The following is a 72,089-nucleotide window of genomic DNA, read 5'->3' on the forward strand; positions in this document are numbered from 1 at the left end:
TGTTTACTAAAAATAGGAGATAGAGATCTGTTGGTAAAACTAATTTAGAGTAAATATCGGCCTCTTGGATTCTCTAAACCAACAGAATGAGACCAAATCTAGTTGAAAGTACTAAAATTCCTTGAAACAACTTCCAGGCGGAATAAATTTTCCAATTCTTATCCGGTTCACTATTATAATGATACGTTTTGAAGATTGAAGATAAAGATCTTTAGGTGAAACTTATTTAGAGGGAATATTGGCCCAGTTCTTGGATTCTCTAGACTGACAGAATGAGACCAAATCTAACCGAAAGTAACAAAATTGCTTGAGCCAACTTCCGAGCGGAATAAATTTTCTCATACTCATCCGTATTGCAATTATAATGATACGTTTTCGAAAATAGGAGATAAAAATCTTTAGGTGAAACTGATTTAGAGGTAATATCAGCCCAGTTCTGGGATTCTCTGGAACAACAGAATGAGACCAAATCTAGCTGAAAGTACAAAAATTCTTTGAGCCAACTTCCAGGCGGATTAACTTTGCACGTACTTGTCGGGTTCGCTATTAATATAATAATATGTTTATGAAAATTGGAGATAGAGATCTGTGGGAAAACTAATTTAGAGGAAATATCGGCCCAGTTCTTGGATTCTCTGGACCAACAGAATGAGACCCAATCAAACAAAAAGTACTAAAAGTGGCCAACTTCCGGACAGAATAACTTTCCCCATACTCGTTTGGTTAGCCCTTATAATATATATTTTGAAAATGGGAGAAAGATCAGTAGGTAAAACTAATTTAGAGGAAATATCACCTAAGTTGTTGGACTCTCGGGACCGAAAGAATGAGACCCAATCCAGCAGAAAGTACATAAATTCCTTGAGCAAACTTCCGGGCAGAATAAAATTGCCCATACTCATCCGGTTCGCAATTATAATGATATGTATTTGTAAAAGGGAGATAGAGATCTGTAGGTGAAACTGATTTAAAGGTAATATCAGCCCAGTTCTTGGACACTCTGGACCGACAGAATGAGACCCAATCCAACAGAATGTACTAAAATTCTTAGGGCCAAAATCCGGGCAGAATAACTTAGCCCATACTCGTCCGATTAACCATTATAATGTGTTTAAAAAATGGGAGATAGTGATTTGTAGGTGAAACTAATTTATAGGAAATATCGGAAGGATCTTGGATTCTCTGGACCAACAGAATGAGACCCAATCAAGCTGAAATTTCTAAAATTCTATGGCCCCAACTTCCGAGCGGAATAACTTTGTCCATACTCGGCCGGTTAGCTATTAAAAGATACATTTCGGAAAAATGAGATAGAGATCTGTAGCTGAAACTGATTTAGAGGAAATATCGGCCCAGGTCTTGGACTGTCTGGACTGACAGAATGAGACCCAATCTAGCATAGAGTATACAAATATTCCTTTAGCCAACTTCCAGGCGGAATTAATTTGCCCATACTCGTCCGGTTCGCCATTATAATGATTTTTTTTTGGAAAAAGGAGAAAGAGATTTGTAGCTGAAACTGATTTAGAGGAAATATTAGTCCAGTTCTTGGATTCTCTAAACCGACAGAATGAGACCAAATCTAGTTGAAAGTACTAAAATTCCTTGAAACAACTTCCAGGCAGAATAAATTTTCCCATACTTATCCAGTTCGCAATTATAATGGGAGATAAAGATCTTTAGGTGAAACTGGGAGATAAAGATCTTTAGGTGAAACTGATTTAGAGGCAATATTGGCCCAGTTTTTGGATTCTCTGGACTGACAGAATGAGACCAAATCTAGCCGAAAGTATTAAAATTCCTTGAACCAACTTCTAGGTGGAATAAATTTTCTCATACTCATCCGTATTGCAATTATAATGATATCTTTTCGAAAAATGGGAGATCAAAATCTTTAGGTGAAACTGATTTAGAGGTAATATCGGTCCATTCTTGGATTCACTAAACCGACAGAATGAGACCAAATCTAGCTAAAAGTACTAAAATTCCTTGAGCCAACTTCCGGGCAGATTAACTATGCACATACTTGTCGGGTTCGATATTATAATAATATATTTACGAAAATGGGAAATAGAGATCACTAATTTAGAGGAAATATCGGTCCAGTTCTTAGATTTTTTAGTCCGACAGAATGAGACCCAATACAACAGAAAGTGTTAAAATTCTTAGGGCCAACTTCCGGGAGGAATAACTTTGCCCCTACTCGCCCGGTTAGCCATTATAATATGTATTTTGAAAATGAGAGAAGGATCAATAGGTAAACCTCATTTAAAGGAAATATCGGCTCAGTTCTTGGATTCTCGGGACCGAAAGAATGAGACCCAATCAAGTGGAAAGTACATAAATTTCTTGAGCAAACTTCCGAGGGGAATAAAGTTGCCCGTACTCGTCCAGTTCGCAATTATAATGTTATGTATTTGGAAAACAGAGACAGAGATTTGTAGGTGAAACTGATTTAGAGGTAATATCAGCCCAGTTCTTTGATACTTTGGACCGACAGAATGAGACCCAATCCAGTAGATTGTACAAAAATTCTTAGGGCCAACATCCGGGCAGAATAACTTAGCCCAAACTCGTCCGTTTAGCCATTATAATATGTGTTTCAAAAATGGGAGATAGTGTTTTGTAGGTGAAACTAATTTATAGGAATTATTGGCCCAGATCTTGGAATCTCTGCACCGACAGAATGAGACCCAATCCAGTTGAAATTACTAAAATTCCATTGGCCAACTTGTGGGCAGAATAACTTTGCCTATACTCGTTCGGTTAGCCATTATAATGATATGTTTACGGGCGGAATAACATTTCCCATACTAGTTAAATTGGAGATAGAGATCTGTAGGTGAAACTAATTTAGAGGTAATATTGGCCGAGTTCTTTGATTCTCTGGACCGATAGAATGTGACCCATTCTAGCTGAAAGTACTAAAATCCTTTATCAAACTTCCGAGAGGATTAACTTTGCTCATACTTGTCCAGTTCGCTATAATAATAATATGTTTACGGAAATTAGAGATAGAGATCTGTAGATGAAACTAATTTAGAGAAGAAAACGGCCCAGTTCTTGGATTCTCTGGACCGACATAATGAGACCCAATCTAGCAAAAAGACTAAAATTCTTAGGGCCAACTTCCGAGCGGAATAACTTTGCTCATACTAGTCCGGCTAGGAATTGCAATATGTGTTTCGAAAATGGAAAATAGAGATCTATAGGTGAAACTAATTTAGAGGAAATATCGGCCTAGTTCTTAGATCCCCTTAGACCAACAGAATGAGACCCAATCCGGCAGAAAGTAAGAAAATTCCTTGAGCCAACGTCCGGGCGGAATAACTTTTCGCATACTCGTCTGGTTCGATATTATAATAATATGTTTACGAAAATGGGTGATAGAGATCTGTAATGGAACCTATTTAGAGGAAATTTCGGCCCAGTTCTTAGATTCTAAGGACCGAAAGAATGAGACCCAATCTAGCTGAAAGTACTAAAATTCTTAGTGCCAATTTCCGGGCGGAATAACTTTGCCCATACTCGTCCGGTTAGGCATTATAATATGTGTTTCGAAAAAGGAAAATAGAGATCTATAGGTGAAACTAATTTAGAGGAAATATCGGACCAGTTCTTGGATTCTCTGGACTGACAAAATGAGACCTAATCTAGCAGAAAATACTAAAATTTCTTGATCCAACTTCTGGGTAGAATAATTTTGCCCGTACTCGTCCAGTTCACCATTAAAATGATATGTTTTCAGAAATGGGAGATAGAGATATGTAGGTGAAACTGAATTAAAGGAAATATCAGCCCAGTTTTTGGATTCTCTAGACCAACAGATGAGACCCAATCTAGCTGAAAGTACTAAAATTTAATAAGCCAACTTCCGGGTGGAATAACTTTGCCCATACTCGTCCGGTTCGCCATTAAATATTATGTTTTCGGAAAAGAGAGATAGAGATCTGTAGGTGAAACTGATTTAGAGGAAATATCAGCCCAATTCATGGATTCTCTAGACCGACAGAATGAGACATAATCTAACTGAAAGTACTAAAACTCTTAGGGCGAATTTCCTGGGGGAATAACTTTTTCCATACTCGTCCGGTTTCGCTATAATAAAAATATGTTTACGGAAATGGGAGAGTGATCTATAGTTGAAACTGATTTAGAGGATATATCAACCCAGTTCTTGGCTTCTCTGGAGCAGTTATTTTTTATTAAATAAAATTGAGTTCATATAATATATTAATATTTATCTATTATGACTCATCTGAGTAGGAGTGTCAAATGGTAGGTCTCAGTCGGGCTTTAACCAATCATACACAGCTGATCCCTAATAATTACGCCTGTCGGTCAGTTAACAGGCGTAATCGGTCTTGGCTTGCTGTAACTCATGTAAAGTGATAGAGAGAAAAGAGAGAGAACACGAGGTTACCTAAAATGAAAGGACATGAAAACCGTAAAAAAATGAATCAGGTTCCAAGTGATGACATACCTGATTGTAGACTTGTAGTGGATCAACATGTCTGATAAATGCTCCACCCCCAGTACTTAATTGGTTGGGGTATAAGCTGCTGAGACTAACAATTGTGATAAGTGAGCCTAATTTTGGATGGATCATCCAAACCAAGTTAGCAACAACTCTTGCAACAACATCAGAATATGTGTAAAGCTTTGATACTAATAAAGCAACGCTCGCCATTGTCACAGATGGTCATACGACCGGCTATGATGTATGGTGCGGAATGTTGGGCAGTTAAGAATAACATATAGATAAATTCAGTGTAGCGGACATGAGGATGTTGAGATGGATGAGTGTAAAAACTAGGAAGGATAAAGTTAGGACTGATCATATTAGAACAGGTTTGGAAATAGCTCCGATACATGATAAGCTACGAGAAAGTCATTTGATGTGGCATAGCCATGTGGCCCATGTTCAACGGAGGCCTTTAGATGCTCCAGTACGGAGGAGTGATTTGATTCAAATTGAAGGAACTAAAAGAACCAGGGGCAGACCTAAAATGACCTTAGGAGAAGTGGTGAGGAAAGACATGCATAGTTTGAGAACTCGTCTGGAACAGTCATCTAGACCAGGTGGAGATTCTTGAGATTTGGGTGAGATCTCGGCGAGACATTGCATTATTTTTTTATTTTTTTATTTTTTTGTTTCGGAAACTTCTAGGGAAGCTTGTTTTAGGCTTAATAAACATTTAAATCTTCAAATTGATTAAAAAAAAAAACCAATTCGGTGTTTTGGATTTGCACCCTTGGTGGGCAGTAAAGGTCAAACCCTTAATGGAATATTGCCTATTCTACACATTGTTTGAATGATATGAGACATAATTGGCAAGTAAAACAAGCAAATTATGGAATAATGGATGAAGACACATAATATTGAATAATTATTTAAGAAATATTTAAGGACTCAAAGTAAAAAATACAAAGTACAATGAACAATGCATATTAAATAGACACCCAAGTACAAATAGTATTATACTATGAATCTATGACTACTGGGGAGGTCGAGATTCTTGAAATATTTGAAATTTCTCTGAGATTCTCAAAATATTCAAAATTTCAGTCGACTTATTTGAAACTGTGCATGTTTTTGTATCTTGTATGTCATCTTGTCTAGAGGAGCTCGAGATTCTCGAGATATTCGAGATCTCACCGAGATTTCGGCGAACTTTTGAACTATGATTACTGGAGGAGATCACTGACAGTTAGATGAAAGATACTAAAAGCTCCAATTTACATGTCAAACAAAACAAGTATGCAAATATACACAGACAGAGTTGCATGAGGAACAAAAGTATAAACGATAACAGACGAGTTTGCACGAGGAACAAAAGTATATCATTATGGACATTGGTTAAGAAAGTACAGTACATACAGCAAGTGCAGACGTAGCATGACCACTGAGAAGTTGTGCTTGTCGAACAACAATAGCTAATGCTTCGGGAGTTGGCAATCCCCTCGTATCAGATGGTACCTCCACTCTCAATGGATCTCCAACATAGGAAGGTGAAAGATTTGATTGATATCCTGCATAAATCATAGCAAGATAAGATTAAAAAATAAACAAGTATTCATAATTATATCATCCTAACTGGGTAAAACATTTGAAAGTTTCACCATTGAGTGATAATGCCTGCTCCATGCGGTTCATAAACTCACAAAGAGTGATCAAAGAATCAGGAATTGGCTGAAAGACAGAAAACCCATAGAAAGAATTAGAAGAAGCCATTGAGAAGGTAAAAGAAACATGAGGGGAGAATGGATACTACCATACGAAGTGAAGGAAGAGGTAAGGGGCCCCCTGTCATAGGGAATTGCAAAGATTGAGGTAGAGATGGGAATGAGTGATTCAAAGATGTCTGCATAGGAGGGACTTGATTTCTTGTCTGGCTCCTGGCACCTATAGTATTTGTTTCGTCTGTTTCAACACCTTGGGAGGCCTGACCAGAAGCATCGGACTAAAGAAATACAAATAGCAACATTAGAATTAGGCTGGACATAAGTGAACGTACAGCCTCTGAGAAGAGAAAGAGAAGGGAGGAGGAGTTACTCACTGGTATATTGGGCAGCACATTGTTAGTACCAGCAGTGAGAGTCTGGTTCCCAAGTCCAATAGAGCTCAGCACTGCCCCAACAATCTAAAAGTGAAGCAATAAATCAGAACCATACAGTATTCTCTTGCAGATTGATGAGCATAAGCCCACCAATAATGACATTCAGCATTAAGTGTAGCTCAGACACAAGAAGGTCACCAACCAACCAAAAACCCAAAAGAGCATACCCAAGTAAGGTCAGGAACAACCCCATCACCTTGGGCCCCAAGATTGAAGGTTCCGAGAACTACACTATGTGAGACTTGTCCAACCCGGTTACGTGGAGCACCAGCATTGGCATCATTTACTGAAAAACAAAATAAAATGTCCTAAATAAAAGCCAAGCTATTAATATCACATGCTATGCATTTGATATTCAGTATCTGTAAAGGAAGAATTAATACCATGAATGTCACTATTCCCATTGGTTTTTCCAGAGCCTGTTCCAGGGGAAGGCTGTGACTGGGCAGGCTGTCTTGCTACTAAATGCAGTGTGTGCCCATTTTCCAGGTCTATGTGTGGTCAAGGAACATTATATAATAAACAGTAAACTCTCTCTCTCTCGCTCTCTCTCTCATATTAAATTATGTCTAGTCACAAAGTCATTACATGCATATAAAATAATAGGATACGGTACTCAGAGAGGAGGTGATCATACATTAAGACCTTTCCCCTAAAAATTAGTCGTTGCTGCTCAACTGGGACACCAATTGCATTTGCTATTTTCTCCTTGAACAATGGAACAGATATCTGAAAATGTTCAAAATAAAAACATGTCAAATTTAGGCATAAACCATCTACAATGGACTACATTTCGTTGTTAGAAGAACAAATCTGCTGAATTAATGAGAAATACTTACTCAAATAGAATAAATCACGAAATTTATTATTGTTTAACAAAATACCCCTATCTATTTTATAGTCCACATGTCATTGATAGCATAAGATGATGGAGGACAATTTGATAGCATGTGCATAATAGAAGACACGCTATAAAAAAACCATAGAAAATTGGACAACGAGAGAGATAGAGGACTGTTAACCTTAACAGTGGTAGGACATGACCATCAAAGAACCATTGGAAGAGAATCGTTCTCTTAACCATTAGACCACAATCGTTCTCTTAACCATTAGACCACAATTCTTTCCATAATGTAAAAGAAGAAAAAGAAAACAGAAACAGGAGGACGGCGATGGAAGAACTAGAAGGACAAAAGAAGCCAAAAGAAGAAAAAAAACAGAGTAGGAGAAAGAATGTCAAAACATACCTGAAGAACATGTTCGCAGCGAACAGCAGCAGCAGAAGCGGCATCCGCTTCGGCATCGGCAGCAGCAACCAGTTCCTTCCCTTCTTTCTCTTCGCTGCCAGTGAGAAGTGGGACATGCAGCAGCAGCAGCACCATAAGAAAACATCCATATCCGTAACGCCGAAATATCTGGAGTTCAAAATAAAAATAAGGGTAAAGGCTGGGCACGCCGGGACTGTGCCCAGCCTGAGTCTGTGTCTCTCCCGTCCCCTAAGGAAATGACCCCCCTACCCTCCCCATCCCACCCTCTCCATTGGGCACAGCCGCTAGCTCCAGGAAAGCCAGCGTGCCCAACCCTCTCCCTAAAAATAAACTATGATTATAAGGCAAATATTAGGTAGAAAAGAGAATGCACAGGAAGTACGATAAGATATAAAAGAATCAAGATGGCTCTCTCAGAGTTTCCATATTGACTGCAAATTTCAAGTTCAGAGCAAGTATCAGTGGCCGAACAATGTGGTATCCCATAAGAGTTCCTCTATCATAGTATGCACATGCATCCAAGTTTCCAAATGCAATGATTTGCTTTCTTTTCTTTGGAAGAATACGCCAAGCTTGGATTTCCCCATGACTATTGTTATAAGTACTAGCATTTCTTTAGACAATACAAATTACCAGATTCCATTGACAATTTTCTTACTATACCTGGCCAAGCATTGCTGCCTCTGCTTCAATTCCTCCAACGCCCCATCCAGCATCTCCTAACCCATCGATCATAGTTGTATGGGAATCAGTTCCAACCATACTATCAGGGTACAGCAGGCTATCAGTGTTGAATACAACCCGAGATCAAGGTATTCCAGGTTAACCTGAGTTTCAATAGTAATTTACTCAGTACATAAATATAAAAAATGATAACATTAGTGTGAGTAACACAAGCCCATTTGAAGATTTCATATATTCTACTTATCAATTGAGAGAAGGAATATTTAGAGACAGAATCAAGGAAGGAATTATGTAGATCTGAAATCTAAAGGTAGAACCCATGTCCCGGAATATTGCTATTTCTGATGATAGTAACTCCCTAACCTGATGCACGATACCAGAGCCTGGAGGAACAACAAACATGTTGTGAAAAGCAGTAGATCCCCATTTAAGAAAAGCAAAGCTCTCCTTGTTCCTCTGGAATTCAAGATCCATATTTGCCTTCACTGCATTTTCTGATCTTGCTACATCCATCTGAACAGAATGATCAACAACAAGATCCACTGGGACCTGCATAAAATATCAATTTTTAGAAGAAAGTTAGGAAACCTTCCCCCAAAGGAAAGAAAATATATAATAGAAATACAAGAATAACAGGAATACATCTTACACTCAAAATATTAAATGCAGAAAAAGGTCATCTAGAGAAAAAGCACATTAAAATAAAGTGGAATGAGTGACACAGAATCAAATATATGCTCTATAATGTTACCTAGAAAGAAGAACAGAAGTAGTTCATCGAAGGCCACTTCAGTAATTATTAGTTCCTCACTGTTTTCATGATGGGGAAGATTTTGGATATCCAACCCTGAAGAACTTACAAGGAATAAATATTGTAATGAAAAGGAAAAATATCACCACCTACCAAGGGGTTAATCTTGCTAGAATCACTGCCAAGCTTGTTCATAGCATCCCTCATGCAAGCAAGGTCCACCACAATTGGTACACCAGTAAAATCCTAACCAACAAATGTAGGTCATAAAATTTGGCAGAAATGTAATAAATTAAAACTACTGTGCAATTACATCTTCAAAAAACAAAACTACTACATAATTAGCGTAACGATAAACACCTGCAGGAGAACACGGGCAGGCTTGAAAGGAATCTCGACTTGTTTGGGAGAAGTATTCTCCCAATCAATAATCTTCTCAACATCTTCCTTGGTGACTTGGAAGTTGTCACAGTTACGGATTGCCGATTCAAGAAGGATCCTGACGGAGTACGGCAACTTATCTATGATGCACACAATGTAAAGATGAGTGGATTTCTAAGAGATTGTGATTTTGGGAACCTGATAACAATATAAAAATTCAGAGTATTTCAAACTTCAAATCCGAGATAGGCTCATAAAATAGAAGGTCTCCTTCAATGCTGAAGAGAAACGGGAACTCATGAGGGGAAACAAGAAAAAAGGAACGTCATGAAGTCCAAGACCAACCTAAAGGATGACAAAATATATAATTTGCACATAGGAGCAGAAGAACAAAGGGGAGCAGCGATAATGCCACTTACCGATCCTTGGATCATTCAGAGCAGGTAGGCTATAGTACTTTCCAAACTCGCCACCCCCAGAAGATTTCCCTTGAAAGTATTCTCAGCAACTGATCCAACACATATTCACAAACAGAACTCAATCAATTATGTCGATCTCTGGAACAGTATTAACTCGAGAATCTAACCATCTATACAAATCGTCTTTCTCTAGTAATACGCTGAGTTGGATTAGTTAATCCAACAATTTAAGTTGTTCTCTCAATACATAAAAAGCATAAATCAGGGATGAATATTCATAAAAGAACTCTCATCAACCAAGGCACATTTGTAATCCATCTGGTCCGATTTCAAAACACTACTCAGAAATTAAAGCAAATATCTCCAGGAAGAACGAAACAGGTCTGCGTCGAAAGTCGTACCCATAGTAGCGATCTTGCGCTGAAAGCGTTCAATCACAGGAGCAGCAGTCCTGGTCTGAGCCCTAAGACTAGCAGGAGACCTCCAATCGACACCGTGGCTCCAGCGAGGAACCGAGGATCGGATGGAACGGATAGCAGTGGAGAAGCAAATGATCGGGCTTTGATGAGAGAAGGAGAGGAGGAGCGAGGAAGAGGAGAAGTTAAGGGTTCTAGAGATGGAAGGCAAGGATAAGGATGATAAGAAACGAACCCTAGAAGCTCTGAGCAGCACCGCTGACGAAGAAGCGGTTATATACAGTCGCGGAATGCTTACCTGTGAGTGATCGTGTGAGAGAAAGCGAAAGAAAGAGGGGGGAAAGAGAAAAAGGAAAGTTGATTTGAAATAGAGAAGAAAAAACGGTTAAATATCTAGAGTTTGTTGCGTCAAAGACACGCAATCTGTAGTAACGGTCCGAATTCGCGTCCATTAAAGTAAGGCGGCACTTACCAAAAAACAAATAAGGCTGTTTGTGTTTTTAATTTTTTTTTTTTTTTTTTTTTGGGTAAAAGTAAACCGGTTAATCACCACGCGGTATTTTACAGAATTCTTGCCGAGCCAAAAGGAATTTAAATTGGAAATCGATATCATTGAATTGAGTCATAGAATTTATATTTTTTTTACAACAAAAAAAAAAATTCCTAGAAACCCCCAGAATCGGTATGCAATAAGCCAATAACTTATAGGGAAATTTTCATTGACATTCCTTCCGATAGCCCGTTAAATTAATGCCATTCAACTAAGGGGCCAAAATATCAATTTTTGCCCCAAAACTAACCGGGTTAATTGAGTTGAATGAAAATGACTAAGCTACCTTTTACACTAAAAACATAAGAAACTCTGCCCCTCTCTATTTTTTACCCAAAAAAAAAAAACCCTTCAAACAAAGCTATAAAACGAATTATTTGGAGTAGAGGCCGAACCCCTTAGATCGACGCCGCTGCAAGTCTGATAATAGTCCGTTGTAAAACGAATTGTTTGTAGCTTTCAGAAATTGATTTTGTCATTAATTGGCCTTGGAGGTAGATTAGGGTTTCAAACCCAGATGAGCAATGGCTTCCAAAGGTCTTCTGCTGGATTAGGGTTCAAACCCAGATGAACAATGGCTTCCAGTGTGAAATTGGAACTGAAGAAGATGACTGAAGAGCTGGATTTGTCCGATGTGAGGCGGGGGAGACTGGAGAGAATGGTGGCGGGGTTGCAGCGGAGCGAGAGAAGTAACTGGCATTCTTTTGTTGCTTCACTGCTCTCATCTCACCTCTTCTCGGTGTAGGCGGTATCAAGGGCTTCTCTGGCGAGGCCATCGGGCCCAATTTCGGGAAAAAGAGAAGGATTCATGGCCTTTGCTAGGGAAGCAAATCAGACGGCTGATCTGGTCGATCTATACTCCATTGCGTCAAATCGCCGGCAGACGTCTGAGATCTTCATTGTTTCCTCCTTCGTCCTTTTATTTTTTTTTTCCAAATTTAGGGCTTGGATCACACAAAGGTGTGACACCCTTGTCCCAACTTTGAAAGAGAATGGATAAGAGGTTGGGGTTTTTCAAAGTCTACCCAGTGCCAGAACAGCCAAGATGATAAGAATGAGATGTTAATTAAACTTAAAACTGGAAACCCAGTTTGGATTTTGGTTTATGATGGTGGGTTTTGGTTGGATCTTTGGGATTCAATTCTTTGTTTTCAAAAATTATGAGAAAATTAAACTTCTCTGTCCAGTGTCTTAAAAAAAACCACATTTTTATGGGAGAGGTTTTAAGGTATGCGAAAGGGAGAAGAAGAAGAAGAAGCAAGGAGAGAATAGGATAGAATGGAAAGGGAAAGTGCACCTATGTATGGGGTTGGATTGCTGAGAGCATGGTGGGGCAGGGGAGACTGGAGAGGGTGGTGGGGGGTTGTAGGGATGGAAGAATAAGAGCGAGAGATGGAGGGCTGAGGTGGTGGTGGTGCTGGCGGTGGCGGTGGCGACGGCAAAAAATAGCAGAAGGAGAAGAAGGAAAGAAGAAGAAATAAAAACAATGGCAAAATTGTCTTTACAAAAAACCTAACATGTTGACATCATTAATTAACAGTTAAAAGGCTTTTTCCCTTAGTTTTTGGGCCAAACTTGATATTTTGGCCCTTAGTGGGGTGGCATTAATTTAACGGGCTATCGGAGGGGGTGTCGATGAAAATTTCCCTAACTTATAACATTCCCAACTTATCCCCAAACAAGGAGGATTAACATAACCACATAAACATACAAATTGACTATTATTATGTACTCCCCTCTACATTACCATGGGCATTAGGTGTTTGAAAATAAGTCTGGATCCTTTAGAAACCATAAAGGGCATACTCAGTGCAAGGTACAGAGCCTTACCCCTACTTACGTAGAGAGGTCGTTTCCTAATTTGAACCCGTGACCACTTGGTCACAATTGAGCCACCTTACCGTTGCACCAAAGCCCGCCCTGGATCCTTTAGAAGTGATGTTTTCAAGAAATATTGGGTAGCAATTACCGCACTAGAAGTAGCTCCAAGAAGCAAAATTTGACTAGTTGATTTAACAATATCATGGCTAGTTCCCATTATAAGCATGTCATCCACATATAAAATTATAAACACACATTTGTTATGGTGAAATTTAATATACAAACATCTATCAGAATCATTTACATGAAAACCATTTGAGATTAGGACATTGTCAAATTTTTCATGCCATTGTTTTGGTATTATTTTAAGTCATACGAAGAACGAATAAGCTTTCAAATCTTATGTTCTCCACCTGGAACAACATATCCTTTTGGTTGTTTGATTTAGATTTCTTCCTCTAGGTCTTCATTTAGGAAACTGTCTTTACATCCACTTGATGTATAACAATCTTGTACATCGATTCAACAGCAATCAGTAGCCTAATAATTGTTATTCTAGCAACAGGAAAAAAAGTATCAAAATAGTCTATATCCTCTATTCTACCTGAATCCTTTGAGAACTAGTCTAGCTTTGAATTTGTCAAGAGATCCATTAGGTTTGAATTTCTTTATGAAGATCCACTTTCTATCAAGAACCTTAGTCCCTGGAAGAAGGTTAACTAACTCCCGTGTGTAATTAACAATGATGGAGTCTAATTTTTTATTTTTTATTTTTGGTCGGAAAGGAATTTACTGAATAAAAGAGTCATGTGAATGAACAGCCTGTAGCTGTAGACAAATAACAAAGGTCATGAAAGCACAAAATGGAACACGTCCAACCTGTTAGACACATGTGTAGATACCACAGTCCGAATCCTGGTGGGAATCGATTTTCGCTTGGTTTGTTGGTGAAGAAAGGAGTGTCGTATGACATGAGGGTTTGAGAATGGCATCGAATCTTGACGTATCAACATAGGGGTTGGGGTCATGCTTCATAAATTAAAATAAATGGAGTTGCCACCTAGCCCCATCCGGGGTGAGCGCAAAAGGTTGTTACGAAAAACAACGCCCAGAGTTGCGATTTGCAGAAGAAAACGAAAACAGAGAGAGAATAATCAACACACAACACAGAGATTTACGTGGTTCACCTCCAAAATGGAAGCTACGTCCACGGCCGAGCAGTAGAACAGGTTTCACTATTTCTTTAAAATGTTACAAACCCTCATAACCCTATATCAAAGAAATAAGAACAATATGTAGGAAAACCCTAACCCCAGAAAGTACACAAATGCCCCTGGCCCAAAAAATGCCAAAAAACCTGGGCCAGACCAAAACATAACACATGGCTCAAAAGTACTCATTTCGAAGATCTCGACGAGCCCGACACAACTCCAAGCCGTTGGCATGGATCCCAGCCATTTTTTGGCATTCCGATATCGTTTCGAGGCCGAAACGGCCCTCCGAAGGTCTCAACCGCGCTTTCTGGGCCAAATCAGGCTTCACCAACAACAAGGGCTACGTGATTCCATATGGTTTGGCCAGAAATTGTGGATAAGTGGTCAGGTTATAAGTGTGGGAAGCTATTAGCACCCCATCTCGCCTGGTTAAACCAATTTTTCTATTAGATTCTAAATTTATAAGATTTTCCCATAATAACACGTCTTATACCAGCATGCAAGGTTAAATTATGATGCATCAAACATTAAAAAAAAACAGAATCATTTACTATGTACATTAAAGTGAACTACTTTAATGGTCTACATTATATTAAATAGAGGATGATATGAAAATATACATTTACTTAAAAAGTGGAAAAGGCAAAATGTTCAGTTGCTTTTGTATCTATGTCCGTATCCGTTTAGCACTAACCGAATCCATCCAAAAGCTAATCGGATGTGGATGTGGATACGGATATAACACTATCCGAGCCGAATCCAATCCGTTTGCAGCCCTAGATGGAGGATCCAGCCTAGTCAAAACAGAAAATATATATATATATATATATATATATATCAACCATGAAATATCATAATCTTTCTATTAAATTTTTTTCAAATTTTATTAAATAGAAGAAAAAAAAAAAAATTTCTTGTTCTTCCCTATTTCTCAATGATTTTGGCAAAACCAATCGTCAACACATGAATATTTCATGTTCTTAATCCCAAAGTAGCATTCTCCAATCCTTCACATGCGATGTGATTTGGTGCGATAACTATGATGTTGATGGAAAGGAGCTGTGACTATACGTGATCCCTCAAGAACTTGGTATTCACCCCAATCTACCAAATGAGCATCCAAAAATAAAATTCGTTCAAGATTTACTTGTGAGAGTTATCAATCAGGTTACCTCAATGAAGATAAAACACAAAATATAAAATAGAGTTTAAAAAAAAAAAACAAAAGGGGTCAAGATTCAGGTTGCACAAATTTGTGATGTAAAGAACATCAAAACAATAGAACACTGACAAACAAAGGTGGATCCATGTGATAGAAAACTCACACATCTTATTAATTAAATTTTAACTCCAAACAAGGAGGGGAAGACTGTTAAAATTAAATTCAATTTGACAAATAAATTACAAAAATACATGAATATTTTATAATGAAATAACATCTTGTACTATATGGAGTTTTTTAACCCCTTGTCATGCTTCTCTTAGACTGAAATATAATGGATGACATAGGCATGGGATGATCTATTATATGAACTCACTTGCACACATTCAAATTCTACTACATAGCAAGTAAATTCGATCATGCTACATGAATAATATCACAAAACATTATTACATTTAAGGGGTGATGTTCTCTGCCTGGGAGCGCAAGCTGCACCTAGACACATGGGGTGGAACGGGCACGTCATCTCGATCATTCAGGGGGCCGGCTGGTCATTTCGTCCACCCCCATGTGTCTCCCAGTGCAGAGAACATTTTCCCTAAATTTATATTCCCCCCCCCCCCAAAAAAAAGAAAAAAAAAGAAAAAAGAATTTAGTAACCACTAGTCCTCCATGTACTGACCTTTTCCACTTAGAATCAGGTTTTAGTTATCAGTACGCATATTGGTCACAGCTACCAATATTTATATGCATCATTAGAATCAGTTCATATCAGTCCAATTTGAGATTAAAAACAAAAAATCCATTTTTTGTCTATATTCGCCTATCCAATCAGTGGTATATTAGTATCAGACTCTGGCGATACAAATATGTATCAAGTCAAATTATATCGATACTTAGAACAATGCTTCGAATTTTAGCCCTTAAGCCTCCCCCCTCCCCCCCCCCCCCGCCCCCCCAAAAAAAGGATATATTTGGCATTCCAATAATTTGATTAGATAGATCCATGTAGATTCACAACTTATCAAATTCCATAAAAAAAATCAATCACATGACCATTGAGTATCAGACATTTTTTTTTGCACCAATGAGATGTTGCCTAAAATTGACTCATCAGTTGAATCACATTTTTTTGTTTTGGGTGCAAGAATCAAATGGTAATTAATATGTAATGTGATATACAAAAGATGTCGAAGGGTGCCCAGCTGCCTATAGGCATTTTTTTGTTTAGAGGGGGGGGGGGGAGTTGTTGATTTTCATTTATTTTGCTTGTTTGAAGTTAGGGAGATAGAACGCTAACTGGTGCTATGTGTGGGCATGTATCTGCACCCAGACAAAGCCCGGTGCAACAAGAGGGGTCCGGCGATCTTTTCGAGCCAAGCTATGTTCGGGCAGGGAGGTACATGCAGCACCTGCTAGCGTTCCTTTTCCCTTGAAGTTGTTATTCCTAATCCTATAAATGAACCTACTCTCTTTTTCCCTCCCTCGGAAGTTGACTTGTTCTCAACATTACATTACCTGAAGAAAAAAAAAGTAGCTTTATTACTAACTGTTTGAAGCTGCACAGACAAGGTAAGGATGTGAAAGCATCTTAATGATCAAGAAACTGACGTCCCTTCCCTCCCCCCCCCCCCCCTTCCTTCCCATCTAAGGGGATAAAAATACTCTGCAATGCTTAATCTTGCGGTGCCATAGCATTTCGGGTCTACTAGCTTGACACGTGTACGATACTTCATCCAATGGTGTGAGCTCAAGCAGAAAGAAAAAAATAATAACTGGGTCTACTCGAGCTCACACTGTTGGATGAAGCATCTTCCACATGTCAAGCTCAGAGACCCGAACTGCAAAGGCACAACAAGATTAAGCACTGCAGAGGATTTTTATCCCCTAAAGTAAGGTTCTTGAGGATTAAAATCCTTTGCAGTGCACTGCAGTTCAGGTTTGGGAGCTCGACACGTGGAAGATGCGACATCCAACGGTGCGAGCTCGATTGGCCCAGTTTTTTTTCTTTCTCTTCGAGCTTGACACTGTTGGATGTCGCATCTTCAACGTGTCAAACTCTCAAGCCCAAATTGCAGTGCACCGCAAGATCGGTGCACTGCAGAGGATTTTTTTTCCTTTTGAACAGCCCATTTAGAGAAACTTCTTTTACAGCTGGAAAAATGTTTTGCAATCCAATGAAAAATTGATGCATAACCACAACTAAATGAATCAACTTAAATTGTGGGGGGAGGGGAGAGGGAGGAACCCTAAAAGTCATACCATTGTTTACAAAACATCATCCAGTGTCTCTTGAATGTTGATAGGGTAAGGTTTTCTTGTGCCGCCCGTTAAGAGAAGCTTCTCTTACAGAGAAGGGGAAAGGTTGGGTTCTGTAATCCAATGAAAAATACATACATAAACACAACTACATGATTCAACTTTGGTAACCCACCCCCTAAAAAAAATCAGTCACTGTTTACATCAACCATATACTATGGATTCTCCAAATTGAGTAATGCTCAAGGGTGGGCAAGATCACTGATTGTAAGATTTCCGACTAGGCAATATAACATAATAGAGCTCTTCAAATCCACACCAAAAAATAAAAAAAAAATCCCTCAAAAACAACAAACTTATACTATGGTTTTAAGCAGTGGGGTTATTTTAAAATTCACTAGAAACAAAAAAAAAAAAGGCAATGAATGGGTTTACATAGATATAATGATCTATTTAGATCTTTTTCCCTATTTTCTTCAGGATAGAATGTGTGCTTCAATCCCATGACAGGCAGGTGTGTGGCCAAAACTGAATCTTCAGTAACAAAACTGCTATATTCCTCCTACACTTTAATAGCTACATGTTGAGGACCAAACACATCATTTTTGGCTTCTTTTTTTTTTCATGACAAAGCATCATAAAAATTTCTCATACAACTCATAATAAGCAGCCATGATAACATAAAAGGACAAGCTTATTTGTACATAAATCTCAATCAAAGTGGTAAAAAACAAATTTCGGTACTTGTCAGTACCCTAGTTCCCCATGGCAAACAATTTATTTTCACCTTTAAGTTCAGAGTAAACCAAAGTTGAGCATTATTGAACCAATGACACAACAGATGCACGCAAAACATCATCATATTAAATTCTGGGGTTGAATACATATAGAAGTACCAAGCTTACTGAAGTTAAGATATCCCAGTGGACAATAGCAAAAGGTTAATTCAAACATACACAAATCAACACCGGTTTCAAAAGCAACAATTTAACTCTGTTGCCATACCTTAAATAAATCAGATTCAGAGATAATGAGTTGTATTAGAGAAATATAGAAAACAAGGAAACATTAAAAACATTAAGATTCATATTGAATTTCAAATATTTAATAGTTTCCTTCGACTGACTTCCTCAGATCCGAATCCTAGTTATGGCAGACCAATCTTCCTTTTCTCTTCGTACTTGGTTACAAACTTCTCCAATAATGACTTATCACTCTTTATCAACACAGTTCTGGTACTATGATCTCTCTCCACTAGACCTTTCAATTGCAAAACTCGAACAGCTGAACACCTTGGGATAACTCTCTTCTCCAAGCTAAACCCGAGAATTTTTGAGTTCCTCATAATATCTGCCGATTCCCAACCCATTTTTTTAACAAAGAAATCCATATGGCTCATAATCTTCTTTTCATACAGTGTCATAGACCAAGGATACCTCCTCAATGCCATGAGAATCTTTTTCTCAGAAAAGCCCCACCTTTGATAAGCCTCCAATTTCTGCTTCCATGTCGATTTGTTCATTGATGCAAATCCATGGAGAGCAATAATAAACAAGTATTTTGAAAGATCGAAACACATTTGCTGAATATCCTTTAGTCTCTGTTTGAACCGGTCATTTTTATATGTCATTGTTCTGGGATAGCTAGTTAGTGAAGTCACAATATTTGACACAGGTACTCCATTTTTTCTCAAGATTGCCATATTTTGAGCCACATTCTGTATATTACAATTGATGTAACAAGCCTGACGCTTTAGGTCGATAACAATATTCTCCACAGTCCCAACTCCCAACTAGCCTCTTGAATAAATGATTTTGTTTTCTAATCTAGTGAACAAAACCCTCCTATCTTTAGTGAGGAGTTTGGCAATGTTAGAGCTCGAAACGCCAAACGAATGGAAGAACTCAAGTTTAGGGAGCAAGTTCTTTGTAGGACTGGCAACGAGAAATGATGGACAATTTCTAATGAGATTGGAAACCTATGCTTTGGTGAATCCGTGGTTTCTGAAGAGGGTAATAACCAAGTCTGGTCTATCAGAGAATTCAAAACCAACCTTCTTGGACGCAGAGATGACTACTGCAGGTGATGAGAGCCCACATGAGCTGATGAGGTAAGAGACCACGGAAGTCTCATTTCTTGAGGCTTTTGAGGAGTTGCATTTGAGAGATGAATGGTTTTGCACAAAACCCAGTTGTGCAGTTGATTCTCTTACAGTTCTCCCAATTGGGACTCTTTTGAAGAGGAAGCTAAACATTCAGAAATGTACTGAAAGCGCAATTAGTTCTGACCTGGAACTTACGGAGGTGTCTTCCAATAGGGTGGCTTCTGTTTCCATTGCTTTCATCTGCTCTACATTAATTTATTAGGAAGTATACAGAATTAGTAAAGGACTGTCTTGGAGAGACCCGATCTCTTCCGGTGCTTGTCTCATTACCGCTTCCTGTTAGCTAGTCAATTCAAAGTTCTGTTATCCTCACTGTTAGAGATATAACGTAGTGGTTAACAGTGTTTGTTAAGTTATGGCCACTTGGCATAACTGTCTTAGAAATGCAAGTGTGTGCACGTGGAAATGGTTATGTGTTTGTTGTGTGTAACTGCTTCAAAGTGATTATAAATAAAGGATAATCCCAAGACTGAGGTCAAGGGGAATTGACTCTTTTCAATTCTAACTTGGTATCTCAGAGCAAGTCGTTCCTGGTTCTCCTTTTTTTTCGTTTCTTGAAAGTTCTTCTCGCCATGGTGTCTCCGTCCTCAACCTCAGATCTATCATCTGCTGCTTCGCCTGAATCTTCTCTTTCCTTCTCCAACATTCACCATTTTCTCTCTATCAAGCTTTCCTCTTCCAACTATGTTGTCTGGCGTTCACAGTTTCTTCCTCTTCTCCGCAGCTCGGGGTTGTTAGGGTTTGTAGATGGTTCTTCACAATGTCCACCGGAATTTGTGATTTCTCCCACATCAGACTCTCCAGTTGTGAATCCTGCCTTTCTCACATAGCAGAAGCAAGATCAGCTACTCTTAAGCTGGATTTATCCTCTTTAACGGAGAGTGTGCATTCTCAAGTTGTTGGTCTTGAGACATCCTTTGAGGTCTGGTCCACTCTTGCCTCAGCGTACGCTTCACACTCGCAAGCTCGGGTAATGCAATTGAGAATGAATTTGCACAGCATCAAGAAAGGATCAGATTCTATGGCTGACTACCTTCTGCGTATCAAACGCATTGCGGATGAACTCGCACTAGTTTCAAAACCAGTATCTGATGAAGATCTGGTTCTTTTCACTCTTGGAGGTCTTGGGTCTGATTTTTCATCGTTTGTCACTTCTGTGACGACTCGTGAGTCTTCGGTTAAGATGAAAGATCTTCATGGATTATTGATCAGTGAAGAGATTCGAAATGTTGCTGTTCTTCAAGATCTCACAAACTCCTCTGCTCATGTCGCCAGTGCTACTCCAGGGGTTGATTCCTCTGCTTCTTCCCCTGCTGCAACAAAAGACCGTTCCCCGGTGTCACGGCAGATCGACTCTCCTTCAAATCGATACAGTCGTGGTGGCTATCGGGGGGCACGTGATCGAGATCGTGGTCGCGGTTATCGCAGCACTGGAGGCTATCGCGGTAGCTTTGATAGAGGATCTCGTGGTGATTACAACTCTGGCCGATATCCTTCTACTTGCCAGATTTGCAATAAAATGGGTCACTCTGCAAAGTTTTGCTACCAGCGATTCACCACAGATCCACCCCAAGCTAACTTCACTGGCTTCCAAGGTAATCATCAGGCATGGTATCCAGACACCGGAGCTACGCATCATATTACTCCTGACATGAGCACTGTTCAATCGTCTAGTGATTACAATTGAGCTGATTCTGTTCGCATAGGCAACGGCACAGGTCTGCCCATCCAACATCTTGGATTTTCTAGTTTTACTGCTGGTTCTAAAAACTTTCGGCTAAACAACATTCTTCATGTTCCCAAAATGACACATAATTTGCTTTCAGTTCGTCAATTTGCTAAAGATAACTCTTGTTATTTTGAATTTCATTCAAATTTCTTTTGCATCAAGGATCGTTGCTCGGGGAGTATTCTGCTAACCGGACCAATCAGTGATGGCTTGTATCAGCTTCGTCTTCCAGTACCTGTTGTTTCGTCTTCCTCTGAGTTAGATTCTTCTCCAGTCAGTTACTCGGCTGTTAAGACCTCTGAGGCAATGTGGCACAAGCGCCTTGGTCATGCGTCAAATACTGTTGTGCGCAAAGTTCTTTCCACTCACAGTCTTCCTTTTATTTCTTGAAACAACAATCAGTTTGCAGCCACTGTCAATTGGGTAAGGCACACAAGCTGCCGTTTAGAGCATCTACTACTTGTACCACTGGTCCTCTCCAATTGATATTTTCTGATCTTTTTGGTCCAGCGCCTTTGTTGTCTGTAGAAGGCTATCGCTATTATGTAGTGTTTGTTGATGACTTCACTAGATTTTCTTGGTTGTATTTTCTAACAAATAAGTCCGATGCTCTCACTGCTTTTCAAACGTTTAAAGCACTAGTTGAAAATCAATTTGGGTGTTCCATTAAGAATTTCCAGTCGGACTGGGGAGGTGAATACCGTGGTTTCTCCCAATTTTTGTCAAAATGTGGGATTGCTCATAGGTTATCCTGTCCACATACTTCTGAGCAAAATGGGACTGTTGAGAGGAAACATAGGCATATTGTTGAGATGGGGTTATCTCTTCTTGCACACTGTGGTTTGTCTACGCATTTTTGGAGCCATGCTTTTGGAACAGGTATGTTATTAATCGACTTCCAACTGTGGTGCTTGGGTTCGCCTCACCCTTCTTTAAACTCTATGGTTATCATCCGGATTACAATTTTTCCGAGACCTTTGGGTGTGCGTGTTATCCCTTACTTCGGCCGTATAATCGCCACAAGATGGATTACAGATCAGTTAGATGCTTATTTGTTGGTTACAGTCCAAATCATAAAGGCTACAAATGTTTCAATCCTTACACAAGAAAGATCATTATATCTCGGCATGTAGTGTTTGATGAAAACACTTTTCCAAAATATTCTCCTTCAGCTATGGTTGTTTCACCTTCAGATTCGAATGTGTGGCCATCTTTTCCACCTCTGTTTGGATATCAACATAACACACACCACTCGACTTCACAGGGTGTTTTAAACTCTCCAGTTTTATCACCACTTTCAGAGGCGCATGAGGAGTCCAATTCTGGTTCTGTTCAACCTGTGAATAAGGATTTAGTGGGTCAAGCCCATGATGATTTGTCATCACTCTCAAACAGTGTGTCGTCCATCCCAGCGGAGCCCATTGTACCCGCTGGCTCACTGGTGCCCAATTCTGGGCGAACTCACCCTATGGTCACTAGAGCCCAAGATGGAACACGTATTGTAAAGGTGCCTCGCAGCTTTTAGGCCACTAAGCATCCCTTCTCAATGGCTTTACTAGCCTCTACTTCGCCTATTGTTGAACCTACATGTTATACACAGGCGTCTAAGTCAGCTGAGTGGCGTAATGCGATGGATGTAGAGTACAATGCTCTCATTTCGAATGGGACTTGGTCTCTTGTACCACCACCTCCACATTGACATATTATTGGATGCAAGTGGATTTTCAGGGTCAAATACAAATCTGATGGTACTGTTGATCGTTATAAGGCCCGTTTAGTAGCAAATGGATACACTCAAGAACATGGGTTGGATTATTCTAAAACATTCAGCCCAGTAGTTAAGCGTACTACTATTTGCATTGTATTATCTCTTGCGGTTTCTCACGGTTGGCTTCTACGCCAATTAGATGTAACCAATGCATTTTTACACGGGTATCTCACCGAAGACATTTATATGGTCCAACCACCTGGTTATAAGGACACCCATTTTCCAAATCATGTTTGCAAACTTCAGCGTTCCTTGTATGGGCTGAAATAGGCCCCACAGGCCTGGTTTCAAAGGCTGAGTACTCACTTGTTACAATTGGGATTTGTTGGGTCCAAGATGGATACATCCTTGTTCATCCAACACTCATCCACAGGGCCTATCTATATTCTCATATATGTGGATGACATCATTGTCACGGGCCCTTCCTCTGCAGCCATTCAACACCTACTGGACGATTTGGCAAATGAATTTGCCATCAAGGATCTTGGCACAGCCCGTTATTTCTTGGGCATTGAACTGATTCCAAATTCGGATGGGCTGTTACTCTCTCAACAGAAGTATGTCTATGGGCTTCTTCAAAAGGCTAATATGCTAGGAGCAAAGCCCATCGCCACTCCAATGGCATCTTCTTCATCTCTTTCTCGCCATTCAGGAAAATTGCTACAAGATCCAACAGAGTATTGAAGCCTGGTTGGAGCGTTGCAATATGCTACGCTCACTCGTTCAGATATCTCATACCCGGTCAACAAGCTTTGCCAATTTCTAGCAACACCTACAGATGAACATTGGCTAGCTGCAAAGAGGGTGCTTCGGCATTTAAAGGGTACAATCCTACATGGCCTGCAGCTGTTTCGATCTCCATCACTATCATTAACGGGTTTTACGGATGCTGATTGGGCCAGCTGCCCAGACGATAGAAAATCCACTGGTGGGTACTTAATATTTCTTGGCTCTAATCTTGTTTCTTGGCAGTCTCGCAAGCAATCGACTGTAGCTCGTTCAAGCACAGAGAGTGAGTATAAGGCCTTGGCCTTGGCCACTACAGAGGTTACTTGGATCCGATCGCTTCTCACTGAGTTACGGGTCACTTTATCATCTCCACCAACTCTATGGTGTGACAATATCAGTGCTACTTTTCTCACGGCAAATCCAGTGTTCCATGCTCGTACGAAACACATTGAAATTGATTATCATTATGTACGTGATTTGGTCGCAAAGAATGCTTTGAGAGTTCGTTTCGTGTCGACGGTTGATCAGCTGGCTGATATTTTAACAAAAGGGCTCTCCTCAGCTCGGTTTGCTCATTTACGGTCCAAACTCAATCTTCGCTCAGGTAGCTTGAGTTTGCAGGGGGGTGTTAGAGATATAACGTAGTGGTTAACAGTGTTTGTTAAGTTATGGCCACTTGGCATAACTGTCTTAGAAATGCACGTGTGTGCACGTGGAAATGGTTATGTGTTTGTTGTGTGTAACTACTTCTAAGTGATTATAAATAAAGGATAATCCCAAGACTGAGGTAAAGGGGAATTGACTCTTTTCAATTGTAACTCTCACTGTAGTGAGTTCTGTTCCCTATTGCTAGTACTCATCCCTCTGATTTTCTTTTTTTATTTGTTCTGCTTCTACATGGCATCTGATGTTTCAGTCCTAAGCATAGTTCGAAAACTTGTTTTGTTTCGGTGTTTCAGGCTTACCGAAATATCCAAAATATCCAAAATTTCAGATATTTCGGCCAAAATTTTGCAATTTTCTGGTATGTTTCGGTAGGTCATTTCGGTGGGTTTTAGGCCAAGTTAAGGCCTTAAACTTCATGGAAACCCTATTTTAGGCTATATAAACACATTTAAATGTTCAAATTGTAAAAATAGTCACCCAAAGTGGTGTTTTGGACCATTGATTGGCAATGTATGGTCGAACCCTAATGTATAACTTAGTTAATTATACATACACATTGTTTAAGACTTTAAGTTCTAGAGGACATAATAAATTAATGATTAATAAACAATTTAAACAAGTAAATTGACTTGGAAGTTGGAAACATAAAGTGAATGACTCATAAGTCATAACTTAAGTCATAATATTTAGTACATTAAGTCAATAACAAGTTAACAACTTAAGCAGTTTGAATCTTGTGTTCTCCAAGTGGTTCCGACGTAGATTCGAAGGTCGGTACACAAATCAACAAAAAGAGTTTGAAGAATGAAGAAAACAGAAGAAACAAACCACAAAAGAGCAGCCTTGTTAGTCTCGGTCGAAATTTCGATCGAGACTAATGAGTTTTTGCCTTTTGTACTAGGTGTTTTGAAAAGAAAAATATCTCGATATCTCGCGAGATATGTACCAATATCTCGACATAATCGAAATCTCGACCGAGATTTGGTATTTTTTTGATTCGAGGCACCATTTCGTTTCGCCCTAGTCAAGATTTTCGAAATATTCGAAATCTCGACCAAGATTTCGCGAGATTTAGTACTATTACTCCTAAGTACAGAGAACAAAATGGAAATAGAAATTGTACAAATAGGAAAATTTTATATTAACTAAGCAAACATGGTTCTTTGAAATGAATTATATAACTTAAGGTCTTACAAGAACAAGATCTTGGATTATTCTATTTCTTATACAAATGTCTAGCCATCTTCTAGAGATGAGATATGGGATTTATTGTGTCACATAACAAATTCACTCAACAAGGATCATTCCACACACACACACACACACAAAACAGCATAGAAATGTCTAACCATCTTCTAGAGATGAGATATGGGATTTATTGTATCACATAACAAATTCACTCAACAAGGATCATTCTATGCACGTGCGTACACACACACACAACAAATTCTAGAGATGATATATGGGATTTATTGTATCACATAACAAATTCACTCAGCAAGGATCATTCTACGCTCGCACACACAAAAAAAAAACTGCTTAGAAATGTCTAGTCATCTTCTAGAGATCAGATATGGGATTTATTGTATCACATAACAAACTCACTCAACAAGGATTAAAAAAAAACAGCATCATTCTACGCGAACACACACACAGCCACAAAAAAAAAGCATACAATACACACCTAACACAACAATCATTCATCATACAATTAGTTTCCTTCTCCCTTTTCCTTTATCCAGGGAAATTTTTTTCTGCATTTCCATGAAAAGACAAAGGCGTAATTTTATTGTTATTTTCAGTGGCACAAGAAACTCATCAAGCGATCGAAAGGAACTTTTCCTCATTTGTTTGGAAGAGAACTCTGAAAACCACTAAGTAGAGCAGTCAACTGATTGATACTGATTAGAGCCATCCTAAACATGGTCCATGTATTTCCAAATAGAGGTAACCATGCTCAGTGATTTTAAGACATTCCACCAGTCTATAGCAATTGGTCCATTCAAATCCAGAATAATAAAATCTCCCTCAGAAAAGGAACTAAAATCAATGGTTTCAAATAGAAGACATGTTAAGATTATTTCTATAAATTTATTGAAAGGAAAAAGCTTTGAATGGATATAATCATCCTTTTAGGTCTTCTCATAATTATAGGATATACTGCTTTTCAAAGTTCAATTCAATAACAAGCATTTTTATAAACGAAACAGCATCAAATTTCAGTAATAAAGGCACTACAGCTTCAGCACCACAAGTTTAGAACCAAATACACCAAAGGGAGGTATTCTTTTTTCATTCTCTTTTTTTAACAGCTATACAAATCAGCATAACCAATTTATCAAATCATTGACATTAAGCAGCCTTTTTAATGAAAGAGAACTTATCAATACACATAAATGCATAGAAAGTGACATCCTAAAACCAATTTTACAAATTTAATGCCCCAAGAATCCAATTTTACAAAAATTTTACTTGTTATTCACCTTCTAAAGTGTTGAGTAAATTAAAGTTACACTATAAATCTGGGACTAGTCCCTACTCAAGTAACCACATGCACCAGAATGACTAGACAACAGATAGGTGCCTTCCTGCTGAGCTCAAAACAGTCCACCCAAGGCATAGGAGCTGAACAGTCAAGTTCCTAGAGACCGATACTGATAATTTTGTGCCTGGGGCTTCAAGACCAACCAACAACAACCCACTCACCCCCCCCCCCCTCCACAAAAAAAATAAATAAATAAAAATTTGAGGCTTGTGTACGGTCTCCATACAGACCTTGAGGCTTCAAGCTCACAAAGAAACATTAAGATCCATTCATTGAATTTCAAAAATTTGAGCATTGTACAATGGGTTCTTTCCACACTTCCTCAATTCTATATCCTAGTCCTAGCAGACTAATATTCCCTTTGTATAGATCCAAGAGTTGAGGAACTTCTTTCTCATAGTTGGTCACAAACTTCTCCAAGAAATACTTCTCACTTTTTGTCAACAGATGTCCCATTTTAAGATCTTCCTTAACCAGACCTTTCAATCTCAATACTCGTAAAACTGAACAGCTTGGAAGAATCCTCTTCTCCAAGCTAAGTCCAACAAGTAGCGGGTGTGTGATGATAACTTCCCGTTCCCAACCCATTTTGTCAACAAAGAAATCTAAATGGCTCTTTATATTCTTCTCAGACAGTTTCATGAAAAAAGCGTACCTCCTAAATGCCAAGAGAATCTCATCCTCAGAAAAACCCCACCTTCGATAGGCCTCCAATTTGTGCTTCCATGTCGATTTTGTCATTGATGTAAACACAGATAGAGCACTTATAAACGTGTACTTTGAAAGGTTGAAATCCATTTGCTTAATCTCCTCAACCATCTGTTTGACCATATCATTTTTAGGTGTCAACGTTGAGGGATAGTAAGTTAGTAAACTCACGATAATAGACTCCGGTACTCCATTTTCTCTCAAGATTGCAATATTTCGAGCCACAGTCGGTATATCACAATTGAAGAAACGAGCTTCACGTTTTAGACCAATAACAACATTCTCCAGAGTCCCAACTAAACTCTTCCAGAAATTAAAAGCAGGGATAATTTTGTTTTCTAAGCTACGGAACAAGAACTTTGAATCTTTGCAGAGGATTTTGGTAATGATAGGGCTCGAAACGCCCAACGAATGTAAGAACTCAAGTTTAGGCAGAAGCGTCTTTGTAGGGCTGGACACGAGCAACAATGGGCACTTTCTAATGAGACTGGAAATTTGGGCATCGGTGAATCCATGGTTTCTGAAAAGGGTAAGAACCGAGTCTGGTACGTCAGAGGATTCAAAACCAACCTTCTTCGATGCAGAAAGGGCGGCTGCGGGTGAGAGCCCACATGAGCTGATGAAGTAAGAGACAACGAAAGGATTCTGATTTCTTGAGGCATTTGAGGAGATGTATTTGAGAGACAAAGGGTTTTGTAGAAAACCCAGTTGGGTAGTTGAATCTCTTATTAAGGTTCTCCCGATTGGGACTCTTTTGAAGAGGAAACTAAACATTCGGAAATGTAACTAAAATCGCAATTAGTCCTGACTAGGAACTTACGGAGGGGTCTTCCGAGAGCGCGGCTTCAGTTTCCATTGCTTTCATCTGCTCTGCGACTTGAAACCAAAGTTCTCGAAAGGTGAAAGCTACTTCTGGGCTAGAGAGTGAAAATCCTCCAAGTAGATTTTAGGATGCGTATTCATTACTAGTACTCCCCTTCAATTATCCTATATTTACTGATGCTGACTACTTTTATACTTTTACCTCTTTTTCTCCCTGGCAGATTCCTAAACTTTGTTTTGATACTTCCAACATTTTTTAGGTCGTTCATCAAAAAAAAAAAAAATTTTTTTAGGTCTTTTTTTGGTTTTTTTTTCTTTTCCGTTTATGGTTTATTTAAAAAAAAAATTCATTACTATAAATCATTTCGATCAAAATATGAAAATCATTTGATAAATAATAAACATAGGGAGAATGTTCTCTCTGTCAGGGGCGCACGCTGCGCCCAGACACATGGGGGTGGGTGCAATGACCACCCTGCCCCTCTCAGTGGCAAACCCATGAGTCTGGGAGCAGCCTACGCTGCGGCACAGAGAACATGGACCCATAAACATAATAGAGTATAGAATGAAAAACCATTTTGTAACTATCAATACATAACTAATTTTTATGACATATTTGACAAAATGACCCATATATAGTTTTAATGGTAGGTGAAGAGATTCCTCTTTCACCAATCTTCTTTCCCAAATCAACTCAAAACAATAACAGTGGGTATGGGATTCTTGTTCTTCTTCGACCTCGATGTTGCAAGTCTCCTTCTGATTTCTTGCTTTTTTTAATCCTTCTTCCTCATCTTTTCTTCTGTCTTTTGTTATTGCCAATTTCACAGACACCCCTGGAATTTTGGCCTAATTACAGAGACACCCAAGAACTTTCAAAAGCCTTGTTTGTCGAAACTTGGTCAATTGGTTTGTGCCTTGATTGTCAAAACTTGGGCTTAGGCTTGTACAATTGTACTCGTGTCTCACAATCATGGATCAAGAATTAGGTCGGAACCTATCGAAACCATTGAAATATCTCAGTTTCGCAGGTTTTCGAGACGAGTTAGAGGTGGATTTTTAAAAGTGTAACGTTTCGACCAGGTATCGGTGGTTTCGACCATGTTTTGGTCGAAATATGGTTGAACCACCTTGAACCAGGCCTATATAATACCTCGTCTCGATCGAGAAGGCATATCTCGACTTGGTTTTGACAGAAACCCCTTCAACTCGGTGGTTTTGACAGAAACCCCTCCAACCAAGCTTTCCCCATGAATGGGAAAAAGTACTCGATTTTGACCTAGTTTCGGTTGGTTTTGACCAAAACTCGGTTTCAGCCAGGTTGAAACCCGAGTTCTTGATCCTTGCTCACAATTGAGTGCCCAGTCGAGGCACCCCCTTTCCTCTCCCTCTTGGATTCCATCAAACGCTCAATCCCCCTTCGGGCCACCATAGTGATGGACCTACCTTTGGCACCAAAAAAAAATCCTCATATCGTTGTCCTCTTTTTCATGTGCTAAGTTTCGGATACTTCAACTTAGGAGAGAAGAAAAAAAAAAAAAAAATTTGTGTCACATATTTCGCCATAGCTAAAAGGAAAAAGGTTTTCTATATTAAAAAAAAGGCAAGATTATGCTAACTGATCGTATAGCTCCTACACCAACATGATAGCCAATGAAAGTGCACACAAAGGCATTGGTTTGGATGCAATTTTCGATTTCACTGGGGGTCGAGATTCAAGTTGCAAAGATTTTTGACATGAGGCTTATAAAAAAAAAACAATTAACATTGGAAAACATGGTTGGATCCATGTGGCAGAAAACCACATCTATCTAATTGATCAAATTTTCACTCCAAACAAGTAAGGAAAATCTATTAAAATTGCTTTCAAATACAAAAATGCAAATACATTCTCTTATAATGAAATAATAACTTTGTAACTTATGACACTTTTTGACTCCTTGTCATGCTTCTCTTAGACTCAAACTTGGTGAATAAGATGGGCATGGGACGATCTATTACACATTCAAATTCAATTACATGACAAGTAAACTTGACCATATTACATGAGTAATATCACAAAGCATTTTCACACTTAAAATTTTCCCAAAAAGAGAGAGCTGTCCAATTTCTCCCATGTAGAGTTTGGACGATTATGTAAGCCACTTCCACCATTGGGTAGCCTCACACATAAACCACTTCACCGATTAGATAACCTCACACATCAAATTAATGGTTTATCTGAACCATACGGCCTCTATATATTGATCTTTTCACTTAAAAATATGTAACCATTAATTTCATACAAAAGATGACTATGTGGATTCACCCCATTAATTTCATACCAAAACTCAATCACATTGCCCATGGAGTATAGATTTTTTTTGAGCTAATCAAATGTCAGCATGAAATTGACTCGTAAATTGTGCAGTGTGGTCATTAATATGCAATGTGATGGATAAAAGATTTCTAAGGGTGTCATGCTTAGCTTTTTTTTTGAGAGGGGGGTAGTTTATTTTATTTTTTATTTATTTACTTGTTAGAAGGCATTTTTTCTAATCCTATAAATAAACATATTCTATTTACCAAAAAATAAAGGGTTATTTTCAAATGCCCCCCTGAAAATGGTCGAACTTGCAGTTGCCCTCCTAAACTTTTACTAATTCTACGTGCACCTTGCTTTCCAAACTAAGTACCATTATAGTCCCTCCCGTTAGACAGAGACATTATGTTCTAACGTCTGACATTTTTTGTACATGGTTAGACCATTCTGTCCTTGATAGAGTGAAACGACAAAAATGCCTTTACTTTAAAAAAAAAAAAAAAACCTGCAATCCATCTTCCCCAAATCGTTTGGGGAAGATGAGTTGCAGGTATCCTTCAACCCCCATTTTCCTTCCTTCTTCGATTTCGATTTCTTTCAATCTTCCTTTTCTTCTTCTTCCCTGTGTTCTCTCGCTACTTCTGCCATCTTCCTTTTCTTCTTCTTCTTCCCTGTGTTCTCTCGCTGCTTCTTCCCTTGTGGCAAGCTTTTATTTGCTTATAGCAGTATAAAACAAAGGAAAGAGACATTTTTTCTGAGTCACCGTCGCCTAAGATGAAACAACAAGATGGGAGAAGAAGTGCTAGTCAGCTACGACAGCCGAGAGGAGTCGGTTGAACACTTAGAGAAGAACCCTCTGGTTAACGCTTTGAATACCCTATCCTCTTTCAGTTACTTTTCTAAATTATGTTTCATGAATTCCTTTTCTTTTTCCCCCTTATTTGATTGCTTGATTAATGATTTTGATTTGATTGTGGGATTCGTATTTTACTAATAGGTTTGTTGCAGGTTCTATTGATCTGAGCTTTTTGATTTTCTTTTAGTGGGTGTTTATGTGTGGCTCTGACTGGCTTTGCCTTATCTTCTTTATTGGTCTTTTCAGTGAATCTAGAACAGAAGAAAACACGAATAAAATAAGGATAAATGCAAGTGTCTCCTCCTCCCCTCCAGATCTGATGTTTCTGAAATTAAATAATCAAATCAGATAAACAGTAGAAACTTCTTCTTTTCATTAAAATTTCGTTTTCATTATCACAATCTATTCAATAATTGTGCCAGAGCACCATCACTTCTCCAAATTAATTCGATTCGCAAATCCTATCAGATCCGGGAAAATGAATTTTAATGAATGGTTTTGGTTTCAAGAAGAGTCCTCACATACGCTATCCATGCCGAATTTGGTTTGATTATAATTGATCGAAGAAAAAATATCCATATAGACGATTCCAAGAGAGAAGAGATAGCTAGGGTTGCATCCTAGGAGAAGCAACGAGAGAACACAAGGAAGAAGAAGAAGAAAAGGAAGATGGGAGAAGTAGCAAGAGAACACAGGGCAGAAGAAGAAAAGGAAGATTGGAAGAAATCACAGAAGGAAGGAAAATAGGGGTTGCAGGTTTTTTTATTTTTTAAAATAAGGATATTTTTGTCATTCCACTCTATCAAGGGCAGAATGGTCTAACCACGTACAAAAAATGTCAGACGTTAGAAGATAACGTCTCTGTCTAATGGGACTATGGGAGGGACTATAGTGGTACTTAGTTTGGAAAGCAGGGGTGCACATAGAATTAATGAAAGTTCAGGGGGTAATTGTAAGTTCAGCCATTTTCAGTAGGGCATTTGGAAATAACCCTTGAAAATATAAACCAAAAAGATGTCTCCATATGGGCCGGGCCTTTCTTTTTGCCACATGGCAACTCAACTAGCAGCATAATCTGAGATTTTTGTGAATAATTTGGAAAAATAAAAGATCCTTGTGACAATAATAATTTACTTTTAAATAAAAACAAACCTGGGAAAATATCTCTACTTGGTGCCGGTGGTGTTTCACTGTTTCCTACGCGCTACACCCCCTCTTACGTGATACCATAAGATGACACCTTTGCCCCTGGGTAGATACTCAGGTGTGCTCACCTATTAGCTCAGACGCTTGTGTAGAGACCATGCGACCAAGTATAGATCTTTTGTCCTATAACAAATAAACTAAATAACATATAGGATGGGAGGGGGAAAGGAAAAAATTTCCTAGAAAATATGTTGGTTGACAAATCCATATTTTAGGCATGCAATGCTATAAAATATCAAATAATAGAGCAATACAATGTTTAATTATAATTTTTTTATTGAATAAAAGAGCCATGTGAATAGTCTATAGCTTTAGATAAATTGAGGTCATGAAGCCACGGAATGGAATACAGCCAATTTGTCATATACATGATAGATAGGGCCTTCCGAGTCAGGGTATTTGCTATAACATTTTGAGCCCGTAGAATACACTAGATGAAAAACGAAATCAAAACAAAAGAAGTAGAGAGGTGCTTCAGATTATCAATAATAGCTGTTACATTTAGTAGTGGGATCCTGTGCGGTTCAAGAATGTAGAAGACGACTTACTTGCTATCCGATTCAACTTAAAGTCTGTTGTACGGTTGTACCCGTGAAACATCATCAACTAATTTAACCATAAAATATCATGTTCTTTCTATAATATATTTTTTTTCAAATTTTAGTAAGTATTAAAAATGGGGAGGGGGAATCAAAATTTTCTAGTTCTTCTCTATTTCAAAATGAATTTGGCAAACAAGTCATCAAACAAATGAAGTAATCAACTACACTTATAGTTTTAAGATTTAAACACCATATTCATCCAATATAAACCGACATAAACATTGAAAGGGAGAATCGAGATTTACCTCACACAGCACAAAAACTCTCTATATCTCCCAAGCCAAACGTTTATGGTCAATTTGAACGCTATGGGTTTTGTAGATTGAAAAAACAAAACCCTCCTCCCGAAGTATATATGATACTATGCCCTACACAAATTGCTGAGAAGTCTCAAACATGTAAGTCACAGGTTTGTGTTGGGTATTTAAGTTGCAAGGGAAATTGTTATATTTCTAGGTAAAAATCATGTTAAGGGGGGGGACAAAGTTTGTATGTATTCTATCATGTATCATGTAGACAGATGATATGTTGGATATGGAGTACATAGTATAAATTAGTTATGTGTCAAATTTTAGAGTCTAATTCAAATACCCCCTTTTTATTGGCATACATCTTGTCTATGTTCATGCATGTGTACCAATACTCTAGACATTAGTATGCACTCTCCCAATCTTGAGTGAGAAAAAACAATTCATATTAAAAAAAACATAAAAATACATGGCTCAGATGTGCCTTCTGATTTTCAAAAACATCACCTTCCATTCTTACAAGGATAACTACTAAAAAAACTCGAGAAGGGATCAGGTTCACGTACGAGAACGCGTACAGATGGAATCACCCCAGGTGGGACCCACATGGTGAATTCCATCTGTAAGCCTATGAGGCGTTCTTGTACATTCCCATGTAAGAACCTAATCCCAACTCAAAAAATTCTAGGTGAAAGCAATATAAAAAGGGAAAAAATTATTCTCACAACCCACTTTCATAAGCTTATCAAAAGTGACCCTACCTAATGTGTCGAACGATGGCACAACAGCACTGCAGTGCACAGCAGCGGATAAAGGTCCTCTCGTCTCACGACAATTTAAACAGCATTGAGAACCTGAGTGCAAGGTTTTAAAAGTTGGAATCGGTCCATGCCACTAGAATTGGTCTGTGTCATTGGAATCGGTTTCAAAAACCCTTGAATCGGCCCTTAAATCGGTTGTATTGGATCAGTCAGAGTTGGGGTCGATCACAACTCTCGATCGATTCCAAACCAAATCGGCTTAACCAGCGACCCAATTACCAATTCTTGAAACTATGCATGAGACTCTAATTTTATGAAGTTTCAACCCAAACACAAATGTAGAGACATTAAAGAATGAAGAAAAAGAAAATAACAAAAAGAAAAAAACACAGCCCGGTGCCCAATTAGGAGACGCATGGGAGCATCCATTGGGAGGTGGGATTTTTTATTTTGCAGGGGAGCAGGCGGTCCATCTAGGGGGAGCTCTGTTTGTCACAGACTATACACGACCAAACAACGTTTATTTCCCCTAAAAAATTTACATTGCAAACATGTGTGGTATCATTTGATGAAAAAATCTCACAACCAGGTTTTAAAAAACAATAAAATTGGAAAATCTCAAAAGCAAATCTCTCTCTCTCTCTCTCTCTCTCTCTTTATATATATTGCTCGTCAAATGGGCTTGGAGATTTGTGACGCAGCTAGATCCGGCATGGGCTAGGCATAGTTGAGCTAAGTTTCTTCCGCGGGGGCAGTTCTTCACGTCCATAAGCATTCTTTGCTTTATGTTTCATCCATTTTTCATATATATATGGGAGAAAAAATACCACTTGGTCGCGCGTTTGGATGTGTACCTGTGCCTAGACACAGTCAGACATGAAATGACCAACACACCCTTGCCTTTCCATAGGGGCGGGCCAATCATTTGGCGTCCGGCTGCGTCTGGGCGCAGTAATACGTCCAGACACACGACCAAATGCACGTGTGGACAAAAATATGTATGTGTGTGTGTGTGTGTGTGAGAGAGAGAGAGAGAGAGAGAGACAAGGGACGTAAGAGAATCATGGGGGGAAGGAAACAGAAACTGGTTAAAATATATATGTTGAATCCATAGTTGGAAAACCAGGTTTTGATTCGGACGAGTTACCCGAGTCGAGTCAAAATATCATAAAACCTGATCAAGAGTCATGTAGACTCACCAGGATTAGAGAACGACCAAACTCGCTCCTGGTCAGTTTGCATTTTCCAAGAATCGGTAATTATGTCCGAGTCAAGAAAAAACCAACGAGTTGTATCATTTATCTCTCTCCTATCGATCTTGCCAAAATTGAAGATTGTTCTAAATCTAGATTTCTAGACAGATTAACCAAAAGGAAGCCATCACTTTCACTTCAATTACTAAATCTATCAAAAAAAAAACCCATAAATAGTGGATCTTTAGCTACAGTTCAAGCAACACCTAATTGTTAAGGGGGGAAAATTAAATTAAGTGCAAATGTCTTGTTGAGTGTTAATAAATCTTGAAATGCTAGAGGGCAGGCCTTGGTGCAACAATAAGGTTGATCTATTGTGACCCCTTTATTGTGACCAAGGGGTCACAGGTTCAAGTTGCGAAAGCAAGGGTAAGGGGTAAGGTTGCATACATTATAATCATCTCCAGACCCGTAGTGGCAGAAGCCTCATGCATAGAGTACACCCTTTTTTTAATAAATCATGAATGCTAACCCTTCTTCACAGGTTTCCCCATGGATTTCTCCAACAAACAATGAAGACAGGTGTGACCTATGTGAGACAAAGGAATCGAAAGAGGAAAAGGACCGCAAGAGGGAAGGATGGGAGGGAGAGACTTGGGGGAGGCAATGGATCTCTTTCTCTCTCTTAGGTTGTGTACTTGATTTCTAGATAAATCTAAAACAGGGAAGACAAAAACATCATTTTTACATTCTAAAATACCTAAAATGACCCATTGAAGATGCTTGTGATTGTTGGAAAAGGAATTTTAGAGGTGCACTATTCTCCTCTCCTCTCCCATACTCTTTAAAGTATTTCAGAGTTATCTATTCAGTTAAAAAATTATGTGATTACATCTGTTCTATAAAATCCAGCTCATATATTCTATACGTAATAAGATAATTTCTCACAGAAAAAAACCTGAGTTTCATAACAAAACTGTTCTTGCCAATAGGATCTCAGTCTAGAGCATGTTGATGTGTAAACTTAAGTAATTTGATCATGTCTACGAAAATAGCGCGGCAGATCACCTTCTCTATTGATTCCTAGAGACCTACGTTAATTATAATTTTGAACAGAGACATGAACAACTATTTATTACATTCAATAGAATAACTTAATTTTTGTCCAATGTTGTCCTTCCAAAACTCAACGGAAGGTTTGCATTGACCTTGGAAACTTGCAAGTTGTTTTCTAAATCTAAAAACAAATAGAGAAATAAACTGTGTCCAGATTTTCTCCAGAGTTTAGTAGCATGTTTTTATTCTTTTTTTTTTTAATATCCAAAATTCTAAGAATTAAATTTTAACTGGTCCGGATGGCAGTTGAGGTTTCTAATTAACATGCTATAAAGGATAACAAACTACACCAATATTGTTCTTTGCATGAACTTTTGATTTGCTTAATTGTCTAACAATTATATTTTACCATTTGGAAATAACAATCAGCAGCAAAAAATAAGTTTCTTATGATTTACCATCAGAACCTGCAGCCTAAACAGTTATTAGCTTCAACTTCACAAAAGACATGATTGGTAATGATACAAGGTGTCACAAGGAAATAATCAATTACTTTGTGTTAATTGTTTCAGGGACACTCCAACCATCCCCATTAACATATAGCTACAATGGCTAGATAAAAATACAACAAAATTCCCCAAAAACTGGGTACAGATGCTTGAAAACAAAATGGTAACCATGTCTTTCACCTTAGTCGCAATGATATGAAGAATCAAAAAGGTGTTGAGTGCGGTGTAGAAGAGGATAGCCAAGGTAAAATGTTGTTCCAAAGACCCCCCCCAACCCGAAACGAAAAATCTCACCCCTGTTGGATGCCCCTGCACACACTCTCATTAGCCCCCACATTGATGCAGAGGCCACTCAGCCTGGTAGCAATCTCCTCTACATGAATGATTGTCTTGTTCTCTATCTAGCATTCAGAGAAACTCAACTTGATCATCATCAATATAATTTGTTAGAGAAGATTCAGAATAAGGGGCTTGTCTTGTTCTCTATCTAAAGTTCATGCTAGCACAGCTTGTCAGATCAGTTCTTGTAGTAAAGTTGCTATTTCTTGAATTCAGTTTTATATTCAATTTGCAGTTGCACCAAGCATCATCCCCAGCTCATAGAAATTGGTTGTTTTCACTCAACAAAGATCATTCTACACACACACACACAACAATGATTCATCATTCAATTAGGTTCCTCTCCTCCCCCCTTTTCCTTTATCTAGGGAGAAAATTTTCTGCATTTCCATCAAAGGCAAATGTATAGTTTTACTGTTATTTCAAGTGGCACAAAAAACTATCATCAAACACATCGAAAGGAAAATGTCCCCATTTGTTTGGCATGAAACTCTGAGAAACACCATTAAGTAGAGCAGTTAATTGATGATACGAATTAGAACCATCCAGCATGACAGCATATGGTCCATATATTCCCAAATTGTAGTAATCAAGCTCAGTGATTTTAAGACATTCCATCTGTCTATGGCAGTAGGTCCATTCAGGTCCAGAATAATAAATCTCCCTACAAAAGTAACTTAAATCTATGGTTTCAAACAGCAGGTATGTTAGATAAACTCTATAAAATCATTAAAAGGAAAAAGGTTTTGAATAGATATAATCATCCTTTTAGGTATTCTCACATTTATAGGTTATATTGCTTTTCAAAATTCAATTCAATAACAAGCATTTGTATAACCGAAACTGCACCAATTTTCACTACTAAAGACACTGCAGCTTCAACACCACAAGTTTAGAACCAAATACACCAAAGGAAGGTTTTCTTTTTTCCTTCTCTTTTTCTTACCAAATATACAAATCAGCATATAACCAATTTATCAAGTCATTGACACTAAGCAACCTTTTAATAAAAGAAAACCTATCAATACACATAAATGCATAGAAAGTGACATCATATAACAAATATTGCAAATTTAATACCCCAAGAATCCAATTTTACATAAATTTTACTTTCTATTGACCTAGGTTTTGAGTAAATTGAAATTAAACTGTAAATCCGGTACTAGCCTCTACTCAAGTAACCACACGCACCATAATGACTAGGCAACAGATAAGTGCCTTCCTGCTGAGCATAAAACAGTTTACCGGAAGCATAAGAGCTGGACAGTCAAGTTCCTAGAAACCCATACTGAATCATTGACCTTAATTGTTGGTATACAGTCTCCATAGACCTTGAGACTTCAAACTTCAAAAGAAATATTTAGATCTATTTGTAAAATTTCAAAATTTTGGGCATTTTACAGTAGGTTTTTTCCACACTTCCTCAGTTCCATATCCTAATTCTAGCAGACTAATATTCCCTTTGTATAAATCCAAGAGTTGAGGAACTTCTTTCTCAAATTTTGTCACAAACTTCTCCAAAAAAAGCTTCACTTTTTTCAACAAATATCCCATTTGACGATCTTTCTTCATCAGACCTTTCAATATCAATCATAGTTGTCATGGCGTCGCCATGGCGCCGCCATGGCGTCCTGGCGTTGGGAGAGGGGGCATATCGAGCTACGCCATGGTGGATGTCAATATATCGTTCGATATGGCTTCCATGGCGACGCCATGGCGTCGCCATGGACGCCATACCACGATATGTTGGCATATCGGTCGATATTTGTACATATAAAAGTTAGATTAAAATTTTTTTTTTAAACCATTTAATAGCTTAGATGCTTTGCTCCAAATCACATACACTAAAGAAAGACTATTGCTATCAAGCTTTCAGAAACAAAGTTAGCCTATCATTTGATTTTTACTATTGCTTTCAATTATTTGATAGGTTAATCTATATTTTCAATTTTTCATACTTTCATATACACTAATGGATATTAGTTACACTTTCATGAATTAAACCATAGTGGCATAGTATATTAGTAGTAGTGTAGTACACTTTCATGTTGATTTTGATGTTATAGGACATATATTATAGCATACTAAATGACATTAAAAATACAGAAAATAAAAAATTAAACATGGTCGACATGCTCGCCATGGCAACGCCATGGCGGGCGACATGTCGATATATCGACGTGACACCCTTCCACCGACTTGGATCGCCGTGACGCCGTGACAACTATGATATCAATACTCGAAAAACTGAACACCTTGGAAGAATTCTCTTCTCCAAGCTAAGCCCAAGAATGTCCGGGTACGTGAAGATAACTGCCCGTTCCCAACCCATTTTGTTAAGAAAGAAATCCATGTCTCATTATCCTCTTCTCAGACAGTGCCATAAAATTTTGGGTACCTCCTAAATGCCATGAGAATCTCATTCTCAGAAAAACCCCAACTTCTAATTTCTGCTTCCATGTCAATTTGTTGATTGATGTTAACACTTGGAGAGCACGCATAAACATGTATTGTGAATGGTTGAAACCCATTAGCTTAATCTCCTCAACTATCTGTTTGAAGCGATCATTTTTAGGTGTCATCGATCTGGGACAGGATGTTAGTAAACGCACGATATTAGACTCCGGCACTCCATTTTCTCTCAAGATTGCAATATTTCGACTCACAATCTTTATACCACAACTGATGAGACCAGAAAAACGATTTAGACCAATAACAACATTCTCCACAGTCCCAACTAAACTTTTCGAGAAATTAAAAGCAGGGATGATTTGGTTTTTTAAGCTAGAAAACAAAAGCCATGGGTCTTTGCAGAGTATTTTGGCGAGTTTAGGGCTCGAAACACCCTGGGAATGGAAGAACTCAAGTTTAGGCAGAAGGGTCTTTGTAGGACTGGATACGAGCAATGATGGACACTTTCCAACGAGAGTGGAAATCTGGGCTTCGGTGAATCCATGGTTTCTGAAGAGGGTTAGAACTGAGTCTGGTCTATCAGAGGATTCAAAATCAACCTTCTCGGATGCAGAAATGGCGGCTGCTGGTGATAGGCCACATGAGCTGATGAGGTAAGAGACAACGAAAGAGTTCTGATTTCTTGAGATTTTTGAGAAGTATTTGAAAGATGAAGTGTTTTGCAGAAAACACAGTTGGGTTGTCGAATCTCTTACCGTTCTCCCAATTGGGACTCTTTTGAAGAGGAAACTAAACATTTGGAAATTTACTAAAAACAACTACTTCCGAATTCTTATTACGAACTTACAGGGTTTTTCGAGAGCGCGGTTTCTGTTTCTAATTCCTTTAATCGGCTCTGCAACTTGAGACCAAAATTCTCGAAGTATGAACGCCGCCTACGGACTAGAGAGTAAAAATCCACGAAACCCTTTTGGCAACTGGCGCTTTTAGGAGAAGCTGCAGGTCCGTTTGGTAATGAATACTTTTTGATATTGGAGTTCAAACAGCACAGAGAGCTTGAGTGCAAGGTTTTAAAAGTCGGAATCGGTCCGAGCCACCGGAATTAGTCCCTGTCATTGGAATCGGTTTCAAAAACCCTAGAATCGACCCTTGAATCGATTGGATTGGATTGGCCAGAGTTGAGGTCGATCACGAATCATGATCGATTCCGAACCAAATCGGCTTAACCAGCAATCCGATTTCCAATTCTTGAAACCATGCATGAGTGTCTAGTTTTATGAAGTTTCAGCCCAAACACAATTGTGAGAGACATAGAAGCTTGAAGAAAAAAAAGGGGGCGCTCTTCTCTGTGCCGCAGCGCAGGCTACGCCTAGGCACATGGGGGTGGATGTAATGACCATCCTGCCCCCCTAAGTGGCAGGCCCATGTGCTTGGGCACAACCTACGCTGTGGCACATAGAATATTCTCCCAAAAAACTAGTAACAAAAAGGAAAGAATACTGCCCGGTCACTAGTCCTTGCAGCAGCACGAGAGGGCCCAATTAGGATACCTGTGGGGGCATCCATTGGGGGGATTTTTCATTTTTTAAGGGGGCGGGCCGTCCTTTTGGGGGAGCTCTATTTGGACACAGGCAGGCTATACGACCAAGCAACGTTTTTTTACCCTAAAAATATTACATTGCAAACATGTGTGCATGAGTGTAGGATTAATTTCAGGTAAGGTCTTACCAAAAAAAATAATTTCAGGCAGGGTACCTAAAGTGTGGAATTTTACATTTGGGGTACATCATATTTCTTTTTTTTGGTGAATAAACTTTATTAACGTTGGAAAAACATTCCAGACAAGTCAGAGAACAAAGAGAGGGAAATACAAGGGGGGGGGGGGGGGGGAGTATCCAGCTAATACATCAAAGACTGAGTGGAGGCACCTAAAGAGGCAAGACAATCAACCACAGCATTAGCTTCCCAAAAGGAGTGAACATACGAGAGTTGGGTGAAGGATAGACTTATGGCTCGACAATTTGCTATGATATGAGCGATCTTCCAAGGCATTGCAGTTGCAGCTCCAGTAAAAAACTGGATAATCGTCAGATTATCGCTCTCAATGATTAAACATGGGAAACCCCTTTGCAGTGCAATAGTCAACGCAGTACGAACAGCCAGCGCCACAGCTACAAGAGCATAATTTTTACCAATTCCCTGCGAGAAGGCACAGATAAAGGAGGCATCATGTGACCTGCAGACTCCCCCAATACCTGCAATACCAGGATTGCCCCTGCTAGCTCCGTCTACATTGAATTTTACACTGGGGAATGAAGGCGGGATCCAGCGAATGCTCCTGATGTTTCTGCAAGGAGGAGAGGAATAGTTCTGCAGTAGTTCTCGCGCTTGAGAAATGGCTCTGAGCATGATAGTGCGTGGATTAAAAGTGATTTGCCTGAACAGGAGATCCCAATAAGCCTTCCAAATAAACCAGAAAAGGCTACAAAACAGAGATGCCTTGAGGTTCTCATCCCTTCCATGAGAGTTGGAAATTGCTGAAGCAGTTAAAATACCCGACTGGATATCTTGATTGGTGAAGAAGTGAGTCAGTCCTACACTCTGCCATATAGCTTTAATGACTGGACAATTGAAGAAAAGATGGGAAGCCGTTACCACTACATCTTGACATAAAGAGCAGATAGGGTTGAGCCCAAAGCCGCGAGCATTGAGGAGATCTGGAAGAGGGAGTTTTGCATGTAACATTTTCTAGATGAGGTGGTGGATCTTTGGGATAGTAGGAAGATGCCATAACTTCAACCATATATTATATTTGAAGTACGTCACATTTCACCAATGTTATGTTTGATGTTTCTTTTTTTTTTATTTTTTATAATTCCAATTTACCCTTGGTCTCTTCTCTGATGATATAGGGAATGGAGAAAGAGGTAGGGGAGGAAGGAGGTAGGTGAGGGGGAGAGACAGAACAGGAGAGGGAGGGCATATTACAAGTTCCCGAAAGTGGGGGATGAAAAACAGAGGAGGTTGGAGTGAGGTTTCAGGACATGGTGGGGGTGGGGGAGGAAGAACATAGGGGGTTGGGCGTGGTTGGTGAGAGGGGGATGTGGCGGGGTTGATGAATAGGTAGGGGAGGGGTGGCAATGGGGTAGGGCAAGAGTTTGACAAGAAGGAAGCAAGGGAAGGATTGCAGAGTGGGGGAGAAGGCAGGGTCGGGAAGTAGGGGCGGGAGAGGGAGGGATATTGGGACAGAGGGCATGGGGAGATGGGGGAGGGCAAGGAAGCAAGGGGTGGTGCTGAGTTGTGGGGTAGGGAGGGGTTAGGGGCGGAAAAACAGAAGCAAAAAAAGATAGGGCTAGGGTGGTTGCGTAGTGAAGGGGAGGGGGTGGGAGCGCACAATCGCTACATGGGGTTTTTGCTTTAGAAAAAACGAGTAGAGATTTAGGTTGCAAAGATTTGTGACATGAGGCATATCAAGAAAAGGAGAAAGAAGACTATCAGGTTGTGTGGAGCCCATGCCTACACAAGAAGGGAGAAATAATTTCCCCACCCCCCTCCAAACCCGAAATGAAAAATCTCACATCTGTTGGGTGCCCCTACACACGCTCTCGTTAGCCTCCACATTGATGCAGGAGCACTTAGCCTGGCAGCAATCTCTTCCCATAAAAAACTGTAGCATTGACAAACATAAGGGGATCAAATTTTTAACTAAAAAAAGTAGGGGATGTTTGTTAAAATTAAATTCAAATTGACCAAAAAATTACAAAAATACTAGAATCTTTTATAATGAAATAGCATCCTCGTAATGGCAGAGGGATAGGCACACTGCCTATCTGCCCGTGTACGGTAAGCTAGCGGGCTACACCCACTGGGGGCACGGGACAGGCATGGGGTAATTTCAAAAAAGGGGAGAGAGAGAGAGAGAGAGAATACTCGCTTACGATAGACAGTTGGTGTGCCCAACCTTTTCTCCCTTGTAATATATGGCATCTTTTACCCCTTTCCCATGCTTCTCTTAGACTGAAATTTAATGGATTCTATGGGCTTGGGCTGATCTACAATATGAACCCACTTGACCATGATACATTGCATATCACAAAGCATTATTACATTTAAGTGTGGCCCTTGCGTCAACACGGAGGCCAATAGGGGCACGTGCGGAAGCATAAATTGGTGTAGGATTTCCACCTTTCATGGGAGTGGAATAGTCATTTCGTCCAATATTGTGTCTAGGAGTAAGAGACACACTCTACGACAGAGTCCTTTTCCCCTACATTTAAATCCCTTTCACCCCCTCCCCCCCCTAAAAAAAATTTATCTACACAATAAAGAGAAATATCTACACGACTAACCTATTTCTGCTATACGGACTTTAAAGAGTGCATAAGCCAATTCCACCATTCGATTCCGTTGGATTGGGAAGAGAATCTTGGGAAACCCAAACCCAAGGCCACCAGAGACAAAAACGACAAGGACAATGTTTTCTTTCGACTTTGATTTCAATGGCAGGGTCTACAATAGAGAATGAGGTTGGGTGCACAGGGTATTGACGATTATGGAGATGGAGCAGGGGCGTTGGTGGTCGGGTTCAGTAGGGAGAGAGATGTGATGGGCAGGGGAAGGGGGGAGCCGAAGCTGGTAAGGGAAGGTAGAGTGACAGTGAGAGCCGAAGGAGAGTGGGGGCAGAGGGGCCGGAGACAGAAAGGATGGAGATAGGGATACGTAGAAAGAGGAAGGGTAGAGGGAGAGAAGGAATTACAAAACATGGCCACTTAAAATAAGAATGAGAAAAAATGGTTAATTGATTGTTGTAACCACCTTGGTTACAAACAGATTAACCCTTCTTTAAAATCGAACTCCAACAACTAAAGTTCTTTCTCAACTCTTTGAAGTATCATATATATTTCTTTCTGGTTTTTTTCTTTGTTTTTTTTGGCAGCTGACGAAGGTTTTTTTTTTTGGTTACAAAAATCTTGCATTTCTTTTTTTGAATGCGGGTGATGAAGATGATGAAAAGGTTTATGACTTATCTTCCATTACAACACCAAAAAAAAAAAAAATGTGACTCGATGCACAATGATTTTCATCAGACAAGACACAGAGAAGATGGAGATCTCCTTGAAGTTGCAAGTGAAGTTACAAATATAAATACCATGTTAATTGCTAGCACTGTCAAATGGAAGCTGCAAATACATATTGGAAACCCTGGAAATTTCATAGCCTTTATGAAAAACTGACTTTTTTATGAGGTTTTGCTAGCTGACAGTGACACCCTTACTATGATCTGATAATGTTTCAGTTATGATATTGACAGGCAATGTATACTAATTATAATTTATTTGTTTTTTTCTTCTCCAATCCTGATCATGTGCCCCCCATGTGTATATGTGAAGCCCATCATACCTCGTGATTTTATCTCTCTGCATTTGAAAAGTCTTGACTCTTGAACGGAGATTGCAATTGCATCCATAAGCTTGTTAATCTGATAAGAGTATAGACATGTAGCCCAAATATGATCAAGTGAGCAGTATATGCACAAAATGAGCGTGGAGGACGAAGCTTTGAAGTTAATGGTTGATTATGGATTTCCTATTTTGCATCACAAGTTAGTGAGAGCAAAAAACAGTTTGGATCTGCCAATGCAAATTAAAAAACAGTGTGGTTTGCAGCCTTTCTACAAGAATGATTGTCTTGTTCTTTATCTAGCTTTCAAGAAACTCATCTTGATCATCAACAATATTATTTGTTAAAGAAGATTCAGAATAAGGGGCTTGTCTTGTTCTCTATCTAAAGTTCATGCTAGCACAGCTTGTCAGATCAGTTCTGGTAGTAGTTGCTATTTCTTGAATTCAGTTTTATATTCAATTTGCAGTCGCACCAAGCATCATCCCCAGCTCATAGGGAGAAAATTTTCTGCATTTCCATCAAAGGCAAATGTATAGTTTTACTGTTATTTCAAGTGGCACAAAAAACTATCATCAAACACATCTTAAGGAAAATCCCCCAATTTGTTTGGCACGAAACTCTGAGAAACACTATTAAGTAGAGCAGTTGATTGATGATACAAATTAGAACCATCCTGCACGACAGTATATGGTCCATAGATTCCAAAATTGTGGTCATCAAGCTCAGTGATTTTAAAACATTCCATCTGTCTACAGCAGTAGGTCCATTCAGGTCCAGAATAGTAAATCTCACTACAAAAAGTAACTTAAATCTATGGTTTCAAACAGCAGGTATGTAAGATAAACTCTATAAAATTCATTAAAAGGAAAAGGTTTTGAATAGATATAATCATCCTTTTAGGTATTCTCACATTTATGGGATATACTGTTTTTCAAAGTTCAATTCAATAACAAGCATTTGTATAACCGAAACTGCACCAATTTTCACTACTAAAGACACTGCAGCTTCAACACCACAAGTTTAGAACCAAATACACCAAAGGAAGGTTTTCTTTCTTCCTTCTCTTTTTCTTACCAAATATACAAATCAGCATATAACCAATTTATCAAGTCATTGACACTAAGCAGCCTTTAAATAAAAGAAAACCTATCAATACACATAAATGCATAGAAAGTGACATCACATAACAAATATTGCAAATTTAATGCTCTAAGAATCCAATTTTACATAAATTTTACTTTCTATTCACCAAGGTTTTGAGTAGATTGAAATTAAACTGTAAATCTGGTACTAGCCTCTACTCAAGTAACCATATGCACCAGGATGACTAGGCAACAGATAAGTGCCTTCCTGCTGAGCATAAAACAGTTTACCTGAAGCATAAGAGCTGGACAGTCAAGTTCCTTGAAACCCATATAGAATCATTGACCTTAATTGTTGGTATACAGCCTCCATATAGACCTTGAGGCTTCATACTCGCAAAGAAATATTTAGATCTATTTGTCAAATTTAAAAAATTTGGGCATTTTACCAGTAGGTTCTTTCCACACTTCCTCAGTTCCATATCCTAGTTCTAGCAGACTAATATTCCCTTTGTATAAATCCAAGAGTTGAGGAACTTCTTTCTCATATTTTGTCACAAACGTCTCCAAGAAAAGCTTCTCACTTTCTTTCAATAGATATCCCATTTGACGATCTTTCTTCATCAGACCTTTCAATATCAATACTCGAAAAACTGAACACCTATTTTGTTAAGAAAGAAATCTATGTCTCATTATCCTCTTCTCAGACAGCGCCATAAAATTTGGGTACCTCCTAAATGCCATGAGAATCTCATTCTCAGAAAAACCCCAACTTCTATAAGCCTCCAATTTCTGCTTCCATGTCAATTTGTTGATTAATGTTAACACTTGGAGAGCACGCATAAATTTGTATTGTGAATGGTTGAAACCCATTAGCTTAATCTCCTCAACTATCTGTTTGAAACGATCATTTTTAGGTGTAATCGATCTGGGACAGGATATTAGTAAACGCACAATATTAGACTCCGGCACTCCATTTTCTCTCAAGATTGCAATATTTCGACTCACAATCTTTATACCACAACTGATGAGACCAGAAAAACGATTTAGACCAATAACAACATTCTCCACAGTCCCAACTAAACTTTTCGAGAAATTAAAAGCAGGGATGATTTGGTTTTCTAAGCTAGAAAACAAAAGCCATGGGTCTTTGCAGTTTATTTTGGCGAGTTTAGGGCTCGAAACACCTGGGAATGGAAGAACTCAAATTTAGGCAGAAGGGTCTTTGGAGGACTGGATACGAGCAATGATGGACACTTTCCAGCGAGAGTGGAAATCTGGGCTTCGGTGAATCCATGGTTTCTGAAGAGGGTTAGAACTGAGTCTGGTCTATCAGAGGATTCAAAATCAACCTTCTCGGATGCAGAAATGGCGGCTGCGGGTGATAGGCCACATGAGCTGATGAGGTAAGAGACAACGAAAGAGTTTTGATTTCTTGAGATTTTTGAGAAGTATTTGAAAGATGAAGTGTTTTGCTGAAAACACAGTTGGGTTGTTGAATCTCTTACCGTTCTCCCAATTGGGACTCTTTTGAAGAGGAAACTAAACATTTGAAAATTTACTAAAAACAACTACTTCCGAATTCTGATTACGAACTTACAGGGTTTTTCGAGAGCGCGGTTTCTGTTTCCAATTCCTTTCATCGGCTCTGCAACTTGAGACCAAAGTTCTCGAAGTGTGAACGCTGCGAGTAAAAATCCACGAAACCCTTTTGGCAACTGACGCTTTTAAGAGAAGCTGAAGGACCGTTTGGTGATGAATACAATTCATATGACACAGAGACTGAGTGCAAGGATTTAAAAGTCGGAATCGGTCCGTCACTCCGTCCCACCGGAATTGGTCCTTGCCATTGGAATCGGTTTAAAAAACCCTTGAATCGGTTGTATTGGATCGTCCAGAGTTTGGGTCGATCACGACTCACGATTGATTCCGAACCAAATCGGCTTAACCAGGGATCCAATTACCAATTCTTGAAACCATGCATGAGTCTCTAGTTTTACAATTTGGATCCTTTATGGCACATGTTGCACAGACACAAGGACGTACACAATGATCGTCTTACCTCTACCTAAACGCCTTGCCTGAGTGAGGGTAAAGCGGTCTTTGCATACGACCCTATGTCATACACGCAGTGGCCAGGACCTTCCGAGGTAAAGAATTGGCTAATGAAGTGCTTCCCTAGGAGCAAAAACAAAAACAAAATTACCCCTAGAAATCCATGACACCTTTAACAACTGGCACTTTGGAGAACCTGCAGGCATGGTTTGTGATCTCAGTATCGGCTGGATCAGGATTGGATCGACCGATACGAATCTGGATCACCCAAACTCGGGCAAATATGACACTTTTGTCTTATTTTCTTATAAAAAAAATTAAATTTTTTTCATTTTTAACCCTATCCGTACAGCTGGATCGGATCGGATCGGTATCGGAATCGATCTCGACCAATACCGATCCAATCCAACCAAAATTGGCCGATCTGATCCGATACCTCAAACCATGCCTGCAGGTCTGTTTTTAATTCAGGGTTTCAAATTATTCCGATTTCTAGCATTTTGAGACTCCCCGATTTCTGCTGTTTCAGACCGATTATGCATTATTCAGCGACTCCTGGTTTTAAAACCCTAGCTTTTATGAATCCATGTCTGAATTGTTGGAGCTTATAAACTAGAAGACGTCTCGATGGACCACCTATGGACCTTAACTTTTTGCCACATTTCCAAGTTCCAACCCAAATACATTTGGCAGGATAGATTAAATTTTTTTTTTACCGACAATAGCAGGATAAATTAAATTTAAAAACAGCTTACGAAAATAATTTTTCAGAATAACTTTGCATTTGTAGAAATGAATTATGGTGGTGCAGTGACAAGATCACAAGACTTCTCCAAGGCCTCCAAGAAGCAATGTTTGAGGCATTATGAAGCAAAAGATCGGACCTTCTACATGCCCCCAACCCTGTGACAGCTTCATGGGCATGGAAATCTATTGTGAATGTTTGTCCCTCTTCTTCAAGTTGTGCTGAGGATCCTCCATGACATGGCAGCAGACAACCTTCAATACTATAGATTCTTATTGAACAATAAATCTCCTAGTCCCGCCAATATTCGCTAAGTAGACTCAAACATTTTTTTTAAACTCAGACTATAATTGTTCTACACCCAAAAACCCAATTATTAATTATCCAAATAGGTTCCTCCCCTACCCGTTTTCCTGATATAATCATCCTTTTAGGTCTCCTTACATTTATAGGATATACTGCTTTTCAAAGTTCAATTCAATAACAAGCATCTGTATAACCGAAACTCCATAAATTTTCAATACTAAAAACCCTACAACTTCAGCACTACAAGTTTAGAATCAAATATACCAAAGGAAGGTTTTTTTTTCTTTTTCCTCCACTCTTTCTTACCAGTTATACAAATCAGCACAACCAATTTATCAAATCATTAACACAGCTTTTTTAATAAAAGAAAACTTATCGATACAAATAAATTCATAGAAAGTAACATCCTATTAACTAATTTTGCAAATTAATGCCCCAAGAAACCAATTTTACATAAATTTTACTTGTTATACACCTAATGTCGAGTAAATTGAAGTTAAAACTGCAAATCTGGGACTAGCCTCTACTCAAGTAATCACACTCACCAGAATGACTAGGCAACAGATAAGTGTCTTCCTGCTGAGCTCAAAACAGTTCAACTGAAGCATAAGAGCTGGACAGTAAATTTCCTAGAAACACATATTGAATCATTGACCTTAATGGTTGCACAAAAAAAGAGTTATATATAGGCTCGTATACAGTCTCCATATAGACATTGAGGCTTCAAGGTCACAAAGAAGCAATTAGATCTGTTTGTCAAGTTTCAAAGATTTGGGCATTTTACAATAGGTTCTTTCCACACTTCCTCAGTTCCATATCCTAGTCCTAGCAGATTAATATTTCCTTTGAATAATTCCAAGAGATGAGGAACTTCTTTCTCATATTTGGTCACAAACTTCTTCAAGAAATACTTATCATTTTTTGTCAACAGATGTGCCAATTTAAGATCTTCCTTCACCAGACCTTTCACTATCAATACTCGTAAAACTGAACACCATGGAAGAATCCTCTTCTCCAAGCTAAACCCAAGAAGTTGCGGGTATGTGATGATAACTGCCCTTTCCCAACCCATTTTGTTATGAAAGAAATCCATGTCTCATTATCCTCTTCTCAGACAGTGCCACAAAATAAGGGTACTTTCTAAATGCCATGAGAATCTCATTCTCAAAAAAACCCCACCTTCTATAAGCCTCCAATTTCAGCTTCCATGTCAATCTGTTCACTGATGTAAATACAAACAGAGCACGCAAAAACATGTGTTTTGAAAGGTTGAAACCCATTTGCTTAATCTCCTCAAGTATCTGTTTGAACCGATCATTTTTTGGCATCATGGTGCTGGGAAAGTTAATTAGTAAAATCACGATTTCAGACTCGGGCACTCCATTTTCTCTCAAGATTGCAATATTTCGAGACACAATCTGTATGCCACACCTGATGAGACGAGGTTCACGTTTTAGACCAAGAACAACATTCTCCACAATCCCAACTAAACTTTTCAAGAAATTAAAAGCAGGGATGATTTGGTTTTCTAAGCTACTGGACAAGACCCTTGGCTCTTTACAGAGGATTTTGGTGATGTTAGGACTGGAAACACCCTGGGAATGGAAAAACTCAAGTTTAGGCAGAAGATTCTTTGTAGGACTGGATACGAGCACTGATGGGAACCTTCCAATGATACTGGAAATTTGGGTGTCGGTGAATCCATGGTTTCTGAAGAGGGTAAGAACCGAATCTGGTCTATCAGAGGATTCAAAACCAACCTTCTTGGATGCAGAAATGGCGACTCGGGTGATAGGCTACAGGAGCTGATTGTAAAACAAAGCCATCATATTCAGGCCCAAGGCCGTGGAGAAGACTAAGAACCATTTGGCTATCAGAGATGGGCTGAGCAGCTGCGGCCAGATGTGCTGCAATTGTCTTCGCTTTTTGAACATATTCAGCCACAGAGAAAGTGCTCTTTTTTATACGGGCCTGAGAGTAGGAGAAGTGCTTCTCAAGCGCCATCCATACTTCATGAGAAGTATCCAAACCAACAACCAGGGAGAAGACCGAATCGGTGAGAGTAGAGAGTAAACAACAGAGCAACATCTGATCTTGCTGCTGCCATGTGATATACTCAGGGTTGGGTTGCGGTTGAGGTGTAGCAGCAGGGTCAGTGGCATTCACAGTCGCAGCGAGGGTTGGAGAGGGACACGGAAACAAGCCATCGACATACTTGAGATAGTCATGAAGCCGGAATAATGGCAGAAACTGAGCATGCCATAAGAGATAGTTGGTTTGGTCCAACTTGATCTGCAGAATATGTGATATGTTTCCTCCAAAACCAAATCTGCAGAATATGTGGAGTGGGGGTCCAACTTGATCTGCAGAATATGTGATATGTTTCCTCCAAAACCAAAGGGAGTAGAGGCCGAGATCACAGCAGGTGTGGTTGTGAGCGACGAAGATGGAGAGGTTGCCAAGGCAGAAACGTGAAAAGGAAGGGAGAAAAATCTGGATCGAACTGCTAAAACTTTAGCAGGCTGCTGATACCATGTAAAGTTTGAGATGAACTTGAATTCCTTAGTACCGAATTGGTATGTGAGGCTGTGTATTTATATTGTATTTACAAGAGTTTTACATTCAGATGTAACTTGAGGGTCACTCGAGATTAGATAAGGATAAGAGCCGTTGCTACAGTTTAGGACTTAGTTAAAGATAATCCTTGAGAGGAATGATCGGTTGAGGACTCTTCTTGTGACTTGGAAGAGTTATTTTGAGGAGTTACACTTTCACTGATGAGGTAAGAGACAACGAAAGGGTTCTGATTTCTTGAGGGTTTTGAGGAGAAGTAATAATTGAAAGATGAAGAAGGGTTTGGCAGAAAACCCAGATGGGTTGTTGAAGCTCTTATTACAACAGTTCTCCCGATCGGGACTCTTTTGAAGAACAAACTAAACATTCGGAAATTTTATTAAAAGCGCAATTAGTGCCGACTTATGACTACGAACTTACAGGTTCTTTCGAGAGTGCGGCTGTTGTTTCCACTTTCCATTGCTTTCATCTGCTCTGCAACTTGAGACCAAAGTTCTCGAAGTGTAAATGCTACCTACGGACTGGAGAGTAAAAAAAAATCCACGAAGCCCTTTTGGCAACTAGAGATATAGGAGAAGCTGCAGATCCATTTGGTGATGAATACAATTCATATGATCGGACTTAATTAGGTTCCACATAGGCCTTACTTCTCGTCTCATGGCAATTCACTTCAACAACATTAAAAGCCTGAGAGTAGGGATGTAAATGAATAGCCGAAATCCGTTTTCGTATCTGTTTAGCACTATCCGAATCCGTCCGAAAGCTAAACGGATAGATACGGATAGGCTATAGCTATCCAAAAAGCTATATTTACATGTAAATGGATAAAATATCCGATCTATATTCGCGTCCGTATCCGTTTAGCACTATCCGAATCCATCCAAAAGCTAATCGGATGCGGATACAGATATAGCACTATCCGAGCCGAATCCGATCCGTTTACATCCCTACTTGAGAGCAAGGTTTTAAAATTCGGAATTAGTCTGTGCCATTGGAATTGGTCCGTAACTGGAATTGGTTTCAAAAACCCTAGAAGTAAAAATTTTTAGTGATTCTAGGATTTTTATTTTTTTTGGAAAAATTTCACGCAAATCCCCTGAGTTATGACTAATGTACACTTTCACTTGTGAGGTTTAGAAAATTTCACGTGCCTCCCATACTTTCCAAACGAAGTAATAAAAATACCCATTCCGTTAATTGTAGAAAAACTCACATTCTTGAAAGCTCAACCTGGTACCTTTGATGTCGTGAAGCACAATCGACAATTCTGTTGGTGGTTGTAGAGAATCGCTCCCAAGGAAGCGAATGAGAGATTGGCAATCCGAGTACACACGATCAAGCATCAAATTCCAGCAGCTCTAGCCTTATGCATACCAAGTTTCAAAGCTAAAGCCTCACCAACAATGACTGAAGTTGGGAACAAATGATCCGTTGCTATCCATCCAATCGAAGCTTGCTCATCTAACATAAAGCAACCTAGTCCCATGGCACACGGCCTAGTGGAGAAAGCTGCATCGGAAAATACTTGACATTTCCTAGAATGCTGATGTATATGTGAAGGAGGTATTTGAATCTGATCTGGTGCCTGAGTTAAAAACAAAGAACTCAAAACAGAACCAACTGTTAATTTAGCACTAATTAGCCATATGTGGACTGGAGGGTTATGTCTTCTATAGATTGCAGCATTTCTTCTCTTCCAATTTTCCCATATGTGATCGAAGAGTTTTCTTTCCGTCTCGTTTTGCTCTAATGAGGTAACGTTTCAGGAACCCTTTATCTCCTTCCGTCTTGCCCTCTCCCATCGCCGCCGATTGAGTACTGCTAGCATTAGATGGGTTAAATTGTTAAGTGGCGACTGCAGTGGCTGCCTCATCTCTCTCGCGTCTGAGCTCTGGCTGCCTCATCACTGTTTGGATTTGTTGTGCTGCCTGAAACCTTTATTTTGGAAAATCTGGTTTATCCTGGTTTCTCGAACGAAACCCCTTCTCTAAGTTTTTCTCTACCGTTTTTTCTCCGCCATTTGTGCCTGTTATTTCTCCGCCGTTTGTGCATGTTTATTTCACCGCCATTTGTGCGTGTAATCCTTCTCTCCTTCTTTGCACCGTCCACCAAGATCCTTGGCACCGCCGATACAATGCCGACAACGATGATGACGAACCCACCCCCACTTTCACGGATCATCATCGCCCCACCTTTCATAATGCTTCACCATCCCTGAAGCTCCCCGTTCTACCTTATCCAGCCTCAGTTCAGTGGCTGGTTATGGTTTTTAGCCACCGAACCGAGGGGCTTCCAAACAAGGGAGGTTTTTCCATTTTCCTTGTTTGTATATTTGCAGGTGTTAGTGATCCGGGTGCTGGTGGCACCGAGATTATCGTCGGCTCCAATGCCCCAACCGCCGTTCACCTTCACCATACCTTTCCTGTTGCCGAACGAAGCTCTACCGGCCTATCCAGCAGATCCTTGCAGTTCTGTTCGTAAGTAGGTTGTGGCAACGTTTCTGGTGGCCCTTTTGCAGTCGATCGAAGCTCCACTCGTCCATCCAACAGACCTTTGTCGATCCAGCAAGTCTGTTTGAAAGTAGGCATTGTGGTAGTGTATCGGCATGCGTGAACAGTTTGGCGTTGGTTTGCTCAGCACATATGGCCCCCCCCTCTTTTGGCACATTTGTGTTTACGCTTAATTTTAGCTGTATCTACTGCTTTTTCTCTAGGGAAGTGGTTGTAAACCATCCCCTAGCTTGGATGACCCAGTCAATGGCATGTGAGACTGAGTTAATTTTCACTCCTTGTTTTTGGATACCATATATCCATACCTTGTGTTTATCATGCTCTCTATCTGTCTTATGTATTTTGTTTTCCTTTGTTTGGCATTGGGCGCGCTTGAATGAATAGCCTTCTTTTCTACCCAAAAAAAAAAAAAAAACAACATAGCATAGATAGAAAAACATTGTTGTTGCTCCTTACGGGGTAGGCCAGGCTGTTGTCCCCAACATAAAAACCATTCAAATACACTCCTAGTGGGGTTACTCCTTGATCTCATGGTAACAGGGAAGGCAAACCACGCCTGCTGTGCTATCGGGCATTCAAAAAGAGCGTGTTCTACTGTTTTAGCAGCTCCATCACATAATGGACACGTCTCTCAGATGATTATATTTCTCTTTTGCAAATTCTTGAAAACAGCTATCACATCAATACAACATTTCCACAAGAAAACCTGAACTTTAGGTGGAATTTTTTAATTCCATATTACTTTCCACACCTGTTTGGGAATGATGTAGGCCTTTACTGCTGAATGTGATTGATATGGAGTTTGGGATGAACCAAGTCGATAGGTAGACTTGACAGAAAAGATACCTTTAGAATTTGGGCCCCAGCATAACTTATCAGCCCCTCCTTCAGTGCTGATGGAAATTTTGAGTATACATCCTACTTCTTCATAAGAGACCAGCTTTAAAAGCTTTGATATATTCCATCTACCAGGGTAGCTAATAAGGTCTGCCACCACCCTTTCATCACAATTATCTGGCTTACTAGAGAGGATCTTATACCCTTTAATATAGGGTACCCAAGGGTCATCCCAAATGCTAACTGACCGGCCATCTCCAATTACCCACAACAATCCCTTTTCCAACAGCTCTCTTCCTTGGAGGATACTTCTCTAGGCCCAAAACTGATTAGTGGCCAGAAGCTTCCAAGAAATTCCCAAAAGGGAAATAAATGCTCTTCACAAGCTGCGCCCACATTGAATCACTCTTTGTGATCAAACACCATCCTAATTTTGCCATTAGAGCCATATTCTGTATTTTAAAATCACAAAGTCCCAATCCACCATCTAACTTGGGAATACATAAACATTCCCAACTAGCCCAGTGCACCTTCCTCTCCTTTCCTTTCTGACCCCACTAGAAACTACATACTGCTTTGTTAAGGTCTTCAAGAGTACTATTTGGAAGCTTCAAATAGTACTCTTGAAGACCTTGCAATAGATTTAATGAGTACCTCTCTTCCTGCAGGAGATAACGGCTTCTCCTTCCACCCAGTCACCCTACTAATGGTTCTGTCTTTTACTTCTTGAAAGGCCTCTTTTTTAGATCTCCCTTTTTCAGAGGGCAGCCCCAAATATCTCTCCGGTTTCCTCAAACTCCTTATACCCACCATTCTAGCATATATTCTCATAAGTCTAACCGGAGTATTTACCCTAAAACTTGCAACTGACTTTTGCAGATTAATTGCTTGACCTGAGGCTGCACAATAGGGTATGCAATAGGCTTTTAAGAGTCTGTACAGAACTGTGAGTTGCCTCCATGAAAATCACAGAGTCATCAGCAAAAAGGGAATGGGTAATCTGTGGGCTATATCTTCAGACTTTAATCCCTTGTAACATGCCTTCATTGACAGCTCCATCAATAAGGGAGGACAAACATTCTGTGCAAAGAATAAAAAGGGCTAGTGAGAGAGGATCGCCTTGTTGCAACCCCCTAGAAGGAGTAAAGGTGTTCTTTTCTGCACTCCGTTTATCAGAAACGAGTAGGAGACTGGTAACACATTTCATAAGCAATTTAACCCATCTGTCACACACACCCAACTTCCTAAGGACTCCTTCCAAGAAGCTCCACTCCAATCTATCATATGCCTTTCTCATATCTAACTTGAAAGAGGCCAAATACCTTCTTCCACCCCTTTTATTCTTCATATGGTGGTGCAATTCATGTGTAATTAGAATATTGTCAGAAATCCTTCTACCCTCTACAAATGTTGTTTGCCCTGGAGAGACACATTTTTCTTAACCTCTAAGCAAAAACTTTTGAAAAAATCCAATACACAACATTGCAGAGGCTTATAGGCTTGTATTGATCAATTAATACTGTTAGGAATGGTTGTATTGTATCAGGGGTATATGTGTAAATATCCCCTTGTATTATTTTCTTATTTTTTGTCATTTGTATAAGGCCAAGGGCCTAGGTGTAATTTACTATTCTTTTCAATATAAGCATGTTAGTCTCTAGGTTAGAGACATAACACTTGAACACCAAAACCGTGGCTGCTCTCTTCTCTTTCTTCTCTTCTCCTTCTTCAACCTAAAATCTATCATGGTATCAAAGCTGTTTGCTCCTAGAGTTTGAAGGTGATCGAAGATTGTTTGGAAGGTGAAGAACAATCTCTGTGAAGGAAAATAGCATACCTTCTCAGACCTGTTTCTCTCTTGTCTGCAGTCCAAATACTAAGCAACCAAGTGCTCTAGTTTCGTGTGGAGGTCTTGTTTCTTCTCATTATGGCCTCCCACATCTCTTGGAAGCACCCAAGGAGTAGAAGGGAATCTCGGCCAGGCTGTTCTGCCTCTGTTTTCCGCCAGCTGCAGTGTTTATTGGCTCTTGTTGCTTCAATAGGTTCTTGTTTGACCAGTTTCTTTAGTCTATTTGAATCGTTTTTTGGTAAGGAACAATACTCATCCTTACTCCGTGGTTGTTTGATCAGTTTTTAGGGATTTAAAGGCCTATTTTCAGGCTCTTTATCTCTGTTTTTCCTCGTTTTCTATTGATGTATTTGTGGGACTGTTGTTGTGGTTGAGATATTTGTTATTTGGGCCTATCAAGTGTTTGATTAAAGGTCAAAATGGGTGACAAAGATGCTGTAACACCCCTGCCTCTTGTAGACACAGCCCAAACAGCCCTAGTTCATCCTTCCTCCTTTGAGAGTCCCAATATCCAACTCCCTATTGCCAAACTTGAGAACCACAACTATTTGGATTGGTCTCGGTCCATGAAATTGATTCTCCGGTGTAGGGGAAAGATGGGTTACAACAATGGTAGTATACAGGCCCCTCTTTCGACTGAGCAAGGGTATCCCAAGTGGGACTCTGAGAATTCCCTGGTGATGGCCTGGCTTCTTTTCTCCATGAAGCCTGAGATTGGAAGAAGATTTATGGGCTAGGAGACTGCCAAGGACATTTGGGATAGTGTGGCCCGTATTTTTGATCGGGTTGGGGACTCTACTAAGGTGTACCAACTTCTCCAACAGATTGTCAGCTTGCGCCAGGGTGAGAGAAGTATCTCTGAATACTATAGCCTTGTTGTAGGCCTGTGGGAAGAGTATGACCATTATAGAGATCTCCAGTTATGCCCTGCTGATGAGGTCAAGGTGCATCGGTTGTTTGAGAGAGAGAGGGTCTTATTTCCTCTTTGAGGTCTTAATGCTGATTTTTAGCCTCTTAGGGTGCAAATCCTTGGCCGTCCAAGTCTTCCCTCAGTGGAGGAGGTGTGTGGATATCTACAGAGTGAGGAGACCCGTAGGGGTGCTATGGGGACTGCCCCCACTATTGAGCACTCTGCACTTGTTTCTTCCATCTCTCAGGACTCCACCAAGGGGGCCGATAAGGGAGTTGCTAAGGGAGCTGTGAAGGGTCGATTCCTATGTGACCATTGTGGCAAGAATGGGCATACTAAGGATTTTTGTTGGGATCTCCATGGGAAGCCCCCTGCTGGTTCATCTGGAGGGCGAGGACAGCGGAAGAAAGGGCCTAAGGCTCATGTTGGAGTTGTTGAATCTGATGAATCCTCTCTTTCCAAGGAGGACATTGCTGCATTTCGCCAGATTGTGGCTCATTTGGATGGTTCCTCTGCCACTTCCTCAAGTTCCTCTGCCACCGGTTCTTCCATGCACCGCAGGCTTCCTCCTCCGGCCTCACCTCTTGGGTCATTGACTCGGGTGCCACAGATTATATTGGTAGGTCACGGCTATATAATTCCTATTCTCATTTGTTCCGGGAAAGATAAGGTAAAAATTGCTGATGGTACCTTCTCTTCTATTTCTGGTAAGGGAGATATCCAGGTTGCACCTTTTTTACCCTTGAAGTCTGTTTTTCATGTTCCCAATATAAGCATGTTAGTCTCTAGGTTAGAGACATAACACTTGAACACCAAAACCGTGGCTGCTCTCTTCTCTTTCTTCTCTTCTCCTTCTTCAACCTAAAATCTATCAGATACGGCCTTTTTTCCTTTAGGTATGAGCAATAGATGAGTATGGTTCAGATTCTTTAATAAGAATCCAGATTCAAAAAATGCTCTCATACATCCTTCCCAACAATATCCCAAGAACTTTGAAAGAATATAGGAGGCATCCCATCGAGGCCCTGGAGCTTTTAGGGGCTTCACATCAAGGCTGCTGTTGTAATCTCTTCATCAGTGAGTGGCAAACATAACTCATTATTCATCTCCAGTGATATTTTAGAGGGGATGAATCGCAAAGCATGCTCCATATTCTGGACCCCTTCTGAGTTGTAAAGACTTAGAAAAAAATCATTTATCTCCCAATCAATATCCTTTTCATTCTCTAACCATAATCCCCCTCTTGACTTCAATTTAATTATTTTATTTCTACTCCGGCATTGTAGAGTGGTAGCATGAAAGAATTTCGTGTTTCTATCGCCACATTGACTCCACTGCACTCTAGATTTTTTAAGCCATGTCATCTCCTGCTGGGCTAGACACTGTTGTAGCTTTACCTGGGCTGCATGTTCTTCTTTTGCTAATGATGGTGACCATTCCCTTTTCTGAATATTCCTTAGTGACTCAAGACATGACTGCACCTCTTCATCAATGTTTGTTACTGCTGTACCTTTCCACACTGCTAGTTCAGCTCTAACTGCTTGCACCTTCTTGTGAACTTTGCACATTTCTGAGCCTCGTACTATTGTGTTCCAAGCTTTACTAATTGTTTCCTTGCATCCTGGGATGTCACACCATCTAGCTTCAAAATAGCTTCTTTCCTGTTTATGACTTATCTGCCATTACAAAAAATAAAAAATAAAAAAAAATCGACACCTAGTGTAATCATTTATACCCTGCTTCCCATACAGGAAAAAGATCCAGACTTGAGGAACAATGAGTTTTCATCAGACAAAAACATAGAAGATGGAGATCTCCTTGATGTTGCAAGTGAAATTAGAAATATAAATACCATGTTAATTGCTAGCACTGTCAAAGGGAGGGTGCAAATTTTATCCTCCTTGAAAAACAGAGCAAATACATATTGGAAACCCTGGAAATCTCATAGCCTTTTTGAAAACTGACTTTTTGATGATGTTTTGCTAACTAACACCCTTACTATGATCTCTCTCAAGGTAAGGAAAGATTTGGAGGAGAGAGAGTTGAAAAAAATGCAAGTAGTTCTGGTGGTACTTGCTTTTTGTTGAATTCAGATTTATTTTCAATTTGCAGTTGCACCAAGCATCATTTCCAGCTCATAGAAATTGGTCGTTTTCACTCAACAAACACCATTCTACACACACACAACAATAATTCATCATCATTCAATTAGGTTCCTCCCCTCCCCCCTTTTCCTTTATCTAGGGAGAAAATTTTCTGCATTTCCATCAAAGGCAAATGTATAGTTTTACTGTTATTTCAAGTGGCACAAAAAACCTATCATCAAACACATCGAAAGGAAAATTTCCCTATTTGTTTGGCATGAAACTCTGAGAAATACTATTAAGTAGAGCAGTTAATTGATGATACGAATTAGAACCATCCAGCACGGAAGCACATGGTCCATATATTCTCAAAAAGTGGTAACCAAATTCAGTGATTTTAAGATATTCCACCTGTCTACAGCAGTTGGTCCATTCAAGTCTAGACTATTAAAATCTCCCTACAGAAAGTAACTTAAATCTATGGTTTCAAATAGTAGATATATTAGATAAATTCTATAAAATTCATTAAAAAAAAAGAGGCTTTGAATAGATATAATCATCCTTTTAGGTCTTCTCACATTTATAGGATATACTGCTTTTCAATATTCAATTCTATAACAAGCATTTGTATAACCGAAACTGCACCAATTTTCACTACTATAGACACTGCAGCTTCAAGACCACAAGTTTAGAACCAAATACACCAAAGGTTGGTTTTCTTTTTCCTTCTCTTTTCTTACAAATTATACAAATCAGCATAACCAATTTATCTGATGATTGAAACTAAGCAGCCTTTTTAAGAAAAGAAAACCTATCGATACACATAAATGCATAGAAAGCGACATCATATAACAAAATTTGCAAATTTAATGCCTCAAGAATCCAATTTTACTTTCTATTCACCTTCTAAGGTTTTGTGTAAATTGAAATTAAACTGTAAATCTGGTACTAGCCTCTACTCAAGTAACCATATGCACCAAAATGACTAGGCAACAGACAAGTGCCTTCCTGCTGAGCATAAAACAGTTCACCTGAAGCATAAAAGCTGGACAGTCAAGTTCCTAGAAACCCATATTGAATCATTGACCTTAATTATTGGTATACAGTCTCCATATAGACCTTAAGTCTTCAAATTCACAAAGAAATATTCAGATCTATTTGTCAAATTTCAAACATTTGTGCATTTTACAGTAGGTTTGATGCAGATTTATCACCAAATTAGGCTTCTTTTATTAGGAATAAGTCTAGGGTTGGGATATATATATATATGTTGGGCCTTTGATCCCAAGGGTTTTCTATGTAATAGGCCACTTTAATGAGCCTAAACTAGGGGTATATAGGTTGCATACGGGATTAGCCCAATACTTAGTTTATTTTTATGTTTTTTAATTGTTGAACCGGTTCAAATTAATTGCATCCAATTGGTTCAATTTAAGTGATCATGTGACTTGGTTAAGTGGTCATGTGACAACTTAAGTGGTCATGTGATGTAAAGTTGGGCTGGATTAGGACTCTATAAGTCCAGCCACGAAGCCTCAAAGTTGGAGAACCTGCAGGTCCGTTTGGTAATGAGAAGTCATGCGATTCGACTTCTTGGAAGTCCAGACCAAAAGATCTCTCCATGGGACCGTAATTATATTTCACCTAGTGTGCAGGGAATGTTCACGTACATAAATAACTCAGCCGTTCAGATGGAATCATGGGCCTTATTTTTTGCCACATGGCAATTCAACTAGCATTTTTTTTTTTTATGAAAGTGTAATCACACAAACTAGCATTTGATCTTAGCCAAAAGACCGAGGAAAGGTACTGACAATTCAACTAGCACTGATAGTCTGAGTGATGCAGGTTCATCCTAGAAATTGGCTTATTTCTTTAGAAATAGGCCTAGGATTGGGTAATATACATGTTGGGCCTTTGTTCCCAAGGGTTTTCTATGTATTGGGCCACTTTAATGAGCCTAAACTAGGGGTACATAGGTTGCATACGGGATTAGCCTAATACTTAGTTTATTTTTATGTTTTTTAAATTGAACCGGTTTAAATTGGTTGTATCCAATTGGTTCAATTTAAGTGATCATATGACTTCGTTAAGTGGTCATGTGATATAAGTTGGGCTGGATTAGGACTCTATAAGTCCAGCCATGTTTTGAGTTTATTTCCTTTAGTATTCTAGTTTCCTAGTCAGTTTAAGTTACCTAATAGGTTAGGGATAGGGTTAGGCCATTCATTTTTAGTGTCTAAGTTTATTTTTGAGTCTTCTATATAAGTTTGTAAGGGAGGCCAGCATTACATACGAATTTTGATTAATAAAAACTCAGCTTTATACTTGTTGCCTTTGTTGTTGCCTTTGCTCCATCGTGAGTGTGCCTTGTGAGTAATATCAAGGTGAAGGGATTGGTGGATCTCCAATCGACTCCTTGCATCGTGAAGATCGGGAGGGCTGCTACTTATCTCCTTGCATCTTGTAGATCGGGAGACCCCATTGTTCATCTTCAAAGCTGCTGCCATTGAAGATCTCTTCAAATCCAGTAAGTTTGAATCTGAACTTTGTTTAAACCTTCTTCTTCTCACTCTTACCCTAACTAGGATTCCTCCATAACTTTAAATCTGTCCATTAGTTTCAAACCAAACTTTCAGCATACATCCCTTACATCATTATTGACACTCGATCCAAGTTTCATCAAACCCCCACCACCCTAAACCCTAGAATCCCCTACTCCTACCTAGGACTACATTAAGGTTCTTTCCACACGTCCTCAGTTCCATATCCTAGTTCTAGTAGACTAATATTCCCTTTGTATAAATCCAAAATTTGAGGAACTTCTTTCTCATATTTTGTCACAAACTTCTCCAAGAAAAGCTTCTCACTTTCTTTCAACTAATATTCCATTTTAAGACCTTTCTTCACCAGACCTTTCAATATCAATACTCGAAGAACTGAACACCTTGGAATAATTCTCTTCTCCGAGCTAAGCCCAAGAATTTGCGGGTACTTGATGATAACTGCCCGTTCCCAACCCATTTTGTTAACAAAGAAATCCGTATGATTCAATATCCTCTTCTCAAACTGTGCCATGAAATAAGGGTACCTCCTAAATGCCATAAGAATCTCATTCTCAGAAAAACCCCACCTTCGATAAGCCTTCAATTTCAGCTTCCATGTCGATTTGTTCATAGTGGTAAACACATACAGAGCAAGCATACACTGGTATTTTGAAAAGTTGAAACCCATTTGCTTAACCTCCTCAACTATCTTTTTGAAATGACCATATTTAGGTGTCATCGTGGTGGGATAGGAAATTAGTAAACTCACGATTTTCTCTCAAGATTGCAATATTTTGAGCCACATTCTGTATATCACAAGCGATGAGACGGGAATGACGATTTAGACCGATAAAATTCTCCAGTCCCAACTAAACTCCTTAAAAAATTAGAAGTAGGGATGATTTTGTTTTCTAAGCTAGAAAACAAAAAACTTGGGTCTTTGCAGAGTATTTTGGCAAGTTTAGGGCTCGAAACGCCAAGGGAATGGAAGAACTCAAGTTTAGGCAGAAGAGTCTTTGTAGGACTGGACACAAGCAATGATGGACACTTTCTAACGAGACTGGAAAGTTGGGAGTCGCTGAATCCATGGTTTCTGAAGAGGGTAAGAACCGAGTCTGGTCTATCAGAGGATTCAAAACCAACCTTCTTCGATGCAGAAATGGCGGATTCGGGTGAGAGCCCACATGAGTTGATAAGGTAAGAGACAACGAAAGGGTTCTGATTTCTTGAGGCTTTTGAGGAGATGGACTTGAGAGATAAAGGGTTTTGCAGAAAACCTAGTTAGGTTATTGAATCTTTTATTACAGTTCTCCCTATTGGGACTCTATTGAAGAGGAAACTAAACATTCGGAAATTTACTAATTAGTTCCGACTTATGCCTACGAACTTACAGGGTCTTTCGAGAGTGCGGCTGCTGTTTCCACTTTCCATTGCTTTCATCCGCTCTGCAACTTGAGACCAAAGTTCTCGAAGGGTGAATGCTACCTACGGACTGGAGAGTAAAAATTCCATGAAGAAACCCTTTTGGCAACTGGACGCTTCAAGAGATGCTGCAGGTCTCTGTCGAATTTTTTATCCACTGCTGTTCGCTGCACAGTGCTGTTCCCTCATATGGGGTGCAAAATGACGATTTAACCTCCCTCAGACAGTGTTTGTGTTTGGTAATGCAAACAATTCATTTGATGCGAATTGTTGCCGCTTTATAAACTATTATAAACAAAAGATCTCTCCATGGACCGTAATGAGGTTCCACCTATGGGCTATGGGCCTGTACCTGAGTTGGACATTAGTTGGTTATTTCAAATCCTATATATATATTTATTCTTTTATTTAATATAATAATTAGTGATTGAATTGCAGTGTTTTTCCTTAATTGGAGGGATCGATTAGGAAGTTGCTTATTGATGGAGTCTAGGAGAGTTCAAGGAATAAAAATATGTGATGTATCTAGTGGAGGGGATGAAGAATTATTTATTGTATTTGCTGTGATTCTTCTTCCTGTTGCATCATCTGGTATCAGAGTAACAATTGTGGCCTGAAGAACTAGATCACAATTGAATAGAAGAATGGAGGAGGTTATCCACCAACTCCGAGAAAACTTTAAGAAACAGGTGGAAACTTTGAACGAGCTTCAGGCATCTTATTTCGTTCTTCGATCTTGATTTCAGCATAACATCAAGTTGCAGACCAATAATATGGGATTTATTGTATCATTTTATGATGTAACATATTTTAGCTAGGTTGGGATCAATAATATCCATATAGAGAGAGAGATAACCAGGTTCACTGATTTTAAGACATCCCATCAGACAATAGTAGTTGATCAAGTTTAGAACCAAATAAACAAAAAGAGATTTTCTTTATCCTTCTCTTTATTTTTTTAGTTTTGAGTATATATATCCATACATAGAAGTACCAAGCTTATTGAAGGTTAAGATATCCCAGTGGACAATAGCAAAAGGTTAATCCAAATAAAATAGACAATTCCCAACCCATTTTGTTAACAAAGAAATCCAAATGGTTCAATATCTTCTTCTCAAACAGTACCATAAACCAAGGGTATCGGCCTCCTAAATGCCATGAGAATCTCTTTTTCAGAAAAATGAGAAGATATAAAGCTTAAAAGAACTAGGTCATGAAAAAGATTACAATGAAATTAGTAACAATCAGCCAGGTGAGCAAACATGGAGTGAGACCATTTAATAGAAGATCTTACAATCATAGCAACAAATTTTAAAGAAGAGTAGTTATCTTTTTATTATTTCTTCTGGTAATAAAAAAAGAGTGGATATGTATGATTTCCTGTAAAAATCACAAGATAGATCTGAGTCATCCGTTTTTATGATTCTTTTAATCTGGATTGTTTATTCTACTTAAAGTTAAGAGAGTGCACAATAATAGCTAGACTACTTAGTACACATCCATCGAGGGGTATTTGATTGAATTTAACATGGTGTGGCTAGATTCATCTCCTCTCCATCCGACAATCGGAATGGATATATCATTTGTCTTTGTTTTTTAGGTATGAGAGTCACAACTATTTTTTATATTTTTTGGACACATCATGTCAGTGTAGAAGAAAAGATGTCTTATGCTTTTTGGAAAACTTAGAGATTCTTGTGACAATAATAATTTACCTTTAAAATTAATGTACATTATTATAAAATGAAATAGGGACAAGAGAATGTTACCTGGTCGCATGACCCCTGTGCCAGCGTGGTGGCCAATGCAAGCGTATGCACAAGCATCTTGGGGGATGGGATTTCCGTCTTTCCATGGGGTGGGGCAGTCATTTCGCCCCCTATCCCACGTGACCAGTTAGCGTTCTTTTCCCCCAATGAAAGAATACTAAACAAACATATGGGGGAATGTTTTCTGTTCGGGAGCGTACCCTACACCCCCAAACCCCTTTGTGTCTATCCCGTCCCCTATGTAATGACCTCCTGCCCCCCCCCCCCCTTTTAATTAGGGAAAATTACTTAGATCCACTAGATAAGAATGGAAATTACAAGATAAGTAGGTTTCAAATTTGTTTTACATCCTTCTATTTTTTAAAAATTTACTTAATCCCCAAAGTAGGTTGGTACTCATGCCACGTTAGAATAAACTAAAAAAGAAAACTTCCAAAATTTTCCAAACCTAATATAATTGTTTTAAAAACTGTGAAATCCGATAAAAGTGCACCTTAATTGTAGGAGTGGAAATCAAAGCGGTTATTATCCCCTAAAAAAAATAAATACAAAGATATTGCATCGAATCCAAAGGGAAGTACATCTTAATTGTTAGAATAGAAAACAATAGAAACATATTAAAGAAAAAATAAAAAAGAGGATGGTTCACCCACCATCCTAAGGTTTTCGTATGCTCCAAAATACCCTCTCAATACCTATTCCCACCTTGCGGCCTGCGGTGAATGAGATCTCATTCACAGTTGGTGAAAGGACACTCGGTCATTAAAAAAAAAACAAAAGTGAGAAACAATAAAAAAAAAAAATTTAAATAAAAATAGATAGAGAAAGTTGTGCGTGCCCCTTCCCTCCTATTTTCCCCATTATGGTTTAAAATTACAACAAATTTTTTGGCAATTTTGGAAGTTTACTTTTATTTTATTCTTACATGGCTTGACTATTAACTAACTTTGGGGATTGAGTAAATCTTTTCAAAATGGAAAGTAGTGGATGTAAAACAAATTTGAAATCTACTTACCTTATAATTTCTGTGCTTATCTAGTAGATTTAAGAAATTGTCCCTATTAATTATACCAAAGTTGTGAGTGGGTGTTTCCTATCAATATAGCAAACGCTCCAAGATAGGAAACACTTTCCCACAATATATAACATATTATACATATATTAACGAGGTACGTGGGGGGAAAATTGTAAAAAAATCCTAGAAAATATATTAGGTGATGTAACAAATCAATATTTTAAGCATGCAGCAACACTCTCAAACATTAAGCAGTAGGGAAATATATAGTTTAATTAATTTAACCATGAAATATCATGTTTATTCTATTATTTTTTTCTCAAATTTTATTAGGTAGGAAAATGGGGAAAAAATCAGAATTTTTATGTTCTTCCACACTTCTCAATGATTTTGGCAAAACAAATCATCAAACACATGAAGTAATCAACTAAACTTGTAGGTTTAGGATAAACACATATTCATCCAATTCAAACCGAAATAAACATAAAGGGGGGGGGGGAATCGAGCTTTACCTTGGGCTACACAAAAACTCTCTCAAATCCGAAAAAATCCCTCTCTAGATCTCCGAAATCCAATGTTTTTGGTCAATTTAGACGCTATGGATTAGTAGATCGGAAAAAAGTATCCCTCCTCCCCAAGTATGATGCTCTGCCTTGGACAAATTGCTTAGAAATATTCTCAAAAATGTAAGTCACTGGCTTGTGTTGGGTATTTAAGTTGCAAAGGGGAAAAAATTATAATTCTAGGTAAAAATTATGTTAAAAAAGATGAATTATTATTGTTAAAAAGGTCAGTAATTTTTTTTAAAATATTGCAAAGCATCTATTCTGCCATGTAGACAGCTGCTATGTCTATTCCGACCGTTGGATAGAGAGTACAAGGTTTAGATTAGCCACTTTTCAAGTTTCAAAGCTTAATTTAATCAAACACCCCTTTTTGTATCGGTACACAACTCGTGTATGTCCATGCATGTGTATCAATACTCTAGACATTATTGTGCACTCTCCTAACTTTGAGAGGGATCTGTCACCATAGACTATATGTCTTGTGATTTTCAGAAACATCACCTTCCATTGTTATATGTATAACTACCCAAAAAAATTACAGGTGAAAGCAATATAAAAAGAGAAAAAAAAAATTTATTCTCACAACCCACTTCATTAGCTTGTCAAAAGTGGCACTACCTCGTGCCATGTGGAATTAAGAAATTTCAATTTTAACATTTGGATAGATAGTAAATAATCTAAATTAACTACATGTCATATTTCAAAGCCTAATTCAAACAAATACGCTCCTATGTATTGGCATGCGTCTTCATATATGTCCGAGCATGCCTATGATACTTTGACCACTCTATGAAATCCCCCATAATCTCCTACCCAAAAAAAAAAAAAAAAACCTCCCATAGTCCTAAATTTTCAAAGCTTTATATTATCACTTGACAAACTTAATGTTGAACTTAAAATTTACATGTGAGCAAGTGACCTTGGGGTTTGTTTACATGTCCATAAAATTTGATCCCATCCGATCTTTGAGTTATTTAAGAAATATTGCCCTATATGGCATAGTATTTCACTTGATTATTTTTTTAATTGCATGACCACTGCATGGAAGCAAACATAGTCATACTTTACAAAGTCAAATTTTTTTTTTGGATGAATAGAATTTCATTACCAAAAGAGAAGGAGAACAAGAGGCCCCGAGGGGAAGAAAGAAAAATAAAAACCAAGCTGTAGCAAAGCTAGCGGCCGGCTGCAACAACAAAAGAAACATTTGAGAGACCCTAGGAATCAACAATGAGTCTGTTCCTTGGGGTGTCAGTACAGCAAGATGGAGGAGCTAGCGAGAGCTTAGCTTTGATTTCAAAGGAAATGGAATCCCAAATCTTCTGAAAGGAGTGAGAGTTGGAGGTCCATTTCCTGATGTTACGCTCCATCCAAATGAGGTTGAGGGCTGCACAAAAAGCTAATTTGCCAGCGGAGTCGCAAATCGAATGGCCGACGAAGGTCATGTCAATCCAAATCCATTCCCTTGAGAAAGGGAGGATCCTTCTGCGAGCAGGCCAACACTTAGACAAGACTCCTTTTTAGATGGCAGAGGCAGTAGGGCACTCAAAGAAGAGGTGATCCAAGTCTTCAATACCATTCCAGCAAAGGCAACAGGCCGTAGAGACTGAGATCTGTCTAGCACGAAGGAAAGACTGGGTAGGCAAACAATTGTTAAAAATTCTCCAAGCCGTGAAGCAGTGACGAGGGATGTGATGCTTGAACCAAAGAAGCTTGCGCCACGGGACCAGCTGTCCATGCATCCTAATAAGATTCCAGGCAGCCTTGGAAGAGAAAGAGCAAGAGTTGTTTGTCTTCCAAGTAACACAGTCACCTCTAGGGGCAGGCCTTCTGGAAATAGAATGGAGCTCATTCCAGAGAAGGCCAAGAGTGGTAGAGGAGGTAGGAGGAGGATATCTGTTATTACCCTATATGGCATAGTATTTCACTTAATTTAATTTCTTAAATAGTTGATATCTGTTATTACCCTATATGGCATAGTATTTCACTTAATTATTATGTTACAATCCTATTTAACCCTACATGATTATATCTGTTCAATGCCAATAATATAAATTGCAAGCTACCGGAAGAATCAATGATTTATCAGAATTTTTTTTAATCAAATTACTTTACTTCTAGATTGGCTTATGAGAGAAGGCCAAGATACTTTGGATTTTTTACCTTTTAACGAGGTTATTTCAAATTTTTGCATCAGATTCATGTTCTTGAATTCCTTGAATTTTGGTTGTGACATGCCTGATGATTTTAGCTCTCTATTTTTTATAGAAAAATTAAGATCTTTTAATAAATCATTCAGGTCTCCAAAAACAAGGAGATATGGAAGAGATGCCATTGAAATTGTAGTTTTAATTATCTTTGAGATTGGAGAGGAAGAGAAATTCTTTTATCCCTTTTTTCTGTATTCTCAATTTTCAACTTGCTAGTATCCCCCCAAAAAAAAATTATTCTCAACTTGCTTTGGCTGTATTCTGTATGTTCAAATTTGTTACATTTATTTTAATCCGTTTGTTATCTTTCGATCATTGCAACTCTGTTTTGAACAGGACTTCTCCAAAAGAGCTCATTTATGCCAATTTGTGGGTTCGATTGTTTAGCTCAAGTCACATGCCTAGCTGTATCTAGCTTTAGTGGGTCATGCTCATGAGTAATAACTTGTTAGGAGGATTAAGAATTAGCATGGGGTTGTCTTGGAGAAACTCATATGTTATCCTCACTGTAGTGAGTTCTGTTTCCTATTGCTAGTATTCATCCCTCTGATTTTTTTTATTTATTTTTTTTTATTTGTTTTGCTTCTACATGGCATCTAATGTTTCAGTCCTAAGTCTAGAGAACAAAATGGTTATAGAAACTGTAGAAATGGGAAAATTTGATATTGACTAAGCAAGCTTGGTTATTTGAAATGAATTATGTAACTTAAGGTCTTACAAGAACAAGAAGATCTTGTTGGTTGCATCATTGTATTTTTTATGTTTCTTGGATATCCTTCTGTAGGTTATACAATTTCTCATAGAAATGTCTAGCCATATTCTAAAGATGAAAATATTGGATTTATTGTCTCACATAACAAATTTTCTCAAAAAGGATAATTCTACAACAATGATTCATCATCCAATTAGTTTCCTTCCCCCCTATGCATTTATCCAGGGAGAAAATTTGCTGCATTTCCATGAAAAGGTAAATGCATAATTTTACTGTTATTTCCAATGGCACCAAAATCTCATCAAGCACAAAGGAACTTTTCACCTTTTGTTTGGAAGAGAACTCTGAAAACCACTAAGTAGAGCAGTCAACTGATTGATACCTGATTAGAACCATCCTGAACATGGTTCATGTATTCCAAAATAGAGGTAACCAAGCTCAGTGATTTTAAGACATTCCACCAGTCTATAGCAGTTGGTCCATTCAAATCTAGAATAATAAAATCTCTCTGCAAAAAAGTAATTAAAATCAATGGTTTCAAACAGAAAACATGTTAAAGGCAAATTCTACAAAATTCATCGAAAGGAAAAGGCTTTGAATCGATATAATCATCCTTTTAGGTCTTCTGACATTTATAGGATATACTGCTTTTCAAAGTTTAATTCAATAACAAGCATTTTTATCATCGAAACTGCATCAACTTTCAGTACTAAGACACTACAGCTTCGGCACCACAAGTTAAGAACCAAAAACTTTTTTTTTCCTTCTCTATTCTTTTTTATCAGTTCTACAAATAAGCATAACCAATTTAGCAAATCATTGCCATTAAGCAGCCTTTTTAATAAAAGAAAACCTATCAACACATAAATGCTTAGAAAGTGACATCCTAAAACCAAATTTACAAATTTAATGCCCCAAGAATACAATTTTACTTGCTATTCACCTTCTAAGTTTTGCGTAAATTGAAGTTAAACTGTAAATCTGGGACTAGCTCCTAAAGTAACCACAACCACCAAAATGACCAAGCAACAGACAAGTGCCTCCCTGCTGAGCTCAAAACAGTTCACCCAAGGCATGGAAGCTCGACAATCAAATTTCTAGTAACCTATACTGAATCAATAACCTTACTAGTTGCACATAATAGCTTGTATACAGTCTCCATATAGACCTTGAGACTTGAAGCAAACCAAGTTTAAGATATCCTACTAGAAAACAGTAAACAGGTCCATTCAAATTTAGACAAATCAATATCTCTCTCAGAAACAACAAAGTAGCTGTATTGTCAACAATTGGCGGATTTGAGATTCATTGAGACTAAAGAGTTAACAAGGAGA

The 72,089-nt window shown here is 38.8% G+C and overlaps 2 protein-coding genes and 3 long non-coding RNA genes across 5 annotated transcripts; 1 reads left to right on the forward strand and 4 right to left on the reverse strand.

Moving 5' to 3' along the window:
- Nucleotides 1-5,881: 5,881 nt before the first annotated feature.
- On the reverse strand, nt 5,882-8,604 carry LOC122647743 (ubiquitin-like domain-containing protein CIP73; the record flags this gene model as incomplete). The annotated part of the gene is made up of 9 exons (XM_043841076.1): nt 8,522-8,604; nt 7,868-7,961; nt 7,232-7,349; nt 7,004-7,111; nt 6,788-6,906; nt 6,561-6,644; nt 6,276-6,464; nt 6,124-6,193; nt 5,882-6,033 (listed from the first exon to the last, which is right to left on the reverse strand). Coding segments are annotated over exons 1-9 (1,017 nt in total), but the record flags the coding sequence as incomplete, so codon positions are not given.
- LOC122647746 (aconitate hydratase, cytoplasmic-like) lies at nt 8,291-9,544 on the reverse strand. Its single transcript, XM_043841078.1, has 3 exons — nt 9,477-9,544; nt 8,936-9,121; nt 8,291-8,715 (listed from the first exon to the last, which is right to left on the reverse strand). The coding sequence occupies exons 1-3, from the start codon at nt 9,528-9,530 to the stop codon at nt 8,620-8,622; spliced, it is 336 nt and encodes a 111-aa protein (XP_043697013.1). The 5' UTR covers nt 9,531-9,544; the 3' UTR covers nt 8,291-8,619.
- A 5-nt stretch (nt 9,545-9,549) lies between these two features.
- LOC122647747 lies at nt 9,550-10,189 on the reverse strand. The gene is made up of 3 exons (XR_006330957.1): nt 10,124-10,189; nt 9,684-9,844; nt 9,550-9,569 (listed from the first exon to the last, which is right to left on the reverse strand). It is a non-coding gene; the product is annotated as an uncharacterized LOC122647747 (long non-coding RNA).
- Nucleotides 10,190-19,678: 9,489 nt separating this feature from the next.
- On the forward strand, nt 19,679-28,779 carry LOC122647750. The gene is made up of 2 exons (XR_006330960.1): nt 19,679-19,848; nt 28,691-28,779. It is a non-coding gene; the product is annotated as an uncharacterized LOC122647750 (long non-coding RNA).
- LOC122647748 lies at nt 28,687-41,156 on the reverse strand. Its single transcript, XR_006330958.1, has 2 exons — nt 41,104-41,156; nt 28,687-28,771 (listed from the first exon to the last, which is right to left on the reverse strand). It is a non-coding gene; the product is annotated as an uncharacterized LOC122647748 (long non-coding RNA).
- Between the last annotated feature and the right edge of the window lie 30,933 nt (nt 41,157-72,089).

Source organism: Telopea speciosissima, unplaced genomic scaffold, assembly GCF_018873765.1.
Source record: "Telopea speciosissima isolate NSW1024214 ecotype Mountain lineage unplaced genomic scaffold, Tspe_v1 Tspe_v1.0136, whole genome shotgun sequence".
NCBI classification, from domain to species: Eukaryota; Viridiplantae; Streptophyta; class Magnoliopsida; order Proteales; family Proteaceae; genus Telopea; species Telopea speciosissima.

What these genes read in the sequence shown, in the direction of transcription:
- LOC122647746 (XM_043841078.1), bottom strand. Translation starts at nt 9,530, where the DNA reads ATGAGGGATGCTATGAACAAGCTTGGCAGTGATTCTAGCAAGATTAAC. An exon ending in CTAGCAAGATTAACCCCTTG is followed by an intron (nt 9,122 to 9,476) that starts GTAGGTGGTGAT and finishes TATTTTATGCAG; the next exon opens with GTCCCAGTGGATCTTGTTGT. An exon ending in GCTCTGGTATCGTGCATCAG is followed by an intron (nt 8,716 to 8,935) that starts GTTAGGGAGTTA and finishes ATTGAAACTCAG; the next exon opens with GTTAACCTGGAATACCTTGA.